The sequence below is a fragment of the Crinia signifera genome, chromosome 8 (genome assembly GCF_055691185.1).
Source record: "Crinia signifera chromosome 8, ASM5569118v1, whole genome shotgun sequence".
Classification (NCBI taxonomy): Eukaryota; Metazoa; Chordata; class Amphibia; order Anura; family Myobatrachidae; genus Crinia; species Crinia signifera.
The window spans coordinates 162944693-163016781 of NC_139224.1; the positions used below are offsets into that span (position 1 = coordinate 162944693).

General features: G+C 45.9%; 2 protein-coding genes across 16 annotated transcripts in view; both read right to left on the reverse strand.

The window, feature by feature from the left end:
• Positions 1-3668: 3668 nt before the first annotated feature.
• On the reverse strand, positions 3669-27340 carry C8B (complement C8 beta chain). The gene is made up of 12 exons (XM_083157597.1): positions 27189-27340; positions 24046-24175; positions 22615-22756; positions 20530-20671; positions 18563-18695; positions 17009-17206; positions 14617-14857; positions 11939-12067; positions 10585-10748; positions 7130-7283; positions 5582-5650; positions 3669-4024 (listed from the first exon to the last, which is right to left on the reverse strand). The coding sequence occupies exons 1-12, from the start codon at positions 27233-27235 to the stop codon at positions 3873-3875; spliced, it is 1701 nt and encodes a 566-aa protein (XP_083013723.1). The 5' UTR covers positions 27236-27340; the 3' UTR covers positions 3669-3872.
• Positions 27341-40966: 13626 nt separating this feature from the next.
• The window catches only part of DAB1 (DAB adaptor protein 1), a 587491-nt gene continuing 556368 nt past the window's right edge, over positions 40967-72089 (reverse strand). For 10 of the 15 annotated variants that reach the window (XM_083157603.1, XM_083157607.1, XM_083157598.1 and 7 more), the window contains 6 exons: positions 68181-68243; positions 63321-63429; positions 52504-53049; positions 50279-50406; positions 48992-49087; positions 40967-41967 (listed from right to left, as the gene is read on the reverse strand). In XM_083157603.1, the coding sequence (XP_083013729.1) occupies positions 49007-49087; positions 50279-50406; positions 52504-53049; positions 63321-63429; positions 68181-68243 (927 nt within the window). In that variant the 3' untranslated portion in view covers positions 40967-41967; positions 48992-49006. The remainder of the gene's footprint in view (positions 41968-48991; positions 49088-50278; positions 50407-52503; positions 53050-63320; positions 63430-68180; positions 68244-72089) is intronic. The other 5 variants (XM_083157606.1, XM_083157612.1, XM_083157611.1 and 2 more) reach the window with 2 other exon arrangements.

A 72089-nucleotide genomic window follows, 5' to 3' on the forward strand; every position in this document is an offset into this window, starting at 1 on the left:
CTACTACATCCTCACACTACCCTACTCCCACCTGTACTACCCACACTATTACACCCTCACACCTCCCCTACTCCCACCGGTACTACCCACACTAATACACCCTCACACCTCCCCTACTCCCACCTATACTACCCACACTATTACACCTGAACATAATACACCCTAGGATACTAAAAGAATTGAGTTCTCATAGCACTACCATTATATCTGATATTCGAGGAATCAATTAAATTGGGGGTGGTACCAAGGGACTGGCGCATAGCTAACGTAGTACCAATATGTAAGAAAGGTAGAAAAACTAACCCTGAAAATTATAGACCGGTCAGCCTTACATCCATGTGGGGAAAATATTAGAAGGAATAATAAGAAATAGTATCCAAAATTTCTCAGGACAGGAGAAAGGGATAAGGAAGGCTCAGCATGGGTTCGTCAAAAATAGATCATGTCAGAGTACAGTAATTTAATTAGCTTATATGAGGAAGTCAGTAAGGGGCGGGACTTAGGGAAATCTGTTGATGTAATACTGCTTCATTTCCCTAAAGCTTTTGACACGGTGCCTCATAAAATGTTATTAATGAAACAAGGTAATTTAGGGTTAGGAGATACAATTTGTAATTGGATTCAAAACTGGTTGCACAATCAGGGACAGAGAGTGGTGGTAAATGGCATACATTCCAGCTGGGCTAAGGTCCAAAGTGCAGCCCAGCAAGGTTCAATATTGGGACCCACATTGTTTAATATATTCATTAATGATATTGGTAGTGACATAGTGAGCCTCGTAATACAATTTAACTCAGGAGAGGATGTGGAAACACTACAAAGTGACTTAAATAAACTAGAAAGGTGGGCGGAAAGGTGGAAAATGCAGTTTAACATAAAAAAATGTAAAGTAATTCATTATGGGAACAAAAATTTACCATCTACTTAAAGGCTAAATGGAGTTATTATAGGGAATTCTGCTGTAGAGAAGGACTTGGGGGTCATCATAGATGAAAAATTGGGTAATAGTGCACCCTGCTCAAGTGCAGCAGCAAAAGCAAACCTGACACTGGCATGCATTAAAAGGGGTAGGGATGCCAATGTGATAGTGCCTCTTTACAAGGAATTGGTGAAACCACACTTGGAATACTGTGTTCAGTTCTGGGCACCGCACCTTAAAAAGGACGTAATTAAACAGGTACAGAGAAGGGTGACTAAGCTAATAAAAGGTCTCAAATCTCTAGAATACAAGGACAGGTTAACCAGGCTGAATATGTTTTCACTGGAGAAACGGAGGATGAGAGGAGATATGATTGGTGTTCTAATACAGGATTGGGAATCATATGGAACTGGGAGATGATTGGTCACTAACAGGCCTATTCTTAGGACACGCCGGCATGTACTGAGGCTCGAGGAAAAGAAATTCCATACTGAATTAAGAAGAGGATTCTTCACCATTAGAGCAGTAACATTCTGGAACTCATTGCCGGTGGGGTGGTTACAGCAACTACTGTTAATGAATTTAAAACAAAACTGGATACATGTTTGGCCACTAGGGGAATCCTATAGATATGACTTACTCAAGTCAGTAGTTACAAGTTAGATAGGTTGAAATCAATGGACTAACGTATTTTTTCAGCCTTAATTACTGTTACTATGTTACTATATTAATTTATTTATGAACAGTTTCTTATATAGCGCATATTCCGCAACGATTTACAGAGAATATTTGAACATTCACATCAGTCCCTGCCTCAGTGGATCTATATTCCCTACCACATGTACATGCACACACATTCATTAGCCTACCAGTATATTTTTGGATTGTGGGAGGAAACCGGAGTACCCGGAGGAAACCCACTAGGTAGGAGAGAATATACAAACTCCGCACAGTTAGGGCCATGGTGGGGATAGAACCCATGACCTCAGTGCTGTGAGGCAGTAATGCTAACCATTACAACATCCATACTGCCCTATATGTTACTATGTTACCCTCACACCTCCCCTACTCCCACCTATACTACCCACAATAATACACCCCACACCTACCCTACTCCCACCTATTCTACCCACACTAATACACCCTCACACCTACCCTACTCCCACCTGTAATACCCACATGAATACACTCTCACACCTACCCTACTCAACCTATACTACCCACAATAATACACACCGCACCTACCCTACTCTCACCTATACTACCCACACTAATACACCCTCACACCTACCCTATTCCCACCTGTAATACCCACACTAATACACCCCACACCTGGCCTACTCCCACCTATTCTACCCACACTAACACACCCTCACACTGACCCTATTTCAATACAGATGAAATAAGAGTAACGTAATGCCAGCACTTGACATGGAGTGAATTAAACATCCCCATCTGCGAGTCACACTGGGATGCATGTGACTCGGGGATCCAAAAAGGGCAAAGGGCTGGCTAGGTTGACTGAGTAAAGGTAGCAGGAAGAGGAGGAGACTTCCTCTTCTTCCTGCAGAATTCCCCGCCCTCCATTCCCTTTTGTTCTATCGAGGGTGGTGGGTTTAATCGCGTTAGCTGATAGGCAGGAAAGAATGGCAGATTTAATCTATTAGCTCACACTATGTGTTGATGTTGACATTTTAATGGCTTGTTTGCGGTGCACTCACCTCTCATTGGCTTAGGCCACGGGTGTCAAACACAAGGCCCACGGGCCAAATCCGGCCCGCCAGACCTCGTCATGTGGCCCGCGCGAGGAGATAGCACGCAGGGCAGTGTGTCGCAGCTCCTGCCTAGGCCACCTCCTCTCACCCACCCCACCGCGGCCACCTTACCTGTTCCTCCACTGTCGGCGGCCATGTTCCTGTAGGCACATATGTATGCGGCTACAGAAACATGGCCGCCGGCCTCCACAGCTACGTGGAGAAGGGCCCGGCCGCCTGTTCCCTCTGATGCCCGGCAGTGACAGACACTGGGTGGGGACGTCATGACGATGACGCCGCCCGCCCATGCATCTGTAAAGAAGTAGGAGCAGGCAGGGAAGCTGGACCGGGAGTCGGGGACAGTGTGGCCGCAGCAGCTGCAGGACAGACGGAGAAACAGTAAGTGAGGATGAGGATCACACTCACAATAAAAATATATATATATATCTGCTGTTTCCTGAGGTGTCCCCGTGTATAATAATAATAATAATAATGCCATGACACCACAGGCTGCTCCTCCTGTATAATCATTTATGTGTCATGGCATTACTTTTATTATATTATACAGGGGGATCAGTCTGTGGTGTCATGGCATTATTATTATACAGGGGGAGCAGCCTGTGGTGTCATGGCATTCATTTTATATTATACAGGGGGAGCAGCCTGTGGTGTCATGGCATTATAATTATACAGGGGGACCTACAGATACAACCGGCCCTTTGAGGGTGACCAAACTGCTGATGCGGCCCCCGGTGAATTTGAGTTTGATACCCCTGGCTTAGGCCTTTCGCTGGATCACCCGTTCGGGGACAGCGATGTAGTCAATGCTGTTGGGTGGAGTTGGATACCGCTTGTTTTTGAGTTAGGCCAGTTACGTTTAGAGTTGGGGTGGAGTAACAGTAGTAGCCGTTCTTTCTTGGCCACCATTAATTAATTAATCTAATTTAAATAATCAATTTAGCTTAAAATATCGCTACAAATAAATCAGTTAACAATTTCTGCCAAACCTATGTCTCCGAGTCTTTATTTCAGGTTTAGTTATGTAAGATAAGAATGTATAAGTATGACATGCTAAAGGTTACACATGAGATGTTGGGATGTTTAATAATTCACTGTCATCGCAAAGCTTTATTAAGCTGTCACAGAACAATCAGACACCGCAATGTGGACACGTAATACGTTGTTCCTCCCATACACAGTTAACACTTTCTGGAGTCATTGGGGTCTCCGTAACACGATCTGCCCCCGTTCTGCGGGGAAGGGTTATTGCATTGCCGCTGCCTGGATTGAGTCCCGCCCGAGCACGGTGTCCAGCTTGACCAGCAGCTCCAGTTTCCATCTATGGGTTGGACTGAAACATAAAATAAGAAACCACTTGTGAGTCTGGGACTGTGTGAGAACATTGTCCGCTGAAGCAGTTGTATTTGTTGCCTGCCATTCACCGCTGGTGGAGCAGGTGCTGCACCATAACCTGTCTGATATGGCCACCATTCTCCTGTCTCACCATTGAAGGCGTTGCGGGTGGCTGGGAACAGGTGTACGTTTAGGGACAAGGGGCTTGATTCTGTATAATAATAGGGGTAGTGTTGGGGGTTAGAATACGTTCCACCCAGGTGTCAGGATTCTGCGCATTAGGAGGCCATTGTCGGTCTTCTGACTGCCGTCATCCCAGGCGCTGGCATCCTGATACCATCCATGTCACATGCCGCATTGGGACAGGGCCCCCAATATCTTGCTATGGGGCCTCCAAAGTTCTTGGTACGCCCCTGGATAGTTTCCTTCTACAACATTTCGAAACCCATCCTGGAGCCACAGAATCAGTTAAAAAAAAAAACCTACTAGATGTCCTGTAATGTGGATATGAGGAAACATCCCAAGATTATGAGCAGACTCCGTATGCGCCGCAACGGCAGACTGCGCACGTGACGCAACACCTACAGGTTTCTTGATGGAGGAGACCAGAGAGAACGTTTCACTTTGTACATTCCCGCAAATCAGTAGTGGAGAAGGTCCGTGTCTAGGCTCCCTCCCCACTGGCCAGCAGCGCCTATATATAGTGTTGTCCCAGAGTCTAGTGTGCATGTGCAGGTCTCTAGGAACATGGTACGGCAGGCAAATTTCCCATTAGGCACGTGAGGCACGTGCAAGGGCGTAGAATCTGCGTTGCAGGGTCGCGGTCCAGATAACGCAGGTGACCTTTTTCCTGGGTGGTCACTGGGACCTAACAGATAGTGGCTTCGCGTTGAGGGTGCTCAGTCAGAGGGTTACCGGTAATATGCAGGCGTGTCACTATATAGCAAAGCGCTCATATAACAGCAAATTAATCGCATTGCCCAGTGCTGCCCCGCCCATCATGCTGACCATAGCAGTTGTCGTTTGTGATTCTTCGCAAAACCATACCTCCCAACTATTGTGATTTCCAAATCCGGACCTGCCGCGCCAAAGGCACAGTCGGCCTGAAAAGGGGTGGGACTAAGGGGTGTGTGGGTGGGGCCTTGTGTAGAGGGCGTGGCTTGTCACCATGACCCCTGTTTTTTTATCCTTTTCAGGGGTGTGCTCAGCGATCCCCTAGCTCCCTTGACTCCTTCCCTCCCTGCACTGAAGAAAGGCCAGTCACTTGCGTACAGCATCTCCACAGAACAGCGGTGATCTCCAGCTTCCTCTTTCTGTGTGCACTAGATAACCTGGGTGTACCGGATCAGGACAGGGCACAGACGCCCGCCTCTTTCTTTGGCACATGCGCAGAAAACAGGTGTCTGCGGGATCCATCCACATTTCCACGTGCCTACGACCCTGAATCAGGAGCACTGAGCTCTTGGCAGGTCTAGAGCAGTTAATGATCTGTAAATAAGGCAAACACACTGCACATACTAAACCAGAACAAATAAGAGGAGCCTGCGGTATTTACCTGGTCTCTTGGTGATTTCACAAGCTGATCCTTTAAACCCTAGCGGGCAGATGCATTCACAGCGATTTTCTGTAGATATCAGGGATATAAAAACAAGTCACATTTACCAATGTTTCCCAAGCTTCGTTTTGTAACCGTGTTTAAATAATAATATATTTGGTAAAACAAAGATGATATTCTAAAAAAAATTTAAATTTAGACGTTAATCGCTCGCTCTGTACTTTATATTGTACGAAAAATGATTTTCAAATATGGATGATATTTCCTCCAGCTGTTGTGAAACTACACATCCCAGCATGCCTTGCCATAGTAGTAGCATTCCCAAATAGCAAAACTGTGGCAAGGCATGATGGGATGTGTAGTTTCATACCAGCTGGAGGGCCATAGATTGGCCACGCCTGACCCAGACATTGTCAATCTATCATCCGGATCCCAATCCAGCTGGTAACACCTAAAGCTGTCCATACACTTGTCATTTGCCACTTTTTACTTGACTGTGACAGATCGGACTGAGAAATCGGGTGAAATGTGGCCAAATTGGATGTGTTTGACATCCGATATGCGCGTATCGGAGTCGGAGATCAAAACTGCTGCACGTCCGACCTCTGACCCGTCCAGCCTGCCAACAGCCTGTTTTTTCAATTGCATTTTGATGAAGGCATTCAAATTAATGCATTCAAATTAAATATTATATAATATATATATATATATATATATATATATAAAACATTATAAATATAATATTATATGAACCGAACTTCATTGATTTGTTAAGTCATTTATTTGCACGTCTGCCCCAACCCTCACACACACACACACACACACACACAACACACACACACACACACACACACACACACACTGCAGCTTACTTGCTTTGCATGATTTACCTACAGTCACTGACAATCAAAATGCCGACATTTAAAATGTCAAAAAGGTCAAAAAGTAGACATGACTTTCTTTCTTTTTTTTTGGGGGGGGGGGGGTGTCTATGTCATATGAGGTCAACATGGACACCATATAAATGTACCACGTCCCCTTGCATGGCATGCTGCACTCGCTATGCTTCAGGTACGGTGCCTCACTATGCTGGGTACATTATTATATTCCCCCTCTCCGTTCACTGGGATGGTAAAATATGATCAAATCGGTTTTAAAGAAAAAATCATGAAAAACTCGTGTCGACTTTTTGACCTGTCGACATTTTAAATGTTGGTATTTTGACCATGTCTGCATTTTGAAATTATCAGTATTTTGACCGTCGGACAATGGTGGTCGGTATTTTGACCCTCAGGACTTTGACTGTAGGTAAATTGACTGCATCCATTATTCAGACCTGAGAGAGAGAGGAACGTAACAAAATTCAAGGGAACACAGTTTGTGCATACTGTATGGTGAAATAGCAATAACCTCAAATATTCTCTATACAATCCTTGAACCATATGAAGATAAATACATTTACAAAGGGATCGATCGCTAAATAAAAAAAAGAATTCGCAATGAGCTATTCTCATCTTTCAGTAACCACAATATCAGTCAATATCATACCGATGAATACCGCCTTCCCGTTGTTCTGACACGGGGCGCAGCGGCACGAACTGGTCTCCGCCTGGAACTCCTCAAGGGCGCGTTTCATGTTCTGCTGCAGAATGTTTGCACCAATGAAATCTGTTGGTGTCACCAGTTCGAACAAGGGGCTGGCCTACAAGGCAACAACGGTCAGTGGTCAACAAGAACATCAATCACGCTATAACTATTAATCATCGTCTACTGGCTGCAACTGTGTGGAGTTTGCATATGCTCCCCATGCTTGTGTGGGTATACGCCACTACTGGTGTGACCAGAATGATATGGCACCAACTGAGAACTTATATATTGAAATATTTATCCAGCACAGCCTCAGCTGCGCTAATTGGCTTGTAACTCAGTGCCGTTTTTCCCATTGGGCACGATGGGCAGTTGCCCAGGGGCCCTAGGACCTAGGGGCCCCCGGCCCAGCCCAATGGGAAAGATGGTGGCCGGGGTCCGGGAATCCGCTCACCCTCGCTGGGGGATCCGGGCAGGGGGATCAGGGCGGTGGCGGTAGCTAGAAGCCTGATTCGGCGAAGCTCTATTTGCCGGCGGGGCGGGAAGCGCTGTTGCATTTGAATAGACTGGCCGGACGCTAATTGGCTGAATTCAGAAAATCAGCATCCGGCCAGTCTTTGAAAAGGCAACAGCGCTTCCCACCCCGCCGGCAAATAGCGCTTCACCTCCTAGCTAGCAGTGAATTTAATTTCGGGGGTCCGTGTGCCGGGGTTCTGATCACCCTCACTGGGTGATCCGGCAGGGGGATCAGGGCATCGGTGGCGATAGCTAGGAGCCCGAAGCGGCGAAGCGCTATTTGCCGGCAGGGGGGGCGAGAAGCGCTGCTGCATTTAAAATGACTGGCTGAATGCTGATTGGCTGAATTCAGCCAATCAGCATCCGGCCAGTCTTTTCAAATTCAACAGCGCTTCCCGCCCCCGCCGACAAATAGTGCTTCGGCGCTTCGGGCTCCTAGCTACCGCCACCGCCGCCCTGATCCCCTTCTCCAGCGAGGATGGTCGGATCCCCGCCACCCGGCCACCATCTTTCCCATTTGCCGGTGGGGCGGGAAGCGCTGCTGCATTTGAAAAGACTGGCCGACCGCTGATTGGCTGAATTCAGCCAATCAGCGTCTGGCCAGTCTTTTCAAATGCAACAATGCAACAGCGCTTCCCGCCCCGCCAGTTAATAGCGCTTTGCCACTTCAGGGCAGGCTCCTAGCTACCGCCGCTGCCCTGATCCCGCTGCCCGGATCCCCCAGCGAAGATGATCGGATCCCCGGCCGCCGGTAGCTGACTGGCTGCCGCACGGAGCCAGAGAGGTGAGGGTTGGGGAGGTGACTGTGGGCTCCTGGGCAAACTAATTTGGGGGGGGGGGTCCAGTGAACTAGGTTGCCCAGGGGCCCTTCCTAATGTTAAGACGGCCCTGATGTAACTTGCAAATAACTTGGACCGTCCGGTATTAATATGTGTCGAAACGGATGAGGATAATACTGTCTCTGTTATATATAAAACATGTCATAGGTGTAAACGCCAGTTCATATTCGGTGTCCGCTACTTGTATTAACTGGCAGCTCCAGCTGCACTTCTTGAACTCGCACAGTTCAGTGCAGCGAGCCGGCTCTAGAAATGACTGGCGGCACCTGCTCTACAGGGTGTCCCGTACCGCCCGGCCGTGTGTCCTTTAAATTTGCATCCGTTTCGGCACATATTAATACCGGACGGTCCAAGTTATTTGCAAGTTACATGCCAATTAGCGCAGCTGAGGCTGTGCCGGATAAATATTTCAATATCTAAGTTCCCAGTTGGTGGCATATCATTCATCGTTCCAAAAGGGACTATATACACCATCATAATTCATCCTTTATCCTGACTGGAAACTAATAATTAGCATCACTCGGTATATGTACAAATCGTCTTTTATTTCTGCATTGTTTTATGTATGTATGTTTCTAATAAAATTATTAATTTATTGTGCACCTTTGAGCGCCCCAGGCCCATTGGCCCTGCCTGTGACTCAGAACCAGGCCAATTGGCACTGCCTGTGACTCAGAACCAGGCCCATTGGCACTGCCTGTGACTCAGAACCAGGCCCATTGGCCCTGCCTGTGACTCAGAACCAGGCCCATTGGCACTGCCTGTGACTCAGAACCAGGCCCATTGGCACTGCCTGTGACTCAGAACCAGGCCCATTGGCGCTGCCTGCGACTCTGAACCAGGCCCATTGGAACTGCCTGCCCTGCGACTCTGAACCAGGTCCATTGGCATTGCCTGCGACTCTGAACCAGGCCCATTGGCACTGCCTGTGACTCTGAACCAGGCCCATTGGCACTGCCTGTGACTCTGAACCAGGCCCTTTGACACTGCCTGTGACTCTGAACCAGGTCCATTGGCACTTCCAGTGACTCTGAACCAGGTCCATTGGCATTGCCTGTGACTCTGAACCAGGTCCATTGGCACTGCGTGTGACTCTGAACCGGGACCATTGGCACTGCCTGTGACTCTGAAGCAGGCCCATTGGCACTGCCTGTGACTCTGAACCAGGCCCATTGGCACTGCCTGTGAATCTGAACCAGGCCCATTGGCACTGCCTGTGACTCTGAACCAGGCCCATTGGCACTTCCAGTGACTCTGAACCAGGCCCATTGGCATTGCCTGTGACTCTGAACCGGGTCCATTGGCACTGCGTGTGACTCTGAACCGGGACCATTGGCACTGCCTGTGACTCTGAAGCAGGCCCATTGGCACAGCCTGTTACTCTGAACCAGGCCCATTGGCACTGCCAGTGACTCTGAACCAGGCCCATTGGCACTGCCTGTGACTCTGAACCAGGTCCATTGGCACTGCGTGTGACTCTGAAGCAGGCCAATTGGCACTGCGTGTGACTCTGAACCAGGCCCATTGGCACTGCCTGTGACTCTGAACCAGGCCCATTGGCACTGCCTGTGACTCTGAACCAGGCCCATTGGCACTGCCTGTGACTCTGAACCAGGTCCATTGGCACTTCGTGTGACTCTGAACCAGGCCCATTGGCATTGCCTGCGACTCTCAGGCCCATTGGCACTGCCTGTGACTCTGAACCAGGCCCATTGGCACTGCCTGTGACTCTGAACCTGGCCCAATGGCATTGCCTGCGACTCTGAACCAGACCTATTGGCACTGCCTGTGACTCTGAACCAGGCCCATTGGCACTGCCTGTGACTCTGAACCAGCGCCCATTGGCAGTGCCTGTGACTCTGAACCAGGCCCATTGGCATTGCCTGTGACTCTGAACCAGGCCCATTGGCACTGCCTGTGACTCTGAACCAGGCCCATTGGCACTGCCTGTGACTCTGAACCAGGCTCATTTGCATATCATGTGACTCTAAATCTGGTCCATTAAGTGCACCATTGACACAAAAGGAAATAATGCTATATGGAGAATAGAATGCCTAATACCTTATACTTTATGATTTCTGGGTTGTACAGCACAGCATCGCCCCACTCTTGCATGAGGTCCGGAGTGGGTAAGTTCTTGTACGCAAGTGTTGTAATTTGCTCAGTGGCTCCTCCGCGCACAAGAGCCACAAAGTCTTCAACAAATTCATTCTTTGAGGTGCCCTCTGCAACATATCAATAATAACATATCAACACCATTACCACACAACCAAAGCTCAGCGAATTCTTTCTTATACCAAATGATATCACTCAGCAACAGAAGCAAAGGAGACATAGTTGTAGGTATTTACATTACAAGTCTATGTTATAACATAAATCAATGTGCACACAATGGGTAGCATCAGTCGCCAAATAGTAACGGAGGCAGCAGTTTGTGGGTTGAAACCCCCCCCCGATATCCGCCCATGGTTTACGTAATCTCCGGTGTTGGGCTATCTGTGCAGACATCTTTACTGCGTATATCTATAATGACGGTAGCAGTGTCCCTGGATGGAAGCGGCAGTCAGCATTTCGGAAAACAGGGCGTGTTGGCATTATTTTCTGGTTGTGCCAAGGCAAGTTACTTGGTACGTGGACGCAACTTCCCTAGTTCCGGCTGCGCGATGGTCAAGCAGATGATGCGACGTTGCACGCAGCAGCGGACCAGTATGACGCATCCACAAGGCGTCTCCTGTCTTAGCATATTACAGCACAGTTGCTGCATACAAAAACGATCAACTAGCAGCTATCTCTCAGTCAGGACCTTTGTGTGTGGGAGATATATTACATTTCTTTTGTAAAAACCCATAGAAGCTGCTGTGTGCGGGATCGGTTCCCTCCCAGCATGCCCTGCCAGCTTCTCTGCACATGCACAGTTGGACTTCCTTGTTAGAAACCCAGATCCCAGAAAACATACTAGGCCCGGGGTTGAGGACCTCGTCTGGTGTACACTGGGCAAAATTTTGACTCTGGGAGCCTGTTCTGGGCTTTCCACTGGATGGATTTGGAAAGTTTAATGAACTGTGGCTAATGAACAGAAATAACCAATTTATATACAGAAGGCACCTTCGCCATACCTGAGGCTATGTGTCGGGGGAAAGGTGAGGCTGATGTCACCAAGCCCCGCCCCCAAGGCAGTCAGAAGCATAAATTTTCAGGTCTGTGGATTGGGGGAGGGGCTAAAATGACACAAAATGATGCGATTAGCATTATACAGCAGGGAAGGGGGAGCGGGGCATTCGGCCGTGATGCGGGAGACTTGCCCTCCTTCTCAGGGGGACCTAATTTGCGCGACCCTCCCTCCATTCCGAGGGTAGGCAAGTATGACCTTTGACCTAAATGAAAGTGGAAAAGACAGCTGAAAGTTATTACTCACCCCCAATTTCCTTCAGGAGCGCATCGCAGGCATCAGCGGACATGGTGCCACTCACCCACACCCCGCAAATATTACCTCCGAGTGTAACGCCCGCCGACACGCAGGACTTCACGTCACTTAAACTGTAACCTATGGGGAAGAAATAAATGTAAAGAGGGATAAATAACGATGTAATACAAGTTATGAGCACCACTGTCTAGTATTAATTAATCTATATAATAAGAGTGTGTGTGCGTGCGTGCGTGTCCGTCGCATTGCGGACGCACCGTGGCACTCAGAGCCACCAAATTCAGCAACAAGATACCTCTGGACCCGGTGGTGTGCACCTCGAAGCCGTTTTTGGGAAATTTTACTTAGAAATTTAAAAAACACCAAGTTTTAATTTGCCTTCATTGATGATCTGGGGAAAAGATAGACGATCTGGGAAACCGTTGCGAAGGAACAACTCCACACCTGATTTCATTGCTGTCATTGAGTATGAATGACACATTCTAACATTGTGGTGGAGACTTCAAACAATTAGGAAATAATTGAGGATATACATAGACCACACATCACACACAAACGTACACATTGTACACGCGCACACACACAGTACACCACATAAGCACACATAGTACACAACACACACATATATACGTAGCGAACCTCACATTGGACAGATACACACAACAAAACACACACATAACACACCACATGCAGTACATCACAAACCCATATACACTACAATACACACCCAAAAACGGTACAACAAACACACAGAACACACACACACTTAAACATTGTGCAGATACAGAAACACACAGAACACACACAAACATTGCCAGGATAGGCACAGCACACTACACACACATGTATACGTAGCGCACCTCACAAACTTACACATTCGGCAGATACACACAACACACACACATAACACACCACTCACAGTACAACACACACCCACATTCACTACAACACACCCAAAAACAGTACAATACACAGACATACCTCCCAACATGACCCCCTCCAGGAGGGACACAATGCTCTGCTTCTGCAATTCCCTCTTAATGCATGATTACCTTCATCTGTGTTGAACAGGTTAATTGATAAGAAAGGTGCCACAACACAGGTGATGGCAATCATACATTACCAGGGAAGTGCAGGAGCAGAGCAATGTGTCCCTCCTGGAGAGGGTCATGTTGGGAGGTATGCACAGATCACACACACACTTAAACATTGCACAGATACACACAGCACACTACACACACACATTTATACATAGCACACCTTATGCACTTACACATAGGGCAGATACACACAGCACACACACACATAACATACCTCTAACAGCACAACACACACCCACATTCACCATACACACCCAAAAAACAGTACAACATACACAAAACACACACTTAAACATTGCACAGATACACAAAGACCCCTTTGCAATCCCGTTGGTCTCTTCTCCTGGAGCCTACGGTCTCCCTCAGTGATTGACTATCATTAAGGGAGACCGTAAGCTCAAGGAGAAGAGACCTACAGGATTGTAAAGGGTCCCTAAAAGACCACCTGGACCCCAATTGGGAATCCCCCTATGGTGACACTGTAGTGAAAATTTCTCATCAACTGGGTACCCCCTGTAGGTGTACCAAACACCAATTATGCCCACAATATCCATACCCCCTCTACCTATAGATTTGTATCGCAACCCACCGCCATCCAAACAATTATCAGTTTGAATCCGAACTTATTTTTTAATCCTACTTTCATTTCTTGACATCATTTGGCCAGGCCCGTGGACCTGCTCCCACACTCAGGGGCTGCCCCCACTGTTTGGTAGACGGCCGGTGCATGTGCTTTACAGATCCCCAGACCTCAGAGACTGCTGCAGGCAGGTTCGGTGAGGGGAGCGGCAGTGGCAGGGAGCAGTGAATTTTTAATTAGATATGGCACGGTAAGTAACGCCCACCCCGGTCCCCACGCACTCAGCGCCTGTAATTACGCACCCTAGAAACTGTACCATTGTAGCCACACTCCCTTTCTGATTTTGGACCGATTTCTGACCCTCAGATGTTGGAGGATATGTCATACAGTAGGTGCTAAATCTCAGGAGTGGATGTGGAATTCATCAACACATACAAGTTATCAACTCAGGAGCGTTGTGTTTCAAACAACAACACAACACCTGATTTCATTGCCGTCATTGAGTATCAATGCAAACACATTCTAACATTATGGTGGAATCTATAACAAATTACAATATTAGGTCTTTGGCACAGCATACTGTAAGATTACATTTTTCAGCAATTTTGGAAATAAAAAAACCCCAAGGTTTTCCCGGGCAACGCCGGGCGGGTCAGCTAGTAGTATTAATAAATGTAAGGTTATGCTTTAGGAGCAGAATCAAGCAGGCGATCTATATACAGTACACAATGCATTCGGGTGAGGGGGTAGGTGACGAGCAACCATTGATGGTTTTGCCCCTCTCGATGGCCTTTTACCAATGATGAAATATCTATGGCTGGGCCCGAAACACAACTGCAGGTTGCACACGGATAGGAACCCTTACCATCGATGGTCAACCCTATTTTCTAAAATTATTTCACTGATATTTCTTCCTGAATCTGAAACTAACTTAAATCATTATTATCATTATACACAATTAATGGCTCTAGCGAATAAGGAAACTTTACCTTCGTTTTTTATTTTGTCTTTTTTAAGAATCAAAGTGTATTCATAGAGTCCGCCAAGCGTCGCTTCCGTTATGAAATGTGTTCCATAGTCCCGATAGAGGTCTCGGTATTCACCATAAATATATTCCATGGGCAGTTGCTTGACCCTGAGGAAGAACTCCGAATGAAGCATCAGGCTCCGAGACTTCAGTTTGTATTGAATGACTTCTACTTCAGAACGTGCATTGATAAATGTACTGCTCTGAAATGTCCAAAAGTGACAATTACATGGTAAGAATATGGTTTTACATGGTTTTACATGGTAAAAAAGAGAACAAAACAAAACTTACATGACTGCAAATACTTCGGTACTTGTTTAGTTTCACGCCGGCAGTATGGCCGCCGTGAACTTCCGGCTGCTGCGCTCACTAAACTATCAAAAATAAGGTAAATGAACTCTATGCCAATGAAGATAGTTCATACCCCTACTATCCACGTTGGCATAGAGTTAACTTTAGATAGCGTGGAGAGCGCAGCGAGCCACCGAGCCCGCAGCGTGGGCGAGCAAAGCGAGCCCCGCAAGGGGACTCAGACGCACGGCCGCTGCCGCCGTGAAACTAAACAAGTACCAATACTTCTTCTTAAATGTGGTCCTAGCTGTCCTCCAGAGAGGTTCCACTGCTTTGTACAAGGTAGTCCTAGCTGTCCTCCAGAGATGTTCCACTGCTTTGTACAATGTGGTCCAAGCTGTCCTCTAGAGATGTTCCACTGCTTTGTACAATGTGGTCCTAGCTGTCCTCCAGAGATGTTCCACTGCTTTGTACAATGTGGTCCTAGCTGTCCTCCAGAGATGTACCACTGCTTTGTACAATGTGGTCCAAGTTGTCCTCCAGAGATGTTCCACTGCTTTTTACAATGTGGTCCCAGCTGTCCTCCAAAGATGTTCCACTGCTTTGTACAATGTGGTCCAAGTTGTCCTCCAGAGATGTTCCACTGCTTTTTACAATGTGGTCCCAGCTGTCCTCCAAAGATGTTCCACTGCTTTGTACAATGTGGTCCTAACTGTCCTCCAGAGATGTTCCACTACTTTGTTAAAAGTGTTCCTAGCTGTCCTCCAGAGAGGTTCCACTGCTTTGTACAATGTGATCCTATTTGACCTCCAGAGATGTTCCACTGCTTTGGACAATGTGGTCCTAACTGTCCTCCAAAGATGTTCCACTGCTCTGTACAATGTGGTCCTAACTGTCCTCCAGAGATGTTCCACTGCTTTGTACAATGTGGTCCTAGCTGTCCTCCAAAGATGTTCCACTGCTTTGTACAATGTGGTCCTAACTGTCCTCCAGAGATGTTCCACTGCTTTGTACAATGTGGTCCTAACTGTCCTCCAAAGATGTTCCACTGCTTTGGACAATGTTGTCCTAACTGTCCTCCAAAGATGTTCCACTGCTTTGTACAATGTGGTCCTAGCTGTCCTCCAAAGATGTTCCACTGCTTTGTACAATGTGGTCCTAACTGTCCTCCAGAGATGTTCCACTGTTTTGTACAATGTGTCCTAACTGTCCTCCAGAGATTTTCTACTGCTTTGTACAATGTGGTCCTAGCTGTCCTCCAGAGATGTTCCACTGCTTTGTAAAATGTGGTCCTAACTGTCCTCCAGAAAGGTTCCACTGCTTTGTACAATGTATTCCTAGCTGTCCTCCAGAGAGGTTCCACTGCTTTGTTCAATGTGATCCTATTTGGGCTCCAGAGATGTTCCACTGCTTTGTACAATGTGGTCCTAGCTGTCCTCCAGAGATGATCCACTGCTTTGTACAATGTGGTCCTAGCTGTCCACCAGAGACGTTCCACTGCTTTATACAATGTGGACTCAAATTTAGCAAGAGATAAATTTGTAGACAGTGGGGCTACTCAATGCAACAATATATGATCCTAACCTTAATTAATATTACCCAATGCGTTCTATCCTAAGATCAATAATGTGATGGCAGTGGTTGTTATTCCTATTATTATTATTATTATTATTATTATTATTATTATTATTATTAATGATCTTGGAAAGAAACCAGAACATCTGGTGGTGGTGGTGGAAAGGCATTTAAACTCCACACACATCAGCCATGTAGGTAACTGAGCTTATGACCACAGTACTGGGAGGCTGTGATGCGAACCCCTACACCATCCGTGGTTCCTCAGCTTTACCATCCCTTATTTTTGTTCTGCAGACTCATCCATGAGTTTAGGGAAATATACCCATGACAAAGGCAAAAATATCCACACCCAGCACCCATTCGATATACAATTATTACCCTGTGTGGCCACCTTAGAAGAGACCTCCACGAAAACACAATCAGTGGCACAATAGAGACCTCCCTGGCCCCCTCCGCTCTTAGGACACCCCTGAGTGAGTACTTACCGTGTGTGAGAACTTCTTTGTTTTTTCCACAAACTTTTTAAAGTGCATATCACTGTAGCTGAATCCAATCTCGATAACAGATGGGATTTTAAAGCCGAAACTGAAGCTGGTTTGCTTGGCATGTACGCTAAGGAAATCTCTTTCAAAATCCGAATACGATTCATGTTCAGATAGTTTAAATTCATAGACGCTTTTGGCCTACAAATGGAATAAAATGTTGGAATGGAGTATAATGTAACATAATGATGTCACGGTTATTATAAAGTAACTTGAAAATATAGAAGTTATTTAAAGTCCTAGATGTCGATGATGATGATGAAAAAGGATTAACTTAATTACAGTAGGTAGGTAGGATTTACACCAAATGCGTTTCATCTGCTGACTTCTTCAAGGGTTCCCTGGAAAAAGTCAGCAGACGAAACGCGTTGGAAATTTTTTTACAAACTATCGATTTTTATGTTTTTTTATGTTTCATTTTTTTTAAACCATTCTAATCATTCGGACTCCCTCCCCTGTTTATATCTCTATCACTGGCAAGTCTTTACACATTTGAGCACTGAACCCCTATTCTCAACGATCGATCCCCTGATGGTCAGTATACTGACACTGGAGAATCCTGACTGTTCAAATGCCCAACTGCCGAAATACCGATTGACAGGGGCTATTCTCCTCCCTCATGGGGGTCCAAGACCAATAACCCCCCCCCCCATAGAGAAATAATAGACCCTGTCGGAATACCGGCGGTTGGAATACCAATGTCAGTATACTGACCGTCAGAATCCCGACTGTCCGGCCGTCATATCACACCCGATATTCCATTGTAAAAAACTATCCTGCCTTGTAAAAGACACACTGTAGTACAGAGGTGTCCACATGCACCTATCCTTAAATCATGCCAAGTAGCCATGTTTGATGCAACATACAAAAAAATGCGACTGAGCTAAGCCATGCATCTTTTTTTGCTCACTTTTTTTACTAATTTGTGTTTACATTGCTGAGGTGGTAAATACAATGGGTAGGGATACCCTGTACAGCAGTGGTGGCCAAACCGGTCCTCGAGCTCTACCAACGGTCCACATTTTCAAAATCATCTCTCTGGTGCACAGGTGCAGTCATTACTAACTGTCACATTTTCAAACCTGCTGCATTCATTCCTACTATAGATCCACAGGATGCCTGAAAAACATGAACTGTTGGTAGATCTTGAGGACAGGTTTGGCCACCCCTGCTGTACAGCTTAAGAGGATTTGGCCACATTTGGACAATATATTTTAAGTACTGTGCATGCATCTGATTGTTATCGCACAGAGATGCAGAACAAATATGGATGCAGGGAGCGCAGATTTTAAATAACGTTTCTGGGAAGTCACAGGTCAAAGGTGGCAGTGCTACATACAAAGACGCACAACCGGTCACCCACAGCGAGAGAGCCAATGGTCACATAACTCCGATGCAATACTTCATGTAATAAAAACACAATGCAGTTCTTGTGACAAAGTGATTATTTTACCAACGTTTCAATCTGATTTGTGTCTACTCTTCACGCTGGCATACCTCAGGGATGTAGGATTCCACATTATACGGCTTTCTGAACCGCACCTTCAGTATGTAGTTTGGGGAGCAGCCGCCGGCGTAGTAGCGGTGATCTAACACAGTACCTTCGCGGTTATTTGTAAATACGTTCAGTCTGAGGAAAAACAAAAAGTTGGTGAATTGTTACATTAAAAATGAATAAGAAATGAGTAATAATATTATTACGGCCAGGAACGCAAATATTTATGACGATAATAAAAAAATGTTGCTTACAAATAACTGCACGTTAATACTGATACAGGAACATGTAGTTTACAGTTTGTTCCTATTTAGCATAGGATAAATGAGTTTACAAGGCAAAATAAATGGCTATTGGTTATTCAGATACTGTATGTACCTTTATAATGGCTGTCTGGAGAGGGTCAATGAAAGAGCATTTTTGGAATTTATTATATTGCCATTGGTGTTTCGTATCACAGAACTTTGGGGTAGCTTATTCCCTTTATATACATTATTATTCTTTTAATACATTTTCAGGTAACTTTGAAGCATACTTGCCTACCCTCCCGGAATGGCCGGGAGGGTCCAGCAAATCGGGTCCCCCTCCCATTCCCCTGGGAAGGGGGGCAAGTCTCCCGCATTTCCCTACAGCCCCGGCTCCCCCTCTCCCCGCGGTCTAAAAACTATGACTTTCGCGGGTCCGCGGGGAGGGGGCGGGGCTAAATGACGCAATTCGCGGCATTTCGCATCATTTTTAGCCCCTCCCCCCACCCACGGACCCGCAAATTGAGGCTTCAGCCCGTCATGGGGGCGGGGCTTGATTACATCACCCGTGCCCCGCCCCCAAAACGAAGCCTCTACCCGCCCCCTTTCACTCCTCTCCGGGCTTCTCCCGGAAAGGAGTATGCCAAAGTCGGCAAGTATGCTTTGAAGAGGGATGTGTATGGAAGCTAAGAGATTTGAAACCTCATGGCATGCTAGCTATATATTTGCTTAAAGAGGAGCAAGCTACCATGCAGCTCCAGTCTTATGGGCCCCATACATCAGCAATTAATTGTGACAATCCTGAGATCTGGAGATGATTGCTACAATTAATTTTAGATGTGTGGGCTCCCCCTTTTGGCAATCCCAATCAAAAATGAACAGGGATCGCCAATGGATTGCTTAAAACATGCTTTATAATCTGGTATTATCTGCGGATCTTTTTTATATGTGTGGGCATTCCCAATTCGTCTTCTTCATCTATTTACATTATGAACAGCTGAAATGACAATTGATTGGGGCAATTTCCAGATATGAAGATGCAATCTTTAGATGGAAAAATCTGCCGATCACTGAAATAAATCTGTAATGTGTGGGCAAAGTCAGATAGATTGTAGAATCCATTTATCTGGCCAAAAAATCCCTGGATCTGGAAATCCATTAATTGTGATGGCTGATGTATGGGGCCCATTACTGTCATCCAGGAAGGCTTCATGTCCTGTCCCAAAATGGCCACCAAAATCACTACTGAGCATGTGCATGATACAGTGATATGGTGGGGGACAAAAGTAGTCTCCTGCTTAGATCCTATGTGAGATCTGGTTAAAATCTGTTATAAAGCTGGTCCAGCATCCCTACGCAGCAACCTATATGCAGTATACACGTATCGGCTGGTGAGCTCGATGAAGCTCCGCTCAAGCTTCACTCCATGTACACGTAACAGTGAGTACGTTCATAGTTAGGGTCCTCCACTGATCTGTGTCTTTATAACTATGACATACATATTTATGTCTGAGCATTCAGTGCGGCTGCCTCTACTCATCAGTGATTCAAAGGTAAATGTAGGAAGGTTCCTTATGGGGACAAGCACGCATGAAGGAGAGTTCCCAATCTCTATTCTTACTGAGGATGATAATTATTATTTATCAATGTGAATAAGACTCACAAGTCTGAATACACAAAAAGTGGAGAAGACTCAGGCGATGCACAAGGTGGAGAACACCTACCCGGCCGCAAGGTTCTCAATCCCCCAGAACTGCTCCATCTTCTCCGTGCATGTGCTGCGGATCGTCTTACAGTTCTGCTCATCGGATGCATCTCCGCAGTCATCATCCCCGTTACACTTCAGCCGCAGTGTGATGCACTTTCCTGGGGGTCACATATAGCAGTGAGGTCAGGGGATCACGGAACAGACAACAGTCATTATCACTGACGATGGCAATGGTTATGACTAGACTATTTTAAAAAGAACCACACAAAGCAAAATTACCCCTGTTCCTAGCCAGCCAATAGCCCCTCAGGGAATAGTTGCGATATCTCTGGTGGGGCAATACACTTGTCTAGGAACAGGGGTCATTTTGCTTTGTGTGTTGTCTAAGGAATATAGCCAGAATCCAGCACTTAATTCCCTCAGAAGACCTGCCTAAAGTCATTCATGCATTTATATCATCACGCTGAGACTACTGCAATGCCCTCTACCTGGGTCTCCCAGCAAAAGAATTGCACCGCTTGCAGCTGGTACAAAATGCAGCCACCAGACTATTAACTAACCAGCCCCGCTCCAGCCACATAACTCCCATTCTCTACTCCCTTCACTGGCTACCTGTAAAATGACGAATCGTTTTCAAGATTGGCTTACTCACTTTCAAGGCCCTACATGACCAAGGCCCAAGGTACCGTCAGCAGCTGCTGATCCCTTAGTGTCCTACTCGATTACTACGATCCACTGAAGAAGGACTACTAACAGTACGCAGAATCTCCCTGAATTCATCTGGGGGTCGAGCTTTCAACTTTGTTGCTCCAACTCTATGGAACTCTCTTCCTCGCACAGTGCGAGAAGCCCCCACTGTAGAATCATTTAAGAGTAGACTAAAGACGTACTTATTAACTCTAGCATGTCAAGCGTGTTCACATAATAGTACCAATAATGCCCACAGAAGTAGCACCCCTTACACACATAATGCCCACAGGAGTAGTGTAGGGGACGCGGGACACTTATATGGTGTCAACATATAATATAATCCTTGAAAAAGGCCGAAGGCGGCCGAAACGCGTTGGACACAGCTCCATCACCATATACATTACCTGATCTAAGTCTCCTCCAATCGAGGAGTTGAGCACGCACAGCTCCGGTTGTCACCTGTACTCCGGGCGCACGCTCCACAGCCGAACCCGGAAGTAACAGGAGACGCCGTTGAGCAGTGCGCTACAGCTGCCGGCTATTACAACACTCTCCGGCTGACATCCGACTGAACTACTGCGGCGGGGGAAATTCCACATCGTCTACTACAGGTATCGAGTAGGAGCAGGGTGTATCACCGGGTGGTCAGGGACGCCAGCCCCCGGCGACACTCTCCCTCCTGCTTTGACCCCCCCAGAAACTGCGTTCATACATTGGACATAACCTGCTACTTTACACAGAAAATTTCATTTCTGTGTCACCTCTTTCGCCAGCCAGCACTCACCCCTGTGGGCTTTCCATCTCCCAGAACATTGTGTGCAACACGGCTGGTTGTCACCATCACCTTCCCCCCTATCATTTACTCTGTGACAGCAGAACAGAGGAACTGATCCCACACCACCCACTATCTAACTGCGATATCAGAGCCCCTCTGCCCTCCAGGGTGCATATCTTAACATCGTGCAGCATCCACTAGTTTGGCCAGACGGACCTGGAATATATTGCAGCTCACTGTATTTTCCATTTTATTTATTTTTCACCCTGTTTTATTTTATATTTATTCTGATACAATTATATTGTGTACAGTAAATAAATCCTCAAAGGAAATCCACTTGTTACTCTCTTATTGCATTATCATATAGAGGTTGAGCGCTAGGTAACTACCTGCTATACTACTATGGTGTCAACATAGACATAAAAAAAATACATGATAAACCCATGTCGATGAATGCCGACCTTTTCTCCGGGTCGACTTTTTAACTGTCAATCTTTTGACCCTGTTGACCTTTTGACTGTCAGCCTTTTAACCGCCGACCTTTTTATTTTAGACCTAGACAATGTAGGACTTACCCCGGCGACTTGCCCAGGCACGTGCTAGATTTCTGGACACAGAACACACAATCTCTCTTACCAGACTCCACACACTGGAAGCCTTCGCAACGCTTTGTGTTCCGGCAGAGAGTCCTTGTGGTACAGTCTTCCTCCTGTCTGTCTAACGTATAGCAGAGCTCACCGCCGAACTGGGGCACTTGTGTAATTTGGTTGTACCGGTACTGCGCAAAGTGAAAAATACTGCAGATCAGTAACATTACCAGAGTTTTTCTTGACCTTTTAAAAAAAAAAGACTTTTTCATACTTAACAAGGGTGTTTTGTAGACTCCTAGCACATTACATAAGCCCCAGTAAGGGGCTATTTTATTGGGTTCGAAATGTGGCAGATTTTCACACCAGAAAACATGGCATGCACTTTTACATGAATTATCCTGTGTGATTGGTGTTCTTTAGAATGGTAGAATTCAAATACATTTGAACTTGAATCCTTCTGTTGCAGAATCTACTCATCAACCGCAGATGGTAATCGGATTGTGGAGAAGGAAATTCCCCCAGACTTATCAGTATTGGGTAAGGGTGCGCTCAGGGGCACCAACAGTTCTGCAGGGCCCTAGTAAAATGAGGGGGTGTGGCCAATAGGGGAGGCGTCACCATACCTACTCCTATAAAAAATAAAACCATAGTTGTGAAGTGGGTGGGCACTGCGCGGGGGGGGGGGGGGGCACAAGTGTCTAATCCAGCATGCAGCGGGGTGTGGGTGGGATCATATCCCCACGCCTCTCTCCCCGGCACAGCACTGTACAGCATGTGCTTGGCTGGGGAGAGAGGCTGCTGCAGCGGTAGTGTGCTCTCTCTCTAACTGCCTGACTGTCTGCAATGGGGCGGGGGTAGCAGGACCCGGGGCCCATGCAGGACCCTTCAACTGGCCCGGGTAAAGCTCCTTATCTATAATGTGTGAGGATGGGCTTATATATAATGGGTGAGATTGTGTGGTGTTCATGGGTCCAGGGGGTCCTGCGGTAAATGTGCCGCACACCCTGCATCAAGAACAGAAAGGACCCAGGAGAAAGCAAAGACCCAGACACTGTGCCATAGATGTTGACGCCTTCCCTGAGTCGGCCATCTTTCTTCTGTTTTAGCACAGAAATATATAGTATACACCAGGCATGTCCAAACTGTGGCCCTCCAGCTGTTGTGAAACTACACATCCCAGCATGCCTTGCCATTGTTTTAGCATTCCCTTATAGCAAAACTATGGCAAGGTAAGATGGGGCTTGTAGTTTCACAACAGCTGGAGGGCCAAAGTAAATTAGTGTAGAACACTTGCAAATTTATCAAACTTCTAAAGAAGACCAGCAATGGTGTTGCCTACCGCAACCAATCACATTCTACCACTCATTTTATGCATGTGCTAGAAACATATTGGTTACTATAGCGACACCTCCATATTTCCTCTGTAGAAGGTGTGATACATCTCCCCGATAACATAGACTGAGTGCTATGTACTTACTCTCTTCTTCTCACACGGGTCACACGTACTCCATTCAGACCAGGAGGACATCACACAGTCTATGGGCAATGGAGTACCCTGCACGGAACGGATCCATCTGCCCTTCGCACCATCGTCTTGTGATTGGCAGCTGGACATGGAGGAAGAGACTCATAGTATAAGAGGTACCTCGGTATCATCACCTGGTGGCTTCACAACTCCAAGATGTCACTGTCTACTGGGAGATGTCCACAAATCTTCTGGATTATTTCATCCAGATACGGTGGGGGAAATTTACTAAGATGTGAAATACACTTCACAGGTCTTGTTGCTATGGACAACCAATCAGAAGCTACTACTTATTTATTTTTTACCCTCTAGAAGATAGTACACAGGATCTGATTGGTTTCCCATAGCAACATGACCTTTGAAGTGTATTTCACATCTTAGTAAATTTCCCCCAGTATGTCCTCATTCACCTGGTGTTCTGATGCCATACTGTGCAAAACGCTTGGCAAGACTAAGACACCACGCACCCAGGTACAGACTGTCACACGCTAGTTCTGTCCCTATAAATGCCCCAGCAGACTTATTAGGGTATTTTTCATGAAAAATACCCAATTTATGAGCAGCATATGCTCCATTACCACAGCCTCCTTGTCATCCCACCTCATCGCAACTACTCCCACCCCCTCCCACATAAGCATTATACTTGCCAGACCCACGGACCAGAGATCGGTGGTCACCAGGGGTCTCAGCAGCAGAGATTGCCAATGACCAGTGTCCCTCACTGGATCACCGTCCACTGGACCCTGGCTGTAGGTGAGAATTTTATTTATTTAATTTTTTTACTTTTTTTCCTGTGGTGATCAGCCATTCTGTCCATGCTAATCACACTGGCCGGATCTCAGCAAAGCTTTTTCTGTCAACAGTTCAGAAATATCGCAGTGAGCCCTGTGATTATTACACAATCTGCAGACAGCGTTATTATCACAGGGCTCACTGCTGTGTTTTTTTCACACTTTTTTTTTATTTATTGTATATTTGGCCAGATCACATTTCCTATTCTAAGTATGGGAATTTTCATTATAAGTATGAGAAATGTGATATCTGGTTACTAAAAAAAATGTAATCAAAGGTTCCGAAGCAGTTTTTCATGAAAAATGTATTAAATGGATTTTGGAGCAGATAAGGGAAACTGAAATAATGGGAAAACGATATGGAAATACTCCTTTCATTTAAAAAAAAATGTTAATAAATTGCAAATATATATATTGCACAATAGCTTAGTAGGAATGTATTAGGCTCATTTGGCTGGAATGAGGCAAAGCAGGTACCTACAGAGTTCAATTGCACTAAATAATCTGTACTATGGGGGGGGGGGGGCGTTCAATTGTTCTAAACACTGGAGGCCACTTATTTTTTCTGTTACTTTGACGAGCTAGTAATTAGTAATAATAAAAAAACAGTAATTCAGGGAACATGCTAATTCTGACAATAGCGTGATATTTTTTGATCGCATGCGATTGCATGAGATTTTTAACAGAAAAGCATCCAAATGCATTGAAATTAGTATGAAACATGTTCAATGGCCCCCAAATGTCATTTTTGAGGCTGTACTACCCCCACTATCAACGCGAACCTGAAGCATGGCGAGCGCAGCGAGCCCGCGAGTGGCGGCGGTACGCATCCTACGACCTTTTCATACCCCCACTATCCACGTCGGCGTGGAGTTGAGAATAGAAAGTGTGGTGAGCGCAGTGAGCCACCGAGCCCAAAGCGTGGCGAGCGGACACGGATACCTTCATAGGTATACGCGTCCCCTTGCGGGATTCACAGGTGTCTGCTCGCCATGCTTCGGGCTCGGTGGCTCGCTGCGCTCGCCACACTTTCTATTCTCAACTCCACGCCGACGTGGATAGTGGGGGTATGAAAAGGTCGTAGGACGCGTACCGCCGCCCCTCGCGGGCTTGCTGCGCTCGCCACGCTTCGGGTTCGCGTTGATAGTGGGGGTGGTACAGCCTCAAAAATGACATTTAGGGGCCATTTAACATGTTTCATACTAATTTCAATGCATTTGGATGCTTTTCTGTTAAAAAACGCATGCGATCGCATGCGATCAAATCGCATGCAATGCGATCGCATGCAATTTTGTAAAAAAAAAAACGGTAAAAAAACTGCAAAAATCGCATCCCATCGCATGCCACTATACATGGCATGCGATGGGATGGGATGGGAGCCATGATAATCCACAAGTACCGATTTAAATCCTACATACCATTACCAATACCTTGGTGTATGAATAACAGGAAGAAATGAGGGTCACAATATACATATAAAAAACTCTGTTGCTGAGACGCACCTGTAGCATAACTCCCAACTTCGAGAAGGGGGGAGGAGGAGGGTTGGTGCCTATCGAGAAGGGGGCGTGGTCTTTACTTCCGAGGCTCCCATGAGGCCATGCCCCCGGTTTCAGCGCTGTGGGGGGCATGAATAGATGCTGTGCACATGCACACAGTGTCTATTCACGGGTGGGGGGACTCCCGGCCCCAGGCGGAATGCGGGAACATCACCAAAAAAAAGTGATGTTCCTGCAGAAAGCGGGACAATTGGGAGGTATGCTGTAGTACAAGCATGTGTAGCTTTAACATCACTTCAAATATTTTTGCAGCGCTTTTTAATCAAAATTTATTTTAATGTAGATCTATTAAAAGTTATGTTCTAAAACGCTATTTGCATAAGGAGATTTCTCTGTGATTTCCGGGTGCCCCCAAAAAGAGTTTTCTCTTACTCCCTTGGCCTTAATAAGATTATTGCTGAACTCAGGGGTGCACCACTGGCAGCCAATAAACCTGGCACAATACGAAATGTCCATTTCTAATGTGTACTGTGACATACATTATATATTGTAACTCAATTTTGAGGTCCATGCCAGTCACCCTAGAGACACATATTACTATATTACCACCACAAACAGTGGTGTTATACCACCAACCAGTGCGGTATTGCTCTCAAAATTCCCCCATACCCTTATAGTTGTGGATAGATTTTTTTTTTGTCAGTTAAGTTACAAGTTAGGCTGATAATTCTATCTTTACACCACCCCCAACCACATCTCTTCCCACCAGCATATACTGTCTGTATAAGTCCGTGTATACACTTACCTGGAGAAATACAGGCCCAAAATCAGCAGGATGCTGTATAATAACATGATATAATTGCCGGCTACCCTCACCTCAGTGCCCGGCGCCTTCTCTGAGGGGACTGCAGCAGATTTGTAAGGGTTTCACACATAAAATGAAAATGACCACATGAACCTACCTGCTCAAGTTGACTAATTAAGCAAGTGCGCCCCCTTGTGAGTCTCAAGGTGTACTGCAGGAAATACACAGTTTTTACAGACAGTACAGTATAATTACTATCATTATTATTATTACCAGTTAATACTATATATGCAGCTGTGCTTTACTGAGACTATCTGGCCAATCGAATCAGTCCCTGCCCCAGTGTCGACCCCTGACCCTTTCTGTAGAACTGTGGTGTGTTTCATTCATTTGTTTTAAACACTTGGATGTTAATGTCTGATTTAATCTATAACATACATAAGAAAACAATATACAGCAGTACAGTACATATTTAACCCTATAAAGCAAAGTGTAATATATATGTTATTCGATGAGCCGGGCTACGCAGGAGTAACAGGTAGCCGGCAGCCAAGTTCTAAAATTAAACACGGACTCTTCAACAATATGGGTATCAGGCGTATATATGATTGGATGGATATATATATATATATATATATATATATATGATCCTTATTAGTGTGGCCCTACACTGATCTTGCTTTGACAACAATGTTAATGATCGACAGCTTCGGGAAGCTCTGTTTTCCTATCACAAATGTTTGTTTGTAGATTGTTAAAGTTTAGAGAAGAACAAACATTACTCAATAAGGGCAGAGGTTCAGTGATTGTCCGGCATAGATTATATCAAGGATTCAAGACAAGAGGAGATACAGGTGTGACAGTCCTTAAGGTGCCCATACACGGTACAAGTATTGTATGCAATTTGGAGTAGATCGCATCGCATCCCATACGTTTTGCAATGCAATGAGATGCAATCTAGTACAATAATTATGTGCAGCACATGGGATGTGCACAGGAGCGAGCATCGCACCCTTTAAATTGTACCGTGTATGGGCACCTTTAAAAAAATAAATCCTATTGTATAAAAACGCCCTCCTTTTTGTTTGAGGGTGATGTACTGTATAAACACTCACAAAAAAAAGAGGGTTGTTTATTGTATTAGGATTTTATTATGTAACTATGCTGCTGCACCATACACAATAGGTGATGGGGGGAGGGGGGGGGGCTGTCAATATTATGTCACCCTAGAAGCAGCATGGTACAGCATGTCAAGGTAGCGTAGTCGCCCAGGGGCGGATCCAGGAAAAAATGACAGGGGGGCACCAAGATAGGGGAGGTGTTAGTGGTGCCAGTGTGCACGCTCAGAGAGCAGAGAGAGAGAGAGAGAGGAGGAGAGCAGATAGAGGGTGGGGATGGGATTAAAAATAGGCCCTGGCATTGAAAGTACGCAGGCCTACCTTGGCGTTAATAGTGAAGTATGTAGTTGTGCCGAAAAAGGGGGTGGGGCCACTCAAAAGGGGGTGTAATCTTGAGTGTAGTGTACCACACCATATACCACTTCTACACATTATGGAAGAAAATAGTAGACCTCATTATACCCGCCACTTACACATGATGCAACACAGATTGAGCCAAAATTCACAGATTACGCCAATACAGTATGTTATGTTGTTCATCCTTGCTGGCGGGTCGCCAGAACGTACACGCTGGCGACCCGCCAGCAGCCTCGCCAGCGAGGAGACTGAGACGCGACGGAAACCCTGTCCGTCTCCGCCTCAGGGAGACGGACAGGGTTAGGGGGGGTTAGGGGGGGTGCGGGCAGGCGGCGGGGACCCCGGGTTACCGCCGGCAAGCCGGCGGGGACCCGGGGGAACGGATGGAAGCGCCGTCGGAAGGGGACGCGCGCGCCGCTCGTGCGCGCGCGTCCCCTTCTCACCATCGCCATGGCGCTGGCGGGGGATGGCGGCTGGCGACGCCAGCGCCATCCCCTGCAAAGATGGGACCTGACCCATCTGTATGTCCATTACGTATTATGCCAAACACCATAATGCCAATTACAAATTATGCTACATAAGTGCGGCTTACCTTCATGCTCGTTGCCAGGGGTTCCATGCTCGTTTCCATGTGGGATTCCATGCTCATTGCCATGTGGGATTCCATGCTCATTGCCATGTGGGATTCCATGCTTGTTGCCATGTGGGAAATTTATTTTTTTTGTCCCGGCCAATGATGCTTATGCAGAAAGGACTCCTGGTGAGTGGGTGTGCGGTGTGGGGGTGGGCACACTGGCACCCAGTATTGGTGCAGCATAGTGGGCAAAGGGGGCACCCAGTATTGGTGCAGCATAGCGGGCACAGGGGCAGAGAACAGATGGATTGCTGGATCAGTGCTGTTAGCAGTGAATAACTGGAGTAGCCACAAGTGCCCCTTTGGTCCCTGCTGCTGCAGGTGGGTGGCTTATAGCTAAACGTTATCTTTCCCCCCGCAGTGGTGTCCGGCTCCATTAGAGGCTGCACAGTGCAATGCCCCAGCAGGTGCCACATTATAATGGTGTGACTATACAGCAATGTTTCGCATTGCTACTGCCTGATCATGATAACGGTCCCCACAGAGGAACCTAGGGCCTTATTTTGGTTCATTCTTTCTGACAAAATCCTTCTTAGATGGGCAAAACCATGTGCACTGCAGGTGGGGCAGGTGTTATTTGTGCAGAGAAAATTAGATTTGGGTGGGGTTTTACTTCAAAGTGAGATCTATATTGCAGTGTAAAAATAAAGCAGTCAGTATTTTTCCTGCACAGAAACAAAATTACTCACCAAAATCTAATTCTCTCTGCACATGTTACATCTGCCCCCCTGCAGTGCACATGGTTTTGTCCATCTAAGAAGGATTTTGTCAGAAAAAATGAACCAAAATAAGGCCCCTAGTTCTTTTGTCAATGCAGTGAGGGGTGTGGAGCAATGTTCCTCTAATTTTACGAAGGCTGTGTGCGGCAAAAGAGTTTGTTTGTGCAAGTTTGGAAGGAAATTTTAATTTTTGTGCGTCACAAATATATAACTGGAAAATGACGTTCCCCATTACTTCAAAATGGTATTAAACATTTAAAACACAGCCCACAATGTAGTTAATGGGTGAAACACACATTAATTGAGTCCACAACTGTAAAAAGGGACCACTGCTGCTATGTGCGCTCTGTTGTAATGTCTGTGCGCACGCTCGTCGAGTTGTGTGCGAGCGCATGCGCGCACAGCTTAGAGGGAACACTGGTGTGGAGGTGCAGGGGGTGAGAGTGAGAGGTGTGGAGGGCCGGGTGTGGGGAATGAGGGGTGTAAGGGGCACAGTGTGTGGGGAGTTAGGGGTGTGGAGGTTGTGGGGGCGCAGGGTGGGGGGATGCAGGGGCTGCGCACAGTAGTAGAATATTTGCCTAGGGCTGGGGACGGGTGCTAATACATCTTCCACATGCCCTGCCTGTGCTAGTGTCTTCACAGCTGGGCAGAGAGCAGAGAGATGCCCGGCTGTATTGTCAAGATCAAGAGGACACTGCAGCAGCCCTAGGTCCCGTCCTCCTGACTCCCGGCTATTTTAAAACTTGCGCTGCTGCAGCTGCCTGCCGGGTCCGCAAGCCAATCGTAGCTCGCTTGCGGTCCGACAGCCAATCAGGAGTGGTGTCTCCTGATTGGCTGCCGGACCGCGAACGAGGTCCGATTGGCTTGCGGACTCGACAAGCTGCTGCAGCAGTGCAAGTTTTAAAATAGCCGGGAGTCAGGAGGACGGGACCTAGGGCTGCTGCAGTGTCCTCTTGATCTTGACAATACAGCCGGATCAGCTCTCTGCTCTCTGCCCGGCTGTAAATGCTCTCCGGCGGCGGGCGGGAGTTAAAGTAAAAAAAAAAAAGTGTCAGAAATGACAGGGGGGGGGGGGGGGGGGGGGCGGGTGGGGGCGGGTGCCCCCCCGGGTGCCCCCCCCCCTAAATCCGTGCATGTAGTCGCCCAATTGCCCATGCACCCTCCAACTGACCTACATGTTCATGTCAGAGTGCCTTGACTCTATGGGGGAAATTTACTAAAGGAAATGTGTAAAAAATAGGTGTAAAAATAGGTGTATTTGTACCCAGAAATACACTTATTTTTGACATTTTCTATCCCGAAAATACAGCAATTCGTATTGATGTGCTATCAATACGAATTGCCTTATTTTCGGGATAGAAAATGTAAAAAAAAAGTGTATTTCTGGGTACAAATACACCTATTTTTACACCTATATTTTTACACATTTCCTTTAGTAAATTTCCCCCTATAAGTCAGGTCTGGCCAAACTGGTCATCGAGGGCTACCAACAGTTGATGTTTTTTCAGACCACCTAGCTGCTGTACAGGTGTAGTCATTACTAACTGTCACATTCCCCAGACCACCTAGCTGGAGCACAGGTGCGGTCAATACTAACTGTCACATTCCCCAGATCACCTAGCTGGTGCATAGCTGTAGTCATTACTAACTGTCACATTCCCCAGATCACCTAGCTGGTGCACAGCTGTAGTCATTACTACCTGTAACATTCCCCAAATCACCTAGCTGGTGCACAGCTGTAGTCATTACTAATTGTAACATTCCCCAAATCACCTAGCTGGTGCATAGCTGTAGTCATTACTAACTGTCACATTCCCCAGATCACCTAGCTGGTGCTCAGCTGTAGTCATTACTAACTGTCCCATTCCCCAAATCACCTAGCTGGTGCACAGCTGTAGTCATTGCTAACTGTCCCATTCCCCAGATCACCTAGCTGGTGCACAGCTGTAGTCATTACTAACTGTCCCATCCCCCAGATCACCTAGCTGGTGCACAGCTGTAGTCATTACTAACTGTCCCATCCCCCAGATCACCTAGCTGGTGCACAGCTGTTGTCATTACTAACTGTCCCATCCCCCAGATCACCTAGCTGGTGCACAGCTGTAGTCATTACTAACTGTCTCATCCCCCAGATCACCTAGCTGGTGCACAGCTGTAGTCATTACTAACTGTCCCATCCCCCAGATCACCTAGCTGGTGCACAGCTGTAGTCATTACTAAGTGTCCCATCCCCCAGATCACCTAGCTGGTGCATAGCTGTAGTCATTACTAACTGTCACATTCCCCAGATCACCTAGCTGGTGCACAGCTGTAGTCATTACTAACTGTCCCATCCCCCAGATCACCTAGCTGGTGCACAGCTGTAGTCATTACTAACTGTCCCATCCCCCAGATCACCTAGCTGGTGCACAGTTGCAGTAATTACTAACTGTCCCATCCCCCAGATCACCTAGCTGGTGCACAGGTGTAGTCAACACTAACTGTCACATTCCCCAGATCACCTAGCTGGTGCACAGCTGTAGTCATTACTAACTGTCACATTCCCCAGATCACCTAGCTGGTGCCCAGCTGTAGTCATTACTAACTGTCCCATCCCCCAGATCACCTAGCTGGTGCACAGCTGTAGTCATTACTAACTGTCCCATCCCCCAGATCACCTAGCTGGTGCACAGCTGTAGTCATTACTAACTGTCCCATCCCCCAGATCACCTAGCTGGTGCACAGTTGCAGTAATTACTAACTGTCCCATCCCCCAGATCACCTAGCTGGTGCACAGGTGTAGTCATTACTGTCACATTTTCAAACATGTGCTGCATTCATTCCTAACCGACACATTCTACAGACCCACAGGTGGCCTGGAAAACATGGACTGTTGGTAGATTTTAAGGACCTGCTCTAAGAGCTGGGGGTCTGTTATTTTGGGAGGCTTCTGTCAAGGCCTTCCGCAAACACCCAAGGCCCCTATTTTTAGGGGATATTGGGATTCGATACTGGGGCACTTGCCTAATCTCTTGGAAGTTGCAGGAGACTCCAGATTTTGTGGGCAGTCTCCTGCACTCCTGGAACAGCTGGCAGATCTCAGACATTCCATTTGCATCCTAGTGAATCAGACAGAATAAAGAGATATGTACCATCACTGCCGGGTCTGCGGGGAGGGGCGGGGCTAAAATGAAGCAAATTGATGGGGTTGATGATAATCTTACCCTGCCCCTGCAGTGTCTCCCGGAGATGAGAAAAGTGGATCATTATGGGATGGTGATGCATGAGTATTTGCTATTACTATCATAGGTATTGGCATACAAGATCGCTTCACATACCAGGGAAGTCCAGGGGCAGAGCAATGTGTCCCTCCTGGTCATGTTGGAAGGTATGTTGTCACTATCTTATTATTGTACTATAGATATATTGTTAGGGAAATTACTGATTTGGTGTAATACTAGGCCTGTGCTGCCACCTGCTGGTTTAGTTTGGAGTTCTGACTTTTCCCTTTGCCGTCTCGCTCTGTCAAATAAGCCGGTAACTGTCAAGTGATTTAAACACCTGCAACAAAGTCACTGACAGATTGGGGGCCTCTTGGCTTTGATGGTTCGGACATTCAGTACTAGTCAGTGATGCGCCTATCATGGATGCAAGGGGTGAAGTTCTCGTTCTTCAAACCTGTCCTTATACACATTCAATGCCACCATCTTTTCAGGGATATATTTGGCATGGTGGCTCCACACAGGAGCAGCAAATACTCTGGTAAATATGTCACTGGAAACATGGCGCTGCTGGTATGGGTGGGGAGCTATTGTTGCATTATGTCTTTGACCACACCCCTGCCCAGCGGTGTCCAGGTTCCTGACTCATCAGCCCCAGCTCTCATTTTCTCCTTTTGTAGTCACTAAGCTTCTCAGGCAGTGTTCCCTCTAAGCGGTGCGCGCGCACACAACTCGACGAGTGTGCGCACAGACATTACAACAGAGCGCACAAAGCAGCAGTGGTCCCTTTTTGCAGTTGTGGACTCAATTAATGTGTGTTTCACCCATTAACTAAATTGTGTGCTGTGCTTTGAATGTTTAAATGTTTAATATCATTTTGAAGTAAAGTTAACACAAATGCTGAACGTCATTTTCCAGTTATATATAAGTGACGCACAAAAATGTACATTTCCTTCCAAAGTTGCACAGCCAAAATCTTTTGCTGCACACAGCCTTCGTAATATTAGAGGGAACATTGTTCTCAGGGTGTGGGTCAGTTGGTCACCAGCAAGTTGTTAGACAGTCATTAGGTCGGCATTGCATGTAGGTCCACATGTGTCTAGGTCGACATGCGGAAGGTCGACTTGAGTCTAGGTCGACATAGGTTAGGTCGACAGGGTCATTAGGTTGATATGGGTTAGGTCAACAGTCAAAAGGTCGACATGGGGTTTTTCGCAGTTTTTTGACCTGATTGTTGACACAGTTGACATGGACACAGGTTAAAGTGCCCCACATCGACCTAGTGGATGGTAGGGCATGAAATACAGCCTGTCGGCACATGTCAGCTTAAAAAACTGTGAAAAACCCCATTTCGACCTAATGACCCTGTTGACCTAACCGATGGCAACTTAGACTCATGTCGACATTCCTGCATGTCGACCTAGACACATGTCAACCTAATAGTGTCCACCTATTGACTGTCTAACAACTTGCTGGTGACCCAATGACTATATCCCGATTCCCATTGGGCCTTAGTCGCTTAATACCTACCCGTATCCAACAGTTTCACACTCATCCCGGGTCGCCCTGTGTATAACCTGGGTCAAATTGCCAGGTTGGTCGACCAGGCAGCAACCCGGCAGTAATCTGGGTTTTAACTGTGAATAACTGTGGAGTCTGTAGGGAAAGTACAGTGGGGGTCTGAGAGTCATTTTTGGTGTATATGGTATTCACAGGAGTGTTCTAGGTGTGTGCAGGCTCTCATTGCATTCTAAGGGCCTACAGCAGAGGCGGCCAAACTGGTCATCGAGATCTATAAACTGCCCATGTTTTCCAGGCCACCAGAATGTGTCAGATAGGAATGAATGCACCTGTGCACCAGCTAGAACGTCTGAGACATGTGACAGCAATAATGACTACATCTGTGCACCGCTAGGTGGTCTAAAGGCCTTTCACACTGGGCGACTTTGAGCTGAAATTCCCTCAAGGCAGCAGGTTTGAGCGGCTTTCAGCTCAAAGCCGCCCAGTGTGTATGGCCCGGCGATGAGCGCTGTTGCGCACTCCCGCAACATCGCTGTGAAAGCCGTTCATCTGCCGGTTATACCAGCAGATGAACGGTTTTCAGGACGGCTTTGCATAGTGCTCCGCTATGCAACGCCGTCCTCCGTCGGCGCCGGGCAGGGAAAAAGCCGCTCAGTGTGTATGCACTGAGCGGCTTTCCCCGCAGTGATGATTTTCATCACCGCTGTCCATACACGCTGGGCATAGTCCCCCAGTGTGTATGGACCTTAAGAAACGTGGACTGTTGGTAGATCTTGAGGACCGGTTTGACCTCCCTTGGCTTACAATGTTCATAAGGCCTGAACTGTGACCCCTGCCCAGTACGCAGAGTCCCTCCCCACAACGACTGCAATGTAATGGAATAAAATCTATTTAAAACTGTCCTCATAGTACCCAAAGAAAAGTTTGTAGTTTCCCAGAATTCCTGCAGAAATTTGTCCTCTGCACAGGATCAGTGACATCTTCCAGCTGCCTACCCCTCCACACTTCCAAATTGAGCGATAATTCTATTTGATGGGCGATAGATGTCAGTAAAAATTGCAGGTAATCTCCGTTAGATTGATAGGAACCATCTCAGAGCAAAGACAAAGGGGAGAGGAGCAGACATTTAGCAAAACAATTTGCTGGAAGTGAACAATGTCGCTGTAAAGCTATTTGGGGACAGGTAACGACAGATGGATAATCTACTTAGAGTCTGGGCTTCTGATAATGTCATGTAAATAAGGATAATCGGCTGCTTCCGAGTAGATGCTTATTGATAATATCAGAGTTTACCTCACAGATTTTCCAGCTTCTTCTCAGGGGGTAATTCAGAACAGGTCACACAGGTACGAATTCGCATGGCTGCCGAACTGAACGCTGTGAAATCAGCACTGTACCAAATTTTGGATCCATAAAACGGAAAGACCGATTACGGATCAGTTTTCTACAGACAATAAAAACATCTCCAAGCAAATTATAACTCGAATTGCTAAAGTACCAGAAGTGCCGCATGCATAGTATACCAAAAGACGTATATATTATCACCAGTAAGGCCGCTCTAAGCCAAAGCTTCGAAAGTTAGCCTGCTACCTTCTGTGTTTGTGCATGTCTGAGATGTAGTTTCACTGGATGTAGTTTCAATTCCTGCCAGCAGATGGCAGTGCTTTCTTGACACACATCATATATGTAGATGATACTAGCTGAAGCTTGGGTGGAAGTCCATAATAACAAAAGTTAGTTACCTAGGGTTTTTTTTTTGTATTTGGTAATTTACTGTATAGGGTGGGGTGAAGGCTGTTGGGAAAATGTGTTATATGTGGTATCCCTTATGGTGCCATATAAATAAACAATAATAATAATAATAATTGCATGTATTGCAAGGTTATCACGGTAAAAGTACACATGCCGCAATGTTGTGGCGCGTACACCTGACACTGACGACTTGCCCTGACAACTGATGTAGCAGCCAAAAAAAGGGGTTGGGCTGCAAAAGGAGGGAGGTCTAGGGTGTATGGGCGGGGCTGACCACCGTGACCCCCGTATATATGACATTTCAGGGGTGCTCCTGGGCTGCTCTGGTGCGCTGACCTAAAAAAACTGGGTGTGGCCTCATAAAGCGAGGGCGTGGCTTCACAGGAATAACACTTCTGCTAGCCACGCCTCCCATTTCACAGGGGCATTTCCAGCCCCTCTGTCTCCTGTGATGCAATCTATCACTTCTGCCCATGTGTGAGTCAGTCACACAAAAAAAACGGTACTTTCCCATGAAAATCGGGACAGTTGTTAGGTACGCTGCTACCTTGTTCCGTCACATTTTGATGGGCTGGTATTTAGTTTTGCATAATGAACATAAATATTGTTAAAAATCATTTTTATGATTGAAATTTTTGAAAAAGTTTGACCACAGAGCAGAGTTATCGTCAAAAAGCATTCTCTAATTAAAGGTGGCCGTACACACGCAGATTTATCTGCAGATCTGTCTGGTAGGAACAAAAACATGGTTATGGATGAGAGCAAATGACAGTTGACCATTTGCTTGGAAATGCTGGAAAACTGACAAACTGTCACTCATCCATAACCATGTTTTTGTTCCAACTAGCCAGATCTGAAGATAAATCTTACTAGTGTATGGACACCTTAACAGTTCATTGACTCCCACTTGTTAAACTGTAAACTGCAAGACTATTCCGCATATACTGAATAAAAAACACAATTATTATATAAGGGGGATTTAATTCAAGATCATTAAGAATGTCAGGTGTTCAATGCTCTAGCGAGGAGGCATCAGAACTGAAATGATGTTTTCATGGACGATAATCCGATTTGGGGCACAGGAAGAGAAGGGGGGAGTATATGTAACGGTATCAGATCCCCGCTGTTCTGTATGTAATGTCAATGATGTTGTCATGTCGCTGCTGCAGCCTTTAATACAGGAGAGGATGATGCTGAGTTATTCTGGGTAATTTATGGTCACATGCAGCTGCGGCGGTACATGGCGGGCATGCTACTCACCCATTCGTGTTTGTCATCGGCTGTCATGCCTCCATTTGGTTTCCAGTGGGCATGTATCGTAGCGTTGGGGGCCAAGTCGCGCCGCGCGGAGACTGACAGTGTTAGGAGGCGCTGGGAGGCCGGCAACGCCATCTTGGTTGTGGGCTAAAGAATGATTGGGCCAGGTCAGGGTCTTTCCTGCCCAGTCAGCCAATGGCAGCCGCCCTCTACGTATATAGGGTATCTACCTAGGTCAGCCATGTCCAAACTGTGCATTCCCATCATCCGCAGTCTCCAGAAAACCCGTCACCCAAATCCCTTATGCAAGGACTTTTGCTCTATTTAAGTTAAACCATTGACTTTTTCCTCAAAGAAGTATTTGAGATCTGCCCGTTTGTTTTCCATTCATGAAAAAACCCTTCATTAAACCTGCCCATTTTAAGTAAGTACATGCCGCTATCACAGGAGGGGGTACTGCTAGAATTGCAGTGGACTGGCCCACGGGGGTACAGGTGAAATCCCCTGATGGGCCTCACTGTTTGGGGTTCCATCTCCTCTACTAAGGATCAGGTTCCAGACTGTGCACTTGAATTGGGCCTGATTCAGGTTTGCTCGCTAGGCAGCGTACATTAATGAGCCCATAAACGCCACCCCGAGGAATGACCACCTTCCTCCCCTGTCCACCAGCGCCACCCGCCTCCCGAGAACACATCCCCTCGCAATCAGCCGCTAGCAGGAGAAAGTATTCGATGGTCCCCGACCATCGAATGATTTTCTCCTGACTTCGGAAATAAAAGTCAGTCTAAACTGACTGGCGAAGTGATAAAGTTGAAGGTGATAACACAGCAGTGACATTGGGGCAGATATATGAAGCCTGGTGAAGTGATGAAGTTGACGGTGGTAACACAGCAATGACATTGGGGCAGATATATGAAGCCTGGTGAAGTGATAAAGTTGAAGGTGGTAACACAGTGATGACATTGGGGCAGATATACTGTATGAAGCCTGGTGAAGTGATAAAGTTGAAGGTGGTAACAGCAATGACATTGGGGCAGGTATATGAAGCCTGGTGAAGTGATAAAAGTGAAGGTGGTAACAAAGCAGTCAATCAGTTTCTATCACTCAGACTGTAACATGAAAGTTAGGAACAATTGGCTCTGTCTCCTTTAACTTTATCACTTCACCAGGCTTCATACATCTGCTTCATTGTTTCAAAACATTTCAGGATCTTTACTAAAACCAGGGCCAGATTAAGGTCTGTGGGGGCCTTGACAACAAACTTGTGGGGGCCCCTATCAATAAAAGTGATATAATGTTGGTTCTAAAAATAAAGTATAATTTATCAATCATCATTGTGATTGTGTTTAATTCCTTAAGAGAGAAGATATAGCATTTTTGCATTATATAAAGAATAACACAATACATCGGCACACTATCACTTCACCTGCAGCCAGACACAGTGCTATGAATGTTTGTATACTATATAGTATATATTTATTACTGATAATAAAAGAAGTTTGTTTTAACAAAAAGCCTTAGTAGTTAGGAACTAGGTTGGGACTCCAGGCTCCTGAATGCTGCAGCTGCTGCCTGTGCCGCAGGGGGGTAGCGGTAAGGCGGTCCATCGCCACACAGCTCAAAGACCGCTGCCAGCCAGTCACACACTGCCGGTGCTGCTGAGGAAGGAGCTGAGACTGAGTGACATGGCGGGACTGTGAAACCCCGCAAGACAGTGACTTCAGCACCACCTCAGAGGTTGGCGATGGCAGTGGCTGTGTGTTTAGTGGGGAAATCGGAGACAGGGTTGAAACCAGCGGCGTGCATGATTGAGGGGGACAGTGTGGGGCCCTAATGTGTGGGGGCCCCAGGATGACTGCCCCTGATGCCACTCCTTGGATCCGGCCATGCCTAAAACAGTGTTACATCTTCGTGTATGATAGAGATTTCCACTTTGACATGAGAATCATTGGGGTGGAGGTACATAGAGATGTATGAGAGGATGCGTGAGCCACAGAAGGTCGCTGACCAACCTCACAGGTCAAGTGTTAAAACCGCCAGGACCATTTGCCAAAACTAACTGGAATCAGATGCAGAACACACATTGCTGTGCCCTGTGGCAAAATTTTTGGTGGTGGCCTAGACACACCATCCATCCTACTGTGGCCCATTCTTTTCTGGGTTAATCCCTGTTTGGTTGAGATAATAATGGGTACCATCAGCAGCATTATCTATCATGGGTACACACGGGGTCATGGGTCAATGGTTGCACTTCAAAGTCTGCATTGGCATATGAAATAGCAACATAGGCATGGCCATCAACCACCGAAGATCAATAGTCTATGACCAATGGTAACAACTTTTACCATTGATGGGGGCATACCAGATGGTTTTCCACCATTGATGATACAGAGATGTTGAATTTTTTTTTTTTCTGCTCTCTGGTTTTGGGACACAGAGCATAGCTCCACCCCTGGACCCTGATTGGCCTACAATTCAGAGAACATTAAAGTAGGGGTGACCATTGGTGGGTGACACCATCAATGGTTCCCTTGTGTACGGCTTTACACCATTGAGACTATCTATCAATGGTACCATTGATGTATAATCATCGATAGATAACCCACAGATGGCCATCTGTATCACAAAGACCCTGAGGTTACGCAGCAGTTTTTCTATGCATAAGCTATTGTTCATAAGTTATCAAAGGAAAAATGGCACCACCAGCACAAACTATGTTGGAGCAAGTCTAATGCGCGGGGTCAGGGGGAAAGGGTTCTGCAAAGATCCCACATACGGTATTTATTGGAATATCTTTGACCGAGGTGTTGTGTACAGCATCAGTTGCAGCCCCCTCTCCCTTTGGACCCTACGGCCCCTGCAATGCCGGTAGTTCTCCCCTTGTATGGTGGTATTTCAGAGAGAATCAATACGTCCATTACGATTTACTTAATATGATAAAATAATACTGGAATCCCTATTCGGTTTATTAGACAACCTGATTGCTCTTAAGAAAAAAAATATCAACCTCAATCATAACACAGAAATGAGTTATATCTGCTAAATGGTAATAACAATGTGATAAAAAAAATATTAAAATTAAAAAAAATCATAATAAATTGTATTTAAAAATCAAGTCAATTTTCATCTCAGTTATTTAAAGCTTTTCCTATTTGCACAATTATTAAATAATAATACCCCCCCCCCACCTCCTGTATGTACAAAATGAGACAGAGATGAGTAAATTTTAATCACAGATTTTTTTTTCTTTTTTATATATATTTATATATATAACAAATTCATGCCTCTATGTCCCAGGACAAAGTCTGATTTATTTTTTTTAATCCAAATTCAAATTTGGAATTCTTCCAGAGTTATTGGGCAAATGACACGTCTTTCAAAAATGGCACGCGTAGAAGATGACACTTGTCTGCATAGCCGTACGGCAGCACGGTAAGTACGGAGGAAAAAATACCTCCCCAATCTTTAGCGACAAAGTTTCCTCGTTATTAACAATATGGTCATTGTATTGTCCGTTATCCGATACAGTGTTAGAATCTGGTCTATGACCCACTAGATCCAGAAACGTCCATAGTTCGTCCCCCCCTCGTTGGCAAAAGCCACAGAAGAAGCAATGTTATAAAAACAAAAATAAAAAAAAACAATATCAATGAATTTTCTAGAGTACCCAGGCCCCTGAAAGGGTCACCCCATCCCACCCCTTTGAAGGAAAAGGCGAAGGGTTTGGGAAACAAATATAGAAATGTCTTTTCCGTGATGACGCCTTAGAAGTCTCTACGAAAACACAGACACAGAGAAAACAGTGTAAACTGGAGTTTCCTGTTCATATATAAAAAAGGGGAAAATGTAAAAAAAAAAGTGGAAATCGTAGTAAAATATTAAACGTCTCGTCCTTCAGAAAAGGAGAAAAAAACAAAAAACGATGATCAAAAATAGCGATCGTGTACAAGTCTAAAATGAACTTTCTTTGCAAAGCTTTCAAGGTTAATTATGTTAATTAGAGAGCTTGTGAGTGTTTTCCCCCCTCTCGTTGTGCTGCCTCCGCCGTTATTCGATTTCCAACGGTTCACCAGGGAAACCCATTGTGGTGGACAGTAGAGAGAATGCTGCCGTTCGGTGTAACCAGCCGGTCGTTCGGTCAAGTCTTGGAGCACTGCGAGCTCGTTAGCGCTATTTCTTAGGTCTTTTGATCTGAGCATAGATCGGATCTTCTGATCTCATCTGTGGACAGCAGACAACAAAGAACAATGAGGCGTCTCAGCACCCATACGGTGGATAATTAAGGTACTAATTACAAAAAGAAGCTTTAGCAAACAGAACTGTCTTATAGAGGGCCAGACGTACTAAACTCGAAAAGTGGTAAAATAGAGAGTGTGATAACCCACCAGCCAATCAGCTCCTACCTGTCGTGTCACAGGCTGTGTTTACAAAATGACAGGTAGAAGCTGATTGGTTGATGGCTTATCACTCTCCATTTTATGACTTTTCATGTCTTAGTACATCTCGCCCAGGTTGTTTGATTGTTGTAATATAAGTTATTTTGCGCATGCACAGTATAAGGCAGTCTCTCACGTTTGTATGGATATAATATGCATTTTATTGGTTCAATACGCTTATAACATGGTATAATAAGTAATTTATTCCCATCCTACAATGAATAATACTCGTGTTCTGTAATTCGGTGTCAGAATGATCAGCGTAATTATCAGTCCTCCTACTGTTTAAAAAAAATGAAGAGAAAACAGTTTTCAATTAGTTAACGGCAGTCATTGACCAAAATTTGCAATCTAAGAGTATTTTTAGTATTGTCCAATACCGTATCTGACTACTAGCAGGCTGCTTTCTCTTCGAGCAGGTGGCGGGGAGGAGGCGGTCTGGGAGCAACTGTAGACCAGCCCCCCACCTTACAATGCCCACATTACCAGTATTATAAAGCAGGGGCAGGGTTGACGACTTTTAGATTCTCCTCTCCGGGCTTCTCCAGGAGAGGAGACTTTCAGCAGCCATTCAGCATGACGTCATTAAGCCCCGCCCCCAGGATGTAAAATAGCCTAATTCACGGATCTTCAAGGAGGGGGCAGGGCTAAAATGATGCAATTCTAGTTCACTCTTTCTGACAAAATCCTTCTTAGATGGACAAAACCATGTGCACTGCAGGGGGGCAGATGTAACAGGTGCACAGAGAATTAGATTTGGGTGAGTTATTTTGTTTCTGTGCTTGGTAAGTACTGGCTGCTTTATTTTTACACTGCAATATAGATCTCACTTTGAAGTAAAACCCCACCCAAATCTAATTCTATCTGCACAAGTAGCATCTGCCCCACCTGCAGTGCACATGGTTTTGTCCATCTTAGAAGGAGTGTCAGAAAGAGTGAACTAGAATAAGGCCCAGAGACTCAGTCGCACACAGATGTACAAGTGTCATGGATCACATTAATCAGCATCAGCATCCTTGTGCGTGTTAGTCGTATTAATGTGACTAACACACACAAGGAGGATGATCGCGTCCACCAATACACTAGCGCAAGTTCCCAAATTGGAAGCATTTCCTAAGGTGCTACCAGGGTAGACTGGTCCTCAGGGGTACAGGAGAAACCCCCATTGGGCCCCAGTGCCTAAGGGCCCACCTACTTCTCCAGTGATCAGGTTCCACACTGTGCACTTGAATTATACATGTGTTAAATGCATTATACTGCACAGGACAAAGGTGCATTTTCTACATTGCATTAATATGGTAAATAGCAGTGCACCCGGAAAGTATTCACAGCGCTTCACTTTATTCACATCTTGTTCTGTTACAGCCTTTTTTCAAAATGGAATAAATGTATTTTTTCCCGCTAAATTCTACACACAATACCCCATAAAGACAACGTGAAAAAAGTTTTTGGGAGATTTTTGCTAACATATATATATATATATATATATATATATATATATATATATATATATATATATATATATATATATATATATATATATATATATATATATATATATATATATATATATATATATATATATATATAAATAAAAAAAAAACTAATAAATCACATGTACATAAGTATTCACAGCCTATTGCTCAATACTTTGTTGATGCCAATTGGTACCAATTACAGCCCCAAGTATTTTAGAATATGATGCCACAAGCTTGGCACACCCATCTTTGGGCAGTTTCACCCATTCCTCTTTGCAGCACTTCCCAGCTCCGTCAGGTTGGATGGGAAGCGTCGGTACACAGCCATTATCAGATCTCTCCAGAGATGGTCAATCGGATTCAAGTCTGGACTCTGGCTGAACCACTCGGGGACATTCACAGAGTTGTCCTGAAGACAGTCCGTGATATCTTGGCTGTGTGCTTAGGATCGTTGTCCTGCTGAAATATGACCCCTCGCCCCAGTCTGAGGCCATTAGAGAGCTCTGGAGCAGGTTTTCAGGATGTCTCTGTACATTGCTGCATCCATCTTTCCCTCTATCCTGACTAGTCTCCCAGTTCCTGCCGGTAAAAGAAATCTGCCACTCTGCCATACAGGCCTGATTGGTGGATTGCTGCAGAGATGGTTGTCCTTCTGGAAGCTTCTCCTCTCTCCACAGAGGAATGCTGTAGTCACCTCACTGACGAGGGCCCTTCTCCCCCCATTGCTCAGTTTAGAAGGTCAACCAGCTCTGGGAAGAGTCCTGGTGGTTCCGACCTTCTTCCATTCACAGATGATGGAGGCAACTGTGCTCATTGGGACCTTCAAAGCAGCAGATATTTTTCTGTACCCTTCCCCAGATTTGTGCCTCAAGACGATCCTGTCTCAGCGTTCTACAGACAATTCCTTTGACTTCATGCTTGGTTTGTGCTCTGACATCTCAAGTGTGGAACCCAGGTGTGTGCCTTTCCAAATCATGTCCAATCACCCAAATTTACCACAGGTGGACTGCAAATAATCTATAGGAACATCTCAAGGATTGATCAGTGGGAACAGGCTGCACATGAGCTCAATTTTGATCTTCATGGCAAAGGCTGTGAGTACTTATGTACATGTGATTTCTTCGTTTTTTATTTTTAATAAATTTGCAAAAAATGTCCCCACAACTTTTTTTTCATATTGTCATTATGGGGTATTGGGCATAGAATTTTGCGGGGGAAAATGAATTTATCCTATTTTAGAATAAGGCTGTAACATAACAAAAGTGAAGCGCTGTGAATACTTTCCAGATGCGTTGTATCATGAATAGAATATATTTATATAAAGAGGCCCAGACCACACCCCCTCTCTGCTGGCCACACCTGAAGCATGGACCTCTACCATGGCAATTGGAGGCTGTCAGCACCCCCCTCCCCGTCCGCCAGATGACAGCAGTCTATCACTTGCTGACAGTCTGCTGCTACCCTGTGTCCTGTTTTGTTCCAACCTGAGCAATATTTGTGCCTGTCCATCACTGAACAGACTGGGTGCATGATGCTTTGCGCTGGGGTAAGATGCTGACTTGCAGTGGGCGATGGGCACGGGATCATTGGAGATTTGTAGCTCCTAAATGACCTGCGCTGTCATCCATTTTTAAAGAGCAATTTCACAGGCTGTTGTTTATGGAGAGAAGCCGCTGAATTATGTATTAAATATAATATTACTCACACTTTGATAATATCTAAAGCACATAGAACAAACTGAAGCATGTTTATACGGCTGAAGTACCTGGGGTTAAATACACGATAGGAGAACAGCACTGAGCTCCTTACTGGGGACCCGGCTGTCTTTCACAGTTCATTTAGGGGGTAAATATACTAAGGTGGGAGATCTGCTGAAGATAAGATGTTGTCCATAGCAACGAAGCAGATCCTATCTATTATTTTCTATTTCTATCTGATTGGTTGCTAGGGGCAACATCACATCATTAGAAAATTTCCCCTAAGAGGATATTCAATCTCGGCCGAATCGTTCGCCAGGTGGAAAAGAAAGATTTGCATATCAATATTCAAAAACGGGCTAATTTTTTTGTATATTTACGCACATGGGCACTTTTTTTTTTTGGGGGGGGGGGGGGGGGGGGAGAGCGTATCAGTATGAGTGAAAACGGGCACAAAAACGGGTGAAAAGTAAACGTCCGCAAATTCACGTCAATTTCGACAATTTTCGTGGTTTTCGCCGATGCTGGAAAATTGGCACGTGGATTGAGTAGGGCGAGTCAAATTCGACCTAAAAACTGGTGAAAAGTGACGATTTTTCACCTGCCCAAAAATTTGGATGAGATTAAATACCCCCCTCAGTCTTTACGTGTACTGCAAGTTCAGCTGGTTAAGACATGTGCGTCTTTATATCTGTGTATAACCCATTGAGTGCCAAAATCTCTGCGTGAGATGCGCAAAATATCGGCATACGGCACAACAACAGTTTTACTAATTATTTTTTTCCCCTCTCAAACAGCATTTCCTGAGATTGTTTAAATGAATTAGAACAAGTGATCTCTATCAATGCAAACATTTGCTTTTTATTCATATTAAGTCTTATTTTCTGAGTCACGCAGTCAGTACAATGAAGCTCAGTTCTTTCAGAGTTTATGCACATTGTCCTAAGTACGGTCATTTAATACATTTCCTTTTTTACTCCTTCTGTGCTTTTCACCTAAGCCTATGTAGTAGGTACTGTATGCATATCTGCCTAATAAGTGGGTATGTGCATCATTTCCTCAGCACCAATTGAGAATGCCCCCTCCCACGTCCATTATAGATCTCTGGTCATTTTTTGTGTGCAAAATGCGTGGATGGAATTGTGCATGTGCGAAATCACATATCGGCATGTGCAGTCTGAAATCCTGCAAAATGCGTGGATCTCGACAATCTACCCTACCCTACAAGCTTGTTGCCTTGGGGTCATCCTCTACTCTGAACTGTCCTTTGTTCCCCACATTCAATCTTTCACCAAATCATGTTACATGCTTCTAAAAAACATATCCAAAGTACAACCGTATCTCACACAAGACACTACTAAATCTCTTATCCATGCACTCATTATATCCCGCATTGATTATTGCAATAGTCTACTAACTGGTCTGCCCAAGAACAGACTCTCCCCACTGCAATCCATTCAAAATGCTGCTGCTAGGCTGATCTTCCTAGCAAGATGCTCATTGTCTGCTGATCCGCTCTGCCAGTCCCTCCATTGGTTGCCTGTATTGTACTGTATTCAATATAAAATACTTCTACTCCCATATTAAGCTATTAACCATACTGCACCAGCATATATCTCTGCACTTATCACAAAATATCTCCCATCTCGCTCACTACGCTCTACACAAGATCTGCGTCTCTCTTCTGCACGGATCACTAGCTCCCATTCACTATTACAGGACTTTCATCGGGCTGCTCCCATCCTATGGAATGCCCTTCCATGCACAATAAGACTCTCCGCTAGCCTCCAAACTTTCAAGCGTTCCCTGAAAACTCACCTCTTCAGGCAAGCCTATTATATTTATATACCGCACGCATAACCCTCTGAGGCACTTATGTATTATATAGCTTCCCTTCTGGTCCTACAAGCTATGTTATTACTGGTGCCTGTCCTTGTGTTTCCCTCCTATATCCCTATAGATTGCAAGCTTGCAGCGGGGCCCTCCTACCTCCAAGTCTGTCTGTTGTTACCCAGTTTGTTCTATCACTATCTACAGTTGTAAAGCGCAACGGAATCTGCTGCGCTATATAAGACGCTGTAACGGAATCTGCTGCCCTATATAAGACACTGTGACGGAATCTGCTGCGCTATATAAGACGCTGTAACGGAATCTGCTGCGCTATATAAGACACTGTAACGGAATCTGCTGCGCTATATAAGAAACTGTAACGGAATCTGCTGCGCTATATAAGACACTGTAAAGGAATCTGCTGCGCTATATAAGACGCTGTAACGGAATCTGCTGCCCTATATAAGACACTGTGACGGAATCTGCTGCGCTATATAAGACGCTGTAACGGAATCTGCTGCGCTATATAAGACACTGTAACGGAATCTGCTGCACTATATAAGACACTGTGACGGAATCTGCTGCGCTATATAAGACACTGTGACAGAATCTGCTGCGCTATATAAGACGCTGTAACGGAATCTGCTGCGCTATATAAGACACTGTAACGGAATCTGCTGCGCTATATAAGAAACTGTAACGGAATCTGCTGCGCTATATAAGACACTGTAAAGGAATCTGGTGCGCTATATAAGAAACTGTAACGGAACCTGCTGCGCTATATAAGACACTGTAAAGGAATCTGCTGCGCTATATAAGAAACTGTAACGGAACCTGCTGCGCTATATAAGACACTGTAACGGAATCTGCTGCGTTATATAAGGCGCTGTAATGGAATCTGCTGCGCTATATAAGATGCTGTAATGGAATCTGCTGCGCTATATAAGACACTGTAAATCTCTGCCACTGCACATATGCTTGTACTCACATACTGAGCATGTACAATGCAAGACCCTACATAATGCGTGGGTACCTGCAATTCTACATTTGTGTGACCTCACATATCAGGATGTGTAGCCTGAAATCCTGCAAAATTTGTATATGACACAGCTCAGCTCTACTCAGCATGTTAGCTACAACTGTATCAAAAAGTATTTAATTAACTGCCTATATGATTTACAGAATGTGGTACTTGTGTAGTTACACGGCGCCAGCATGGCACCGTGCGTCTGAGTCCCCTTGCGGGGCTTGCTTCGCTCTCCCACGCTGCGGGCTCGGTGGCTCGCTACGCTTGCCACGCTATTTAAAATCAACTCCATGCCAACATGGATAGTGGAAGTATGAACTATCCATTTTGGCATGGAGTTAAGTTACTTTTTTGGACATATTTCGTGGCGAGCGTACACCCGGAAGTAGCACGGTGCCATGCTGGCGCCGTGAAACTACACAAGTACCCAGAACATATTATCAGACAATAAAAAAAGCAGAATCAGCAATGTCTTTAGTGAACGTAGTAACGAGTCCCGGGCAGGCCAATAGATTAAAGTTGTGTGAAAGTTTTAAAAACACCTTATAAGTCTACGTATTGTCAGAATGTGCTATATCTGTAGCACTGTACAGAATAGTAATGCCCAGGTTTTTCCATTAGATCATGTAGACGGCAGATGTGGTATAGAAATGGCAGATGCGGTACAGAGAATGAGAGACAGACACTGGCGCAGGAAGCCATGGGATAAGCAAAGGATGCGTGCAACACTATAACAAGCACAACAGCAACAATAGCACAGGAAAGAAAGGTACCTACCCGAATCGGCGCTATCTAGCTACCGGCCTGTGGACTTATAGATTCGCCACTGGGCTCGCCTAGGTCAGTGCAGGCTGATGCCTGAGGTGCATCAGGCTAGAACACAAGAACACAAAGACAAAGGAAGCAGAGTTCAGTTTAGTAGAAAAAGAAACAGAAGCATTAAAAGTGGATCACAGAGAGAGAGAGGGCAGGCGGCATATCCCTGACATTTACATACGCTGGCACCTAGATTTCATGATCTAACGCCACAATTATACTCAGACATCGTTCCCATAGGCTGCAGTGATTATCAAGCGGGTGATTCTGAGTGGGAGGAGCAACGCAAACAAATAAAAAGAAGTAACTTTGTATCAAATGCATTTCTATTTCATACATGCAGGGTAAATACTGGCTGCTTTAGCATGGAGCCCACAAATGCAGAATGGCTTAATTCATCTATTATCCATCGATAGTTAGCATGGATAGTATCCTAACCTTGATGGGGTAAAACCATTTATAAGGGAAACAACAATGGTTTCACCCACCGATGGTCACCCCCTACTTTAATGTTCAGTGAATTGTGGGCCAATCAGAATCTAGGATGTGGCTTTGTGGGTGTTGAGGGGCGGAGCTAAAAATAAGCTACGATGGCCGTAAACCATCTGGTTCTTCCCATCGATAGCAAAAGTAGCTACCATTGGTCACAGATCATCGATGATGGAAAACAATGATGGTCAATGGCCTCCCTACATTTTAATGTTTCTAGGCAGACTAGATCATACCTCCCAACTGTCCCGGTCTTCGCGGGACCGTCACAGTTATTTGGGAAGGTCCCGCCCCCCCCCCCCGTCCGGAGTTGACAGTATCCCAGACAACGCCCTCATTCTCATGGGCCATGCCCCTTTTCACCGCACAAGTGTCAAAAGTTGGGCGGTATGGACTCAACCAATTGTGACCGTGAAAGAGTCCTTCAAAAGTTTACTAATAGGACGTCTGGAAACAGATCACCCACAAATCCAGTTCCAAGAAGCCTATGAATCTCCATAATTGTGAATATTATCAGCTGTCTTTCCTCAAAGCCTCTCGTCATTTCGACTTAGTGACCCTGTGAATGCCACAACCTTTTACCACAAAGCACCGTAACAACTAATAATGTATTCCCGACATCAAACTAACTCATAACAAACGGAAGAAGGAGAATTCTATTTCTACCTCTTCTTTTCCGGGGGAAAAAATAACCGTTGTCCATAACTGTGCATTGTCTGGGGGGCCCGATTTGTATTTGAATATTTAAGAGCGACTTACTGCATCTTGTTCTACAGTTTTACTGGGACTTTCAAAACCTTCTTCAAAGATATCGTCCGCGTTGGGATCGCTCGTGTGAGACACCGAAGACTTTGACGGGGAGCTCTGCCTGGGGGCTGGAGTTGGCGCTGGGAAGACATGACATTGGAGACAATTAGCAGACGCGGAGACACACTCAAGACTTAAATGTAAACATAGAGTTTCAATAAAAGCGAGAGAAAAGAAGGTTAAAAAAAAATTGAAATAAATAATAAAAAATAAAAAAACCTGTTTACCGCACAAATTTAAATGACATTGGGAAGGAAGCGGCGTTTTTGGAGGACATGCATAGGTAGAGATAAAAGAATCATTTGTTAGAGGATAGATAAAAGAACACAGACTGTTATGAAACCCATATTTCATTCTATATTACAGATTTCCCTGCCAGAAGTTAAACAGACTCCATCAAATTCTTTTTGGAGTCAGTGGTTTGTAACTAATAATTTTCCTCTGCAGCCTGTTTGCTGTCTGAACCTGTTGAGAAACATTTGTCATAGGGAAACAACGCATTTATCACGGAGCGGCGCCGACGCAGGAGAAATATCGGAACATTGTATTTTATTAAAGGCCTGTGTAATTATGCAAGTGTTGCGGGTTCCTGCCTTGTTGCCAGCCCTGAGTTTCATACGCCGCAAATGCCGATGATCATTATTGTTCGATTTAATGACAAAGGACATAGCAGGTAATGTAATGTAGGTCTCAACTGCGGATAGGGAATTTCTACAGCCAGTGCCCAGGACATACAGTATGAGAAAGGTTGCAGATAGAGGGAGACGTTGAGACGGGGGCAAAAATGGCGAATCATTTTCAAGATGAACTTACTGAGTTTCAAAGCCCTACAGGACCAAGGCCCAAGATATCTAAGGCAGCTTCTGATTCCCACCCGATTACTGCGATCTGTAGATTAAGGACTTTTAATAGTACCTATATCCCATAATTCATCTGGGGTCGAGCTTTCAGGCATGCGGCTCTGACTGTCTGGAACTTATTTTCCCGCACAGTTTAAGAGACCCCCCACTCTAGACTCAAGACTTTCCTGTTTACTCCAGCATTTCCGTAATTCCTTAAAGTATAGTTCATGAAAAGCTTTTCCGTACTTCATTGTTCCTGTACTGTATTACATTTATTTTATCTATTAAGCGCCTTGAGTCCTAGAGAGAGAGTGCTATATAAAATTATTAATATTATTACTATTATTATTATTATTATTAACACAGTAACCTGATCATCCGAAAATGATAATTGGGTCCTACAGGAAAATAGACCATATTAGTTCTAAGGGTTAAGGTATAAAGGATTGAGAGTGTTTAGGTGGACAGTGGGTAGATATCAAGATCGAGCAGCTTCCACTGATTATAATGGTATGAGGTCATGAGTGTAAGTGGGGGAGTTTGTATGTTCTCCCTGTTTACGTGGGTTTTCTCCCACACTCCAAATACTACTAAGTTAATTGGCTTCTGACAAAACAAATAAAAAATTAATAAAGAAATGCCAGTGTGTCCATGTGGTAGGGACAACAGATTGTACTCTGCTGGGGGACAGGCTGATGCCAATAACCAAATATTCTCAGAGATGGGGCAATGTAATATGTCTGTTCTATATATAAACAACTGATAATACATAAAATAATTTAAAAAAAAAAAACTCTGCACCAGCCCCTTAATTGTCATTAATTCTTAATAGTCATTAACCAATGGGATAAGTAAACTGCTGTTTACTTAACAGGAACACCACAGAATATAGGGGTTTATTCTAGTTCATTCTTTCTGTGTGCACTGCAGGGGGGCAGATGTAACATGTGCAGAGAGAATTAGATTTGGGTGAGTTATTTTGTTTCTGTGCAGGGAAAATACTGACTGCATGATTTTACACTTCAATATAGATCTCACTTTGAAGAAAAACCCCACCCAAATCTAATTCTCTCTGCACAAGTTACATCTGCCCCACCTGCAGTGCACATGGTTTTGTCCATCTAAGAAGGATTTTGTCAGAAAGAATGGACTAGAATAACCCCCATAATTGCATATGGGTAGCGCATAATGGCACCTGAGTGCATGTAACAGTGAGTACAGATAACAGTGCAACCAATCAGATTTCAACAATCATTTTCACAAGGTTCTTATGGCCGATACAGTACATTATGTACCGGCGACCACGACTTCCTTTCTCCTCTACATAGTACTTACGTGAATTAGTAGATGGAGAAGTGGAAGTCATAGGCGTCAAATTTAATTGTGAGATGTCGAAGTCGTCACAGTCGTCTGTATCCTGCGCCAACCCAACTTTGTCAAAATAGCTTGAGAAGGCATCTGAGGTACATGAGAGGGAAGGCTGGTCTGGGTGTCGTGATGGCACAGGAGGGGGATTTACCATCTGAAAATCCTTAAACATCTCTATTGTAATGTTCTGGTCCGGCCGGAGCGGGCTTGAGCGCATGGAGTCACTGGTTGGTGGGACAGCGGCTACAGGAGCGGTGGTACCTTGAAACATGGCTGCTTGAAAAGGCAATACAGTTTGTGTTGGCATGAAGGCAGTAGGTGGGAACTGGCCAGGGAGGGTGGGCCATGGCTGTTGCTGAGTGGTAGGGTAAAGGCCCGGCTGGGCCCATGTTATCGTTTGGCTTCCCTGGATAACCTGAGCAACTGGAGGCTGGCCACCCAGGACCATCTGTGGTGGTATTAATGGTTGTTGTCCCCAGAACGAAGGCTGGACAGCTCCCATAGCAACATAACCTTCAAAAGAAAGAAAACAAATTAAAAGCAAATGAGAAATAGAGAAGTTGCGATTTAGTTCGGTGATACCACAATCAGGACAGACTTAGGGGGTTATACTGGTTCACTCCTTCAGGCAAATGCCTTCTTTGATGGACAAAACCATGTGCACTGCAGGTGGGGCAGATGTAAAATGTGCAGAGAGAATTAGATTTGGGTGAGTTATTTTGTTTCTGTGCAGGGTAAATACTGGCTGCTTTATTTTTACACTGCAATATAGATCTCACTTTGAAGTAAAACCCCGCCCAAATCTTAATCTCTCTGCATGAGTAACATCTACCCCACCTGCAGTGCACATGGTTTTGTCCATCTAAGAAGGATTTTGTCAGAAAGAGTGAACTAGAATAAGGCCCATAATGCAAATAGCTTCAACACCCACTGAACTAATATGATGAGACATTCAATTTTCTAGCACTGAGAAAGCAAATCAGATTCTTGCTAATAAGGTGCTAGATCAGGCCTGGTCAACCTGTGGCTCTCCAGCTGTTGGGAAACTACAAGTCCCAGCATGCCTTGCCACAGTTTTGCTATTAAGGAATGCTAAAACTGTGGCAATGCATCCTGGGATGTGTAGTTTCACAACAGCTGGAGAGCCACAGGTTGCCCATGCTAGATAAATGATGAGTATATGATAGGTTGCTACGGGCAACATCGCCAATTCTAAAAAAGCTGCTCTTCTGTACACAAATATAACCCCTAAGTGTCTGCATTGTACAGTATGTGTGTGAGCGAAGGTGCAAAGTAAAAACATGGCGGATACTTTTGATCAGCTTAAAGATGCATTTTGAGAGAAACAGACGTTTTTGGTGATCCCCTGCCTCTATGTACTGTGGGCTGTCTATTTTTGATTGCCAATTTGTACCCAGTGGTGTTGAGAGGGGGGTACTTTTTACCCAGGCCTGGGTCTGCTGGGGGGTCCCGGGTCCCGCTTGACCCTCCCTCCTTGCAGGGAGCTGGGCAGTGGGGAGAGAGATTACAGGCTGCTGCCGCAGCACAGCCTCTCTCCCCAGCTCAGCAGACACTGCTCACTGCCGTGTGCTGAGGTGAGGAGAGAGACAGCTGCAGCGGCAGCCTCTGTGTGTGGGAATACTGCGAGGAGGATAAATCACGCACCCAGCACAATTTTTTTTTTTTTTTTTACAGTGTTCTCGGGCGGACCCCTGTATGTTGCCGCCGGAAGTTGTCGTATTTGAGCAAATCGAAACTCAAGGTGAACTGACCCTTAGTAACTGTTACCACTACAGATGTGATAGATACACCCATTTAAAATGCATTTAAAGGAGTGTACAATTTTTGGGTTAATACGCTGACCCAAAAACAAATTCTTACGCCCACTCAATAATCCAATTCCGCCAGTTTTGGTCCATTTTCCACTGGTTCGGGGACAAATGGTTAATTGTCATTTGCTCCCATACCAGATTTTTATTCCAACCAGTCAGATTAAACAGATGGTCTGCCAGATAATTGTATAGTGTATGCCAAATTTAGAGGTAAATTTACTAAAACTTCTTGAAAAAAAGAGGTGATGTTGCCCAGATCAGATTCTACCTATCATTTTCTAGGAATCAACATCACCTCTTTTCATTTTTTGAAGCTTTAGTAAATTAGCCCCTTAATGTCCGCAGTAGGTAATTGTCCGACATTTGCGCATCAGGACCAGGTGAGCCGACTGCGCTGCCGGTCCCCATTTTTTTTAAAGGGCGTGGCCAATGTGAGGGAAGTGCATGGCCATGTTCCTGTATAAAAAAAATTAAATACAAAAGACCCGGGCTCAGGTAAAAAGTTCCCGCCCCCCTCTCTCGACGCCACTGATCAGGAGAAAGTCTTCAGATCCGACCAATGAAGCACCACCAGTGCAGAGTAATCATCTGACCTATCAGGTGCCGCTGTACAGCGATTCGGTATTGACAACTTTACCTAAAAGGTAACAGTCTCCCCCAACCATAGGCGTATAATTCGGTCTCGCAATGGGCCACCTGCTAAGAACCCATTAGCGGTCACGTTTCAATTTCCTGAAGAATGACTATCAGGGTCCCTGCACCCTGCCCCCCGTTTATTAAAATGAAACCCAGTCCTCTCTTCATCAGTGCGGTAAGAATGGATCGTGTCTTGTAAATCTTGACTTTAAGCCTTTTCTTCCCGTGAGAAATACAAAGGGAGTCACGGGGTTAATCTGTAGGGCGCCTTCATGGATAATCCAACAAATGAAGGGTTAATCTGAAACGGTCACCTCTGTGATACCATCTATCTTGTGTTAATGTTCTCCCCGGGAAAGCTATGCATATATAATACCTAGTGGAGCCTGGGGTCTTCTGCCTGCAGTGATCTGGGCCTGTCAGCAAAATGTGCAGCAATTTCCTGGTCCCATTATCAGATAAACCTGAAATTCTCTCCGAAACGTAACAGGTTGGTGCAGAAATAAATTTATGTTGTTTCAATTGAGTTTTGTGTTAAATCAAATGTGAAAAAGTCAAAGTGCACCGAAGCCGCGACAAAGGGACAGAAAGAGCTTTCTGCAAGTAAGGCAGTGGCCAACAGGGCATTCTGAAACTTGTAGTTCAACCACACATGATAAGCCACAATTTGTTTTCCCTGGATGACACTGTAGCCTAAATTTAGATTTTATATAAGGAAACTAAGATACAAATTATACGGGATAAGGTCGACGGGTCGAACTAAAGATGGTCGACACCATTGGGTCGACATACTGGAAGGTTGACAGGTGTCTAGGTCAACACATGCGTTGAGTCGACATGGGTTAGATAGTTAGGTCGACAGTCAAAATGTTTTTTGAATTCTCAGTTTTTTCGAGCCGACATGTGCCGGCAGGAGGTACTTCATGCCCTACCATCCACTAGGGTGTGGTGGGAGAATAAAATAGTGCGCCGAGCGCAGAGAGCCATGCGAGGGGACGCGGTGCACTTAAAACTGTGTCCATGTCGACTGTGCCGACATTTGGGTAAAAAAACAGTGAAAACCCCATGTTGACCTTTTGATTGTCGATCTATCCCATGTCGACCTAACCCATGTGTCGACCTAGACACCTGATGACCTTGTCCCATGTCGACCTAGATACCTGTCGACCTTGTGCCATGTCGACATAGACACCTGTCGACCTTCCAGTATGTCGACCCAATGGTGTCAACCTAATGACTGTCGACCATCTTTAGGTCGACCCAATGATCCAAACCCAATTATACATACATTTTATACCGATTTTTTGTTTTAGCAGTCCTCCGCACCCACGGGAGAGTGGCCGGATATGCTGCCCGCTTCCTAGTAAATCAGGCCGGATGAGAAATTTTATGGGGAATTGCGTCACTCCACCCCCATTCTAATGACCCAGGAATTATAGCATTTTGGGGCAGGGCCTAGGTGACTGACACCATAGTTACCTCCCCTCCTGCATTCTGCAGGAGACTCCCTGACATAGCAGCAATCTCCCTCTCTCCCTCATTAGTCTAGCAATCTCCCTCATGTCACCTAGCCCACATTACACTGTTACATCATAGTTACCTCCCCTCCTGCATTCTGCAGGAGACTCCCTGACATAGCAGCAATCTCCCTCTCTCCCTCATTAGTCTAGCAATCTCCCTCATGTCACCTAGCCCACATTACACTGTTACATCATAGTTACCTCCCCTACTGCATTCTGCAGGAGACTCCCTGACATAGCAGCAATCTCCCTCTCTCCCTCATTAGTCTAGCAATCTCCCTCATTTCCCCTAGCCCACATTACACTGTTACACCATAGTTACCTCCCCTCCTGCATTCTGCAGGAGACTCCCTGACCTAGCAGCAATCTCCCTCTCTCCCTCATTAGTCTAGCAATCTCCCTCATGTCACCTAGCCCACATTACACTCTTACATCATAGTTACCTCCCCTCCTGCATTCTGCAGGAGACTCCCTGACCTAGCAGCAATCTCCCTCTCTCCCTCATTAGTCTAGCAATCTCCCTCATTTCCCCTAGCCCACATTACACTGTTACATTTTTGGGGTAAAAAGGAATGAGAGACAGATACAGATACATTGAATAATCAGCACCATTTCCCAGCACTTTACCAAGTATAGTATCTCTTACTAACTGTGGGGGCTAGATTCCTCTTAGATGTAGAAGTACACACCCACGCTTCTAGGTGCCACTTTCACAATTTCTTTTTACTATCTGTCCATATATGGAACTAAACACGCCCTTTGGGTGGAGCATGACACGCCCCGTCAATGGGGCGCTGTGCAAAATTATACTTCCAACTATAATCTCCCTGAAACTAGTTTTCAAAAGTAGGCAACTATGCTGAAAACATCAGTCACCATCGCAACCAATGGTTAGGGCAGACCATTTGAGTGAGATTAAGGAAGCCGTCATTAGGCAACAGTGTCTAGGTCAACAGTCAAAAGGTCAAAACATGAATTGTCAAAAGTTCAGCACAAGCAAAATGTCGACATGAAAAATGTAGACGTAAAAAACCCTCCATTATTTTTATGATTAAAAAAAGGACTTGTCTCACACTTATAGATAGAGGGGGGATATAATAGTGTGCTGAGCGCAGCGAGCCATGCGAGGGGACATGGCAGTCACAAAAAATTAGAAAAACTCACGTTGCCCTTGTACTACATCAACCTTTTTCATGTGGGCCTTTTTGACCATGCGTCGACCTTTTGACTGTTGACATCGACACTGCTGCCCTAATAAGCCATACCCCTCAGATTTTTCTCCATAGCAGCAGCCAGTGACCTATTTCCCACCCCCAATGCTGCGGTTGGGGGCACTACGACTTTTATTGCAGAAAGAACCCCCCTGCATTTTACAAGATCTCCAACCATCTGAGATTTGATGCACCAAGTGATATTGCAACTGCTCTGTCCAAGCCCTGGCACAGTCAGACTCACACGCTTGTACGCCATGGGAAGGCCCGATAAACTCGCCGGCGAGATCGCACTGATATACCTCGCGATGTGCACACAATCGATTGTGTGACCCGTCGAAATCGTGCATTCAAGCCCGATATCATTGTAATGTATGGCCAGCTTAAGAGCCCTGTGTCTTAGGAGACAGATAATAACTGTGACCACTAGGTGTCAGTGTGGCTCTGCGTTGCCAAACATCTCCTCCAGGCTTGGGAAAAAAATGACTTGATAGACTTCAATTTTTAATAAACGATCGGCTGCTGCGGCAATGCTTAGGATTAAATAAATAGAAGCATCCTTTACACTAAAAGAACCTGTCTAATTATTTCATGTGTTGGTGATTGAAATACAGCAGCTCTTGCTCCTGTGTGGCGATCAGTCAGTCTGCAGATGCAGCCGCAGACAGTGCTGGGACGCCTGGCCATTTTTCTATATTATTCAGACAGGGTGAGGCAGCAAGACGGAATCTGATGGGAAGTAACGTCTCAATACCCCCCCCCCCCCCCCCACCCCCTCTGAGCTGCGCCATGTGCATTTTAAATACAGGCAGTGACGTCGGTACCAGGGCTGCAGGGAAGACGTCTTATCGCAACTTATCGCCCTCCGCTCAGATGTTTGTTACATGAATAGGTAAAGGCTGAGATCAATTCCTCAGGTTATGATTCCTAATTTGGGGGTCTCCCTGATTTTTTGGGAGAGAAGGCGAAGATGAATAAAAATGACTATTTTTGAGTGGGTATCTAGCTTGGCGTGAGTGCCGGGACCAGCGCCACCGTCGTTATGTGCTCCTCTGGGGCATGGAGGGATCATAAAACCCTAAATAGGTGATATCATGTCACTCTTGGCTCTTGAGATTAAGGGCCCAATTCTGGATCACACGTGAACCGAATTCGGCCCCTGCCCTGATGGTGGCAGCGATAGGGAACCTCCGGCCCGCGGGCCATATACGGCCCCCGCAGCCGGTCTGTGTGACCCGCCCACTCGCCCGGCGGCTGTGCAGGGAGTCAAGTACAAGGGAAAACTCACGACAGCTACGGACCTCTCACAAGATTTCCCCGGTACTTGACTCCCCACACAGCTGCCGGACCACACAGACCGGCGACTCTTAAACTGCCGGAGTGTAGGATGGCTACCGCCGGAGCGGAGGACGGCTGCCGCAGGGCAATTTGTAAGTGTTTTTTTAATATATATGGACCTTGAGGCATTTTCCCCCAATACAAACTACCCTTGGCCCCAAAAAGGTTCCCCACCCCTGGTATAGGGCCACCCCATGCAGGCCCGAATATCACTGACAACCATTGTTCGCCCACTAGGGGTCAGCGGCCATCGATAGATGTGGGAGGTTCCCATTGACATGCGAATGGCTGTTTATGTGAAACATCCAGCCGCATGAACTTATGCGCTGTGCGAAAGGTGGGCCGGCGTACCTCCATTCGCAAGGCGGGCTTTGGTGGATTCGCAAAGGCTGCAAATTTGCAAATCACCCAAAATAACCCCCTCTGTGTACACGGATGCTACCTGCCTCCAATTTGCACCCTGAAGCCTCTTTTGCGTAATGTAATAAATGGGCAATAATCAGGGTAACTGATCAGCCAGAAGGCTATAGTCTATTCCACTCCTGTGGCTTTGTAACTGTTGTGGTGCAGTGGATCTAGGAGTGTTATATATAACGCAATCGGCCTTGGCTGGGCCTGGGAGTCATTACTCCGGCATCGTACATTTCCCTCGGTGTGATTGTCACATAATGGGGACGGAGAGCTGATTGCACACTATCTGCTATTATGTTTCCTTAATTACTACCACAGGGCACGCTGTATACATTACACAGTATACACCGCTCACACGCAGCCCGGCTTCATCTTCCAGGTACAACGCAGCCACAGAATGTTTCATTAAATGGTGAAATACATAAATCACATCCCCAGCGGGATTTAGTTCTGGAATGAAAGCACCTGTACACCTGGGATTAGTAGGTTCAGGTTACAATGTTACCCGGCCTGTTTAAACAAATGAAATGATTGAATCATTCCCATTGGCCGCCGGTGGAAGATCAATACCAAACCGTTTACTCAAAGGTTATTCATAGATTTTCCGCTTTCTGTGGTAATATGTTCCTGGCCCCCATCCCCGGGGGCCGATATACTGTTGTGTCCTATATGTCAGGTTTCCTTTCACTGCTCTAATTATAGCTACAAACACATCGGAGGATACAGTGATAGAAGAAATATCATCATCACAATAATATATATTCACAATTTTAAATGCCCCTTACATCTAGCATACGTCCTATATGGCAGTGTCATTTATCATTGGATTAACTGGCTTTCTCCGTCCTATATGTAACATTCTCTCCTTCTTCCCACAATGCACTCTGTTCTACCCGTTACACTATAATATCGCTGACAGCAATACATTATAACACCTCTTCCTCCCCCTATTTTGGGGGAGATTAGGATATTTAACAGACTGATATTCTTGTTATCACTCATTCCGAATGTTACGTGGTGACCAGCCAATCAGCTCCTGTCGTGTGTTTGAAAAATGACAGTTCGGAACTGATTGGCTGGAGCAGCATTTATCGGTGGTGACAAGTGACAACAATAATATCACTCATTGTCAAATAGAGAGAGATGTAATGGAGAGAGATAAAGTACCAGCCCCTGCCACGTTACAGGCGGTGTCTGCAAGACAACAGAAGCTGATGGGTTAGTACTTTATCTCTCTCCGGCTTTGATAAATCACCCCCTTTGTCTTATGTTTTAGTTGCTTTGTTACTAACTAAATTATAATGTATGGCTATCTTGCACCCTCTTATATATGGGATACTATAGCAGCTACTGTCTGTAAGACAAATATCCATATTCATTTAGATTGTAAGCTCTGCTGGGGCAGGGACTGATGTGAATGTTCACATATTCTCTGTAAAGCGCTGCGGAATATGGACCTTATTCTGGTTCCCGCACAGCGCTGCGTGTGATTTTTAAGCCCGCCCCCAACACTTGAAATGTCACCCGCCCCCCTTCGCACAGCGACCGCTTGTACACAGCATATGCATATGCGCAGAAATGCGTGGGGGACACGTGGGGGGACCAAACAACCAAACAAACCAGAATAACCTCCTATATGTGCGCTATATAAATAACTGGTGATAAATAAATACTACAACTCTCATGGTGTGTACACACGGTGAGATTCCTTTGCTGGTCGACAGATTCGAGTGCCATGCAATCTTTGCTAACGCGTGTGCTATTTACATACAATTCATGCTATCTACATTCCATTTGCACTACTATTGCACTACTACTACACTACTATTGCTGCATTGGCTTTTCGATTTCAGCTGAACGGGATCGCGCATCGGCATCGACTCTGGATAGAAAGCCTAAAAACATGTTCTATCTCCATTCGATGTCTATGTTATCCCAATGTCAGATTGTACCGTGTGTACACAGCATTATTCCCAAAGAGCTTTCCTGGTTGATTTCTGGGAGCTGAGAATACAGTTAGCAGCCAGCAGGGGGAGCTCTCAGTACAGAACTGCACTATGAAAATATGTTTTAGTGTATCCTACAAAAATGGATTATACAGCGAGGTTAGATAGGGAAAATAAATATGCATGTAACCCCTTTAATATTTCTTCCTAAAAGGTATACAGAGTAAAAGTCGGATGGGTGTACAGTAGTCGGAATCCACGTGTAATGCATACAGATCCTGTATCCCACAGCTGACTATAGATCTCAGCTCTGGTACCTTATCCCCAGTCCTGCATGTTACCGGCCCCATACAGACAGATGAGGAGCACACTAGCAGCTGCAATATAATGACAATGCATGGATAAAATGTTTAGCCATATTTATGAGCCTTCAGCTAGAACTACAGATCCTGGAAGTGACAGATACATGCACTGCTTACATAGGGTACATGCAGCCAGCTGACAGATACATGCAGCAGTGCGCACATTATAATACGTGACATATGGTACAACATTCCCTGGGGATTGTGCTACACTTCCACCCTGGACATATTCTGTGTTTGTGTCCCAGTGTCTGGTGCCACGGGGCCTCCTGCCAGTGGCTGTACAAGGTTCCTGTGGCTGCAGGATGACAGATGTGGCTACTGTGTCTGTGTCCTACTGTCCTGCTACACCGGGGCCTCCTGCCAGTGGCCGTACAAGGTTCCTGTGGCTGCAGGATGACAGATGTGGCTACTGTGTCTGTGTCCTGCTGCCACCGGGGCCTCCTGCCAGTGGCCGTACAAGGTTCGTGTGGCTGCAGGATGAGTGATGTGGCTACTGTGTCTGTGTACTACTGCCACCTGGGCATCCTGCCAGTGGCCGTACAAGGTTCCTATGGCAGCTGTAGGATGAGTGATGTGGCTACTGTGTCCTTGTATCCTGCTACCACTGGGGCCTCCTGCCCATATCTGTACATGTTCCCATGAGCAATGTGGCTACTGTGTCCTACTTCTTTGCTGCCACCGGAGACTGCTGCCAGTGGCCGTACAAGGTTCCCATGGCAGCTGTAGGATGAGTGATGTGGCTACTGTGTCTGTGTCCTACTGTTCTACTGCCACCGGGGCCTCCTGCCAGTGGCTGTGCAAGGTTCCTGTGGCTGCAGGATGAGTGATGTGGCTACTGTGTCTGTGTCCTACTGCCACCGGGGACTGCTGCCAGTGGCCGTACAAGGTTCCTGTGGCTGCAGGATGAGTGATGTGGCTACTGTGTCTGCGTCCTACTATCCTGCTGCCACTGGGGACTGTTGCCAGTGGCCGTACAAGGTTCCTGTGGCTGTAGGATGAGTGATGTGGCTACTGTGTCTGTGTCCTACTGTTCTACTGCCACCGGGGCCTCCTGCCAGTGGCCGTACAAGGTTCCTGTGGCTGCAGGATGAGTGATGTGGCTACTGTGTCTGTGTCCTACTGCCACCGGGGCCTCCTGCCAGTGGCCGTACAAGGTTCCCATGGTGGCTGCAGGATGAGTGATGTGGCTACTGTGTCTGTGTCCTACTATCCTACTGCCACCGGGGCCTCCTGCCAGTGGCCGTACAAGGTTCCCATGGCTGCAGGATGAGTGATGTGGCTACTGTGTCTGTGTCCTAGTATCCTGCTGCCACCGGGTACTGATGCCAGTGGCCGTACAAGGTTCCCATGGCTGCAGGATGAGTGATGTGGCTACTGTGTCTGTGTCCTAGTATCCTGCTGCCACCGGGTACTGATGCCAGTGGCCGTACAAGGTTCCCATGGCGGCTGCAGGATGAGTGATGTGGTTACTGTGTATAATCCATGTAACTCTGCATTTCCAGAACTGACAAGGGCCTGTTTTCACCTGATGGCAGTGCAACGGGATTGTAAGAAAGGGTTCCGAACATGGGAGCAACTGCTGGATGCAGCTGGGTGGGGTATTTCATAAAGGCATCACCTGGAGTCGCCGGGGTCTGCAAGAAAGATGGACAGTGAGAAGATTTGGTTACAATAATAATAATATTTATGACTGAGAAGATCACAAACATGATACATTGTATAGCATCATACAAAGCCCAATATATACATTATACAGTGTGTGCAGTCATCGATACATAACATATGGAGGTTGTCTATGACCTAGGAAGATGCGGAGATGAAGGAACCTAGAACCTAGGTGACAATGCCTAAAACGCGGAATAGTGACATCATTCTACTGATGGGGTTGATTCAATTAGTGGTGATGTGCAGGTGATGCCTGGGATGTGCTGCTGTAACTGTGTTAAATAGCCCAGGAGTTGCCTCTAAATTGCATATTTAATATGTATAGCCCCCCCACACACACACACAAACATTGAGGGGACGATTCTCGTTCACTCGTAGTCCCCTGCCCCGGCTGCAAACGGCTGCGGTGATTTGCGATGTCACCGGGCCATTCACACGGAGCAGTGGGGGGGGGGGGAATGTGACACCGGGCTCGGGTATCACCCATGGGTAAGCCCAGCATTTCATGGGCATCTCCATTAAAACGCTGAGCGTTTCCATCGGTTTGCTGGCGGGACGAGGTGTCTCACTCGTCCCGCTGTCTCCAGTCTCGCCAGTCTCCGTCGACTTATATTTGCGAAGGCCTGGGAAATCATTCGATGGTCGATGTATTCTTGACACATCCCCTCAAATGGTTACAAAGGGAAATAGTGGGGGGTGGGTGGGGGGGGGGATTGTCATGCATTCGCCAGGGCGACGTTACAAGGAATCAGTAAGCTGTGATCTTCGCAATTTACAAAGTCAACCAGAATCACCCCCTGAGTCTAGATATATGCACAGTGCAAAAAAGACGCAAATGTGCCCTCAACAAAAATGCCTACAGTCACATTTCCCAGACCACCTAGCTGGTGCACAGGCGCAGTCATTACCAACTGTCACATTCCCCATATCACCTAGCTGGTGCACAGCTGTAGTCATTACTAACTGTCACATTCCCCAGACCACCTCGCTGGTGCACAGGTGCAGTCATTACCAACTGTCACATTCCCCAGACCACCTCGCTGGTGCACAGCTGTAGTCATTACCAACTGTCACATTCCCCAGATCACCTAGCTGGTGCACAGCTGTAGTCATTACTAACTGTCACATTCCCCAGACCACCTCGCTGGTGCACAGGTGCAGTCATTACCAACTGTCACATTCCCCAGACCACCTCGCTGGTGCACAGCTGTAGTCATTACCAACTGTCACATTCCCCAGATCACCTAGCTGGTGCACAGATGTAGTCATTACTAACTGTCACATTCCCCAGATCACCTAGCTGGTGCACAGGTGCAGTCATTACCAACTGTCACATTCCCCAGACCACCTCGCTGGTGCACAGCTGTAGTCATTACCAACTGTCACATTCCCCAGATCACCTAGCTGGTGCACAGCTGTAGTCATTACTAACTGTCACATTCCCCAGACCACCTCGCTGGTGCACAGGTGCAGTCATTACAAACTGTCACATTCCCCAGACCACCTCGCTGGTGCACAGCTGTAGTCATTACCAACTGTCACATTCCCCAGATCACCTAGCTGGTGCACAGCTGTAGTCATTACTAACTGTCACATTCCCCAGACCACCTCGCTGGTGCACAGGTGCAGTCATTACCAACTGTCACATTCCCCAGATCACTTAGCTGGTGCACAGATGAAATCATTACTAACTGTCACATTTCTCAGACCATCTAGCTGGCGCACAGGTGCAGTCATTACTAACTGTCACATTCCCCAGACCACCTAGCTGGTGCACAGGTACAGTCATTACTAACTATCACATTCCCCAGATCACCTAGCTGGTGCACAGGTGCAATGATTACTAACTATAACATTTCTCAGATCATCTAGCTGGTGCACAGGTGTAGTCATTACAAACGGTCACATTCCCCAGACCACCTAGCTGGTGCACAGATACAATCAGTATTAACTGTCACATTTCTTAGACTATCTAGCTGTGCAAAGGTGCAGTCATTACTAACTGTCACATTTCTCAGACCATCTAGCTGGTGCACAGGTGCAGTCATTACTGTCACATTTCTCAGACCACCTCGCTGGTGCACAGGTGCAGTCATAACCAACTGTCACATTCCCCATATCACCTAGGTGGTGCACAGGTGTAGTCATTGCTAACTGTCACATTTCCCATATCACCTAGCTGGTGCACAGGTGCAGTCATTACTAACTGTCACATTCCACAGACCACCTAGCTGGTGCACATGTGCAGTCATTACTAACTGTCACATTTCTCAGACCACCTAGCTGGTGCACAGGGGTAGTCATTACTAACCTTGACATTCCACGGACCACCTAGCTGGTGCACAGGTGCAGTCATTACTAACTGTCACAATTTCCGGGATCACCTACTCAGGGGTGGCCAAACCTGTCCTTGTGATCTCAGGCAACCTGTGGATCTACAGTAAGAATGAATGCAGCAGGTTTGAAAATGTGACAGTTAGTAATGACTACAGCTATGCACCAGCAAGGTAATCTGGGGAATGTGACAGTTAGTAAGGACTACAGCTGTGCACCAGCTAGGTGATCTGGGGAATGTGACAGTTAGTAATGACTACAGCTGTGCACCAGCTACGTGATCTGGGGAATGTGACAGTTAGTAATGACCACTGCTGTGCACCAGCTAGGTGATCTGGGGAATGTGACAGTTAGTAATGACTACAGCTGTGCACCAGCTACGTGATCTGGGGAATGTGACAGTTAGTAATGACCACAGCTGTGCACCAGCTAGGTGATCTGGGGATGTGACAGTTAGTAATGATTACAGGTTTAAACAAAGTACATGTTCTGTACTTTGTACGCGCGCATTCTTCCGCAATGTTGGAAAGTTCATAAACTTTGGGAAACTGTCTCATGGACTTCATATTTGTGGTGGCTGCACAATGCCATGGAAGCTCCCTGTTGTGGATGGGGCCTTGAGATTGCATGATTCACAATGCCACTTCCCCCTGCACCTCGCTCCTCCCAGGATAAAAAGTGAGCAAGCATTCCATATGGTATTATCCAGAAACCCTGCCATGCTGAGACTTCTTTATGTCAGTGGTTCCCAAATTCAGTTCTCAAGGCACACTAATGAAAGTCCAGGTTTGAAGGAAATCCAGGGTTGAGCACAGTTGGACTGAGGAACTAATTAAGACACCTGTGCCCAAGCTTGCTTATCCTTACAGTCTGGACAATTAGGGGGCCTTGAGGAGCGAGTTTTAGAACCCCCTCTGCCTTAAACTCACAAGGGTAACACTAGACCTTAAGGGCAATTTCCTTTATTTTAATAATCATGTGCAGGCAAGTGGTAAGTTCAGGGGGCGTGGTGACAATATATTCAGCATAATGGCTCCACCCCCTTGTGGTGTACTGGGTCAAATTGTGGCACCAGGCAATTCACAGACTCACCAAGCCCCACCTACGTCACTGGGAAAGTGGGCGGGAGACAGTCTCCTGGACTGTCCGACAGAGATACTGTAGTATTGGTGAGGGGGACATATTTCCTGAGCACTTCCTATCAATAATCGCATTAAATGACATACACAAAACCTTACAGTAAGGAATGGGTATGAAATGGTTCAATATTGATGGCGCCATTGTTCATTTTAATTGATGGCATGGAAGTAACCACTCAGGGAAGGTGGTGAAGCGAAGTGATGGTGGCAATTCGTGGGGCTAAGCTACATGCCCCCTACACCATGCCGTGGCTTATTTTCAGTGGTTTGGTCGCATTTTAAACGTCTCTGCATCACCCCCACTGACTATAGCTTTCCCTATATTGGCGCAGTCAGCGCCGGAGACGAGCAGTGGATTGTCCAGGAGCCAGCAATAAGATATAACCTGAGCTGAGAATCTCCTGTCAGGTGCCCCAATGGCCGCCTTATAATTTACAGGCGTTCCCGGCACATGCAATCTATAACGGGGCAGAGGGGAACTTCTGCCCTTGAACTGTTTGTGGCATCTGATGTATGACCGCGGCGGTTGTGTTCCCAGTGAATTCATTTAATTATCCATCTCCATCCGATGCTAAACAACTGCAGTTAATCAGACAGATGCCCGTGGCCCTAATTTATCCCCAAGGCTCACATATGCCAAAACAGCTGGAAAACAGCAATAATATTAAGCAATTTTCACTGCACAAATGTCAACATGGGTTTTGAAGTTACTCCGTTACATGTTATACGATGGCTTAGGGGATCGGCGGAGTGGCAGGGTTTATCTGCAATCGGCCCAAGGTTCTGCCATGAGATAGCGGAGACCTGGATAAAAAGTCTTAAATCTGAGCGTCTCACAGGCTCAGTCTTGCACTTTAGACAAATGACTGGATAAGCAAACCCGTGTTCTTATAATATATATATATATATAGCAGATCCTGATACTTTTTACCACAGAATATTCAAATTATAGGAGTTGTCCACCAACTGCTGCCATATTTCTTAGAACGCACATACCAAAGTCAGCGGCTTAGGTGAACAGGTGACTTCAGCAGTTGTCAGCCAGTTGCGCTGTAGTAGCCATTTTATACTCCCTCAACCTCTTTCTAATTAACAAATTGGACAAAAAAAATACCCACAAGCCAATTTAGAGGCCCGATCTCTAAAGCTGCAATTCAGACAACAAGATGGCCGCCAGAAAAATCTTGCAAGACATATAATGGTGCAAAAAAAAAAACAGGAAAGAAAGGATTTTTTTTTTTACTTACTGAGGGTGACGTAATGTCAGGCGGAGTGGACATATCCCCAAAAAGTGCTAACTGGGTAACAGCCTAAGAGAAAACAGAAAGTGATAAGAGAAAGAAAACATTACTGATTTCTTATGGGCTGATGACATCACGATCATAACAAATTCTGCTCGTTAATCACTGAATCATTCATTAGCAGACATTAATTAATGGAGCAAGTACAGTAATCAGTCAACCAGTGCCGTACATTTACATTGGTTATATCATTGGCGCTTATTCTACAAAAATTACGCATTACTGTGGTTATTAACCCTTTGAGTGCCAAGGGAATTTGTCAAGATAGCTGTGAAAATTGGCAAGTAAAAATTTTTTTTTTTTTTTAAATTAATCGTTTGAGTGCCAACGTTGCTGAGAGATCTTTAAAATATGAGCTAAAAATGCCAGCGCCGCCCACAGCGACGGCTCTTTTCATGGGTGCAATATTTTATTAAACTTCAATGAATTGACTCGGCCGTATATGTATTTATTTATAACAAAAGAACAGTCGCTGTGGGAGGCGCCGGCATATTTAGCAGATAATTTGAGGATCGCTCGCAGCAATGTTGGCACTGAAAGAGTTAAGGAGCCAATAAGGAAGCCTAGAATATGGTTACATTATCTGCTGGATCTGTTGGGGTCCCCCAAAGGTTCTAATGGTCCCACAATGGCAGGAGAAAGGCTGGTTTGGAAGAGGCTTATTAGCCAGATAGGGGAGTGAAAAGTGGGACTGTTCGAGCCATTAGGGGGACACCAGATGTAGCTAATGGCAAATCCAAGATAAGATGATTTGCTTTTTTTTTTACATTACAATAATTATATATATAACTTTTGGGAGAAGTTTTTCTTCAACACACTAGATCAAAAATAATTAAAAGAAACCCAACACAATAAGGCAGGGGTGGCCAAACCGGTCCTTAAGATCTACCAACAGTTATTGTGTCTCAGGCCACCTGTGGATCTGTAGATTGTGTCAGTTAGGAGTGACTGCAGAACCTGTTTGAAAATGTGACAGTTAAGGACGAATCGGGACGATGGATGAGATGAAAACTGGCGAAATTGGATGTGTTTTGACATCGGCACATATGATCTCCGGATTCGGGGAACAGGGTCGCATGCGATACATCGCATGTAGAAAGACCATCACATGCGATCCTGATGGGGAATCAAATGGTCAAACATTTTTCCGAAAGCAGTGTACCCGCTAGGTGATTTGGAAAACATGGACCGTTGGTAGATATCCAGGACCGGTTCTGCCAGTCCTGCAATAAGGCATTTATTCGCAGTGTTTATACCACAGTACCACATACTGTCTGCCAGTCCTGCAATAAGGCATTCATTCGCAGTGTTTATACCCAGCACAGTAGCGGCGCCAACATTTAATCACTTTCTTATATTTTACATATTAAACAAAATAAAACAGTGCCCAATTGTGTAACTTTCTTGATATTTTGCTAGAGATCCATTTGCAGCCTGCAGAAGCTGCATCTCCCACAAGGCCCAGGTGAAGACCATTTCCCCTAGTGTTGTGATCAGTAACCTGATTGGTTGGACCAGTTCTTTAGTTTAACTATGGATTGTGCCTTGAGGAGGAAGAGGAAGTGCACCCTCAGCATGTGAGTACAGTGTCCATCAGGGGTCAGACTCAACCTTTATATTTACACGTGTCCACATATCATTGTCCATTTATGGTGCAAGAGATGTGATACTGGAGCAGATGTACTAAGCCTCACAAAGTGATAAAGCGTTGAAAAGTGGAAGGTGTAATGCACCAGCCAATCAGCTGTGTTTAAAAAATGACAGTTAGGAGTTGATTGGCTTGTGCATTATCACCTTCCACTTTATGTGTTAAATACATCTGCCGCAATGTTGCCAAGCCTTCTGTGGGTCGCACGCCAGGTTAATTTGCCCGGCATGCAAATGTTTTACATCATTCGCATGCCAATGGGAACCTCCCACATCTTTCGATGGTCACCGAACATCGAAAGATGTGGTGCGTACACGCATATCAAAAGTGACTTTCAAATATGCGTGCACATTCAAAAGGAAATGAGCGAGCAGCTGGCATCCGGTGATGTCAGCTGCCCGCCCCCCAGCGCCCACGTCACCCGGCGATTTCCATTGGAAAACGCTGGGCGTCCGCATGGGCAAGTACCCTGGCCCGCCGCCCACTATGTTGTGTGCATGCACCCGGACAACAGACTGCTCGCCATGGGCGCACGCACCCGGCGTATACAGAAATGTAACTGTGCATATGCCAAACATCGGTCCCCATGCGAACGAACGGCCGCTGCGAACGGACCAGAATAAGGTCCACAATGCGATCCGCTGCAGTTAAATGCAACATGCCAGTCATTAATAATATTCTCTGTTACAAGGAAGGGCGGTTTGTGAATAAATAATTCACCGCGCACTTGACCTGCTTTAGAACGCTCCGGATTATTGAGAACGTCCGACTTAAGGAAGCTATAAAAAAAAAAAAGACTAAACATTTTTAATGCCAGAGCAAGCCGGGGATTTGTTACTGGGATGGAGTCCAGGGAAGGCAGACCCCTTTCCCCCCTCCTCTCTACCCCTCGCTCCCCCTCGCTCCCCCTCGCTACCGCCTATTCTGCACATCTCTATCTAATTACTGAACGACAAGCAGCATGTAATCAATGTGTGATACGTTCAGACATAACAGAGGCAGAACAGGAAGGAGGAGGACAGGCCCAGTGTGGCGGGTGTAGCTAGGAGGTCCTGCCAGACAGCTGATATTGGGGACACGTTAGGGACATACTGGATACTCCTCAGTATAAATATTATTCATCTCACATCTATAGGTAACACATACATACCCCCACGCTTCCCCATTGTGTGGTACAGCCTACTGTGCACAGGGCAGCCGAGAGGAATGTGGTGCCCTAGTAAAAATTTTGGGGCGTGACCTAAGCGTGGGGGTGCGGGCACCTCCCACATTTAGGCCCCACCCACAAAATGTTTAGAGGAGGGTGAAAAAAACCTCTAAAAACTGTAATCTCAGCAGCAGCACACACCTACAGCATGTGCTGTGCTGACAGCAGGCTCAGCATGACCTCTCACGCTGTCAGTGAGAGGTCATGCTGAGCCTGCTGTCAGCACAGCACATGCTGTAGAAGTGTGTACTGCTGTTGCTACCCGGGAGGGACGGAGGGGGAAGGGAGGGGTCGGACCAGGGACCCTGTGTCTACCTTGTATAGCTGTGGACCTTACTCACTGTCGACTTTTTATCTGTTAACCTTTTGCACCTGCTGACCACGCATGTCAACTATTTGTTGTCGACCCACTGACTGCCGACCTAAATACCGTAGATCTTCTATACCACACCTATCTACTTTAGGGTGTCGAGAAATGGCAGACGGTTGACACAAGCATTATGTTGACAATGGCTAGGTGGACAGTCAAAATGGTCGACATGGGTTTTTCATATATATTTTTTTGAGTCGACATGTGTCGCAGGGGTGAGCAATAAGCAGCCCTCCAGCTGTTGATGAACTACACATCCCATCATGCCTTGCCATGGTTTTGCTATTTGGCCATGCTGAAACTGATGCAAAGCATGCTGGGATGTGTAGTTCAACAGCTGGAGGGACACTTATCGCCCACTACTGCACTAGGGCATGGAGGGAGAATATAATAGTGTGCTCAGTGCGAGGGGACACGGTGCATCGATACAGTGTCTATGTCGATGGTGTCGACATTCAGGACAAAAAACTATGAAAAACACATATTGACCTTTTGACTTTCAACCTAATGCTCGTGTCAACCGTCCAACCATGTCGAACTTAGACATGTTGACCAATTTCAGGTGTCAACCTAATTTTGGTCGAAGCAATGACCCATACCCGGCAATAAGCTTGATTTCTCATTTAATAA

What these genes read in the sequence shown, in the direction of transcription:
- C8B (XM_083157597.1), bottom strand. Translation starts at nt 27,235, where the DNA reads ATGTTATTATACAGCATCCTGCTGATTTTGGGCCTGTATTTCTCCAG. An exon ending in GCTCCTGAAGGAAATTGGGG is followed by an intron (nt 10,749 to 11,938) that starts GTGAGTAATAAC and finishes GATATGTTGCAG; the next exon opens with AGGGCACCTCAAAGAATGAA. An exon ending in TGAAATCACCAAGAGACCAG is followed by an intron (nt 4,025 to 5,581) that starts GTAAATACCGCA and finishes TTTATGTTTCAG; the next exon opens with TCCAACCCATAGATGGAAAC.